Consider the following 72,089-nt stretch of genomic DNA (forward strand, 5'->3'; position numbering starts at 1 on the left):
TATTTGTAGTATGGATAGTCACAGGTGAGGTGCCGGAAGACTGGAGGTTGACTAACGTTGTATGAGAAGGGTGTTAATGACAAGCAAGAGAACTATAGACCAGTGACCCCGACGTTGGTGGTGGGCAAGTTGTTGGAGGGAATCCTGAGGGACAGGATGTGCCTGTATTTGGAAAGGCAAGGACTGATTAAGGATAGTCAACATGGCTTTGTGCGTGAGAAATCATGCCTCACAAACTTGATTGAGTTTTTTGAGAAAGTAACAAAGAGGATTGAAGAGGGTATAGGGGTAGATGTGATCTATACAGATTTCAGTAAGGGTTTTGATGAGGTTCCCCATGGGAGACTGAATGGCATGGTTTGATCTCATGGAATACAGGGAGAACTAGCCATTTGGATACAGAACTGGCTCAAAGGTAGAAGACAGAGGGTGGTGGTGGAGGGTTGTTTTTTCAGACTAGAAGCCTGTGACAAGTGCAGCGCCACAAGGATCGGTGTTGGATTCACTACTTTTTGTCATTGACATAAATGATTCAGATGCGAGCATAAGAGGTACAATTAGTAAGTTTGCAGATGACTCCAAAATTGGAGGTGTAGTGGAGAGCGAAGAGGGTCACCTCAGATTGACCAAATGGCCAATGGGCTGAGAAGTGGCAGATGGAGTTTAATTCAGATAAATGCGAGGTGCTGCATTTTGGGAAAGAAGATCTTAGCAGGACTTATACACTTAATGGTAAGGTCGCAGGGAGTGTTGCTGAACAAAGAGACCTTGGAGTGCAGGTTGAAAGTGGAATCACAGGTCGATAGAATAGTGAAGAAGGCGTTTCCTTTATTGGTCAGAGTATTGAGTACAGGAGTTGTAAGATCATGTTGCGGCTGTACAGGACACTGGTTAGGCCAGTGTTGAAATATTGCGTGCAATTCTGGTCTCCTTCCTATCGGAAATATGTTGTGAAACTTGAAATGGTTCAGAAAAGATTTCAAGGATGTTGCCAGCATTGGAGGATTTGGGCTATAGAAAGAGGCTGAACAGGCTGGGGCTGTTTACCTTGGAGCATCGGAGGCTGAGGGGTGACATTATCGAAGTTTACAAAATTATGAGGGGCATGCATAGGGTAAATAGGTAAAGTCTTTTCCCTCGGGTCAGGGAGTCAGAACGATAGGGTATAATTTTAGGGTGAAAGGGGAAAGATATAATAGAGAACTACAAAGCAACTATTTCACACAGAGAGTGGTACGTGTATGGAATGAACTACCAGGTGATGTCAGGGAGGCTGATACAAGTGCAACATTTAAGAGGCATTTGGATGTGGAAATGAATAAGAAGGGTTTGGAGTGTTATGGGCCGGGTGCTGGCAGGTGGGAATAGATTGGTTTGGGATATGTCGTCGGCATGGATGCGTTGGACCGAAGGGACTGTTTCCATGCTGTACATCTCCATGACTCTATGATTCTATGACTTATATTAATCTCTGCTTTTGGTGCACCATACTGGTGAGAAAGTTCAAAGGGATATTCTCCATGATAAGGTTAAAAAATGTCTCAACAGACCCCGGGAGTTTTCGACATACAACACAACATAATATCTTTACTAGCATAGAAAGTAAGGATTTTTTTTCCCATGTGCATCTGCGTAAGATACTCTGGGCAGGTCCAGGAAAAGAGAAGCCGGGTCCATCTCCAATTCGGTCCCCAAGACCCACTCTAGCACAACTAACAGTGCTCCAATATATACGAAGCCTGAAGCAGGACCACATGCAATGAGTAAGAGTGTCTGTAGTCATTCTGCATTTAGGACATGCTGAAGATAATCCCACTTTGAAATTTGAGAGAAAATCTGGGGTCAGAAAGAACCTATGAAGATTTTTCAACTGCATGGAATGGGTTCTATTTCAGATCAAAATCCTTCGAGCATTTTCACAACTATCCTCCCATGTCTCCGAAGAGATCTAAAATCCCAACTCTCTCGCAGAGACGTCACGAAGCTGCACAGTCTTATCTGATGTGACACTATCCAACAAATGGTAAAGAGTACTGACAGAGATTGTATTCTTCACAATAATCACCTGCTTCTCTGTATCGGATCTATAAATGGTTTTTAAAATTGTGTTTTTTAATCAAATCTCTAATCTGGAAAAAAAACAGAAGAAGTCTCTACTAGGTCGTCCATACTTACAAGTTATTTGATCAAACGGTATCATTGTTTCTCCTTCAAGTAACATGTCGTGGCTCGGTGGTTTGCACTGCTGACTCACCGCACCAGGGTCACGGGCTTAGTTCCAGCCTTGGGTGACTCGCAGTGTGGAGTTAGTATAGTCTCAACTGTGTCTGCATAGGTTTCCTCCCACAGTCACAAACATGTGCATGTCAGATGACTTGGCCATTGCTCAATCGCTCATGGTGTTCCAGGATCTGTAAGTTGTGGCATTAATCAGGGTAAATATAGGATGGTAGGGGAATGGGTGTGGGTGGGTTACTCTTCAGAGGATCGAAGTGGACTTGCTGGGCCCAAGGACCTGTTTCCATACTATAGGGATACTACTAATTCTAAATCACCCAAGCAAGGTACACCCCTCGCTGCCCACAGTTTAAACCTGGAATCCATTATAGAACATAGAACATAGAACATAGAACAATACAGCACAGAACAGGCCCTTCAGCCCACGATGTTGTGCCGAACTTCTAACCTAGATTAAGCACCCATCCATGTACCTATCCAAATGCCGCTTAAAGGTCGCCAATGATTCTGACTCTACCACTCCCACGGGCAGCGCATTCCATGCCCCCACCACTCTCTGGGTAAAGAACCCACCCCTGACATCTCCCCTATACCTTCCACCCTTCACCTTAAATTTATGTCCCCTTGTAACACTCTGTTGTACACGGGGAAAAAGTTTCTGACTGTCTACTCTATCTATTCCTCTGATCATCTTATAAACCTCTATCAAGTCACCCCTCATCCTTCGCCGTTCCAACGAGAAAAGGCCGAGAAATCTCAACCTATCCTCGTATGACCTACTCTCCATTCCAGGCAACATCCTGGTAAATCTTCTCTGCACCCTCTCCAAAGCTTCCACATCTTTCCTAAAGTGAGGCGACCAGAACTGCACACAGTACTCCAACTGTGGCCTAACCACAGTCCTGTACAGCTCCAACATCACCTCACGACTCTTGAATTCAATCCCTCTGCTAATGAACGATAATGCTCCATAGGCCTTCTTACAAACTCTATCCACCTGAGTGGCAACCTTCAAAGATCTATGTACATAGACCCCAAGATCCCTCTGTTCCTCCACCTGACTAAGAACCCTACCATTAACCCTGTATTCCGCATTCTTATTTGTTCTTCCAAAATGGACAACCTCACACTTGGCAGGGTTGAACTCCATCTGCCACTCCTCAGCCCAGCTCTGCATCATATCTAAGTCCCTCTGCAGCCGACAACAGCCCTCCTCACTGTCCACAACTCCACCTATCTTCGTATCATCTGCAAATTTACTGACCCACCCTTCGACTCCCTCATGTAAGTCATTAATAAAAATTACAAACAGCAGAGGACCCAGAACTGAACCCTGCGGAAATCCACTTCTAACTGGGCTCCAGGCTGAATATTTACCATCTACCACCACTCTCTGCCTTCGACCGGTTAGCCAGTTTTCTATCCAATTGGCCAAATTTCCCTCTATCCCATGCCTCCTGACTTTCCGCATAAGCCTACCATGGGGAAACTTATCAAATGCCTTACTAAAATCCATGTACACTACATCCACTGCTCTCCCCTCATCCACATGCTTGGTCACCTCCTCAAAGAATTCAATAAGACTTGTAAGGCAAGACCTACCCTTCACAAATCCGTGCTGGCTGTCCCTAATCAAGCAGTGTCTTTCCAGATACTCGTAAATCCTATCCCTCAGTACCCTTTCCATTACTTTGCCAACCACAGAAGTAAGACTAACTGGCCTGTAATTCCCAGGGTTATCCCTATTCCCTTTTTTGAAAAGGGGCACAACATTCGCTACTCTCCAGTCCCCTGGTACCACCCCCGTTGCCAGTGAAGACGAGAATATCATTGCGAACGATACTGCAATTTCCTCTCTTGCTTCCCACATAATCCTAGGATATATCCCTTCAGGCCCGGGGGACTTGTCTATCCTCAGGTTGTTCAAAATGTCCAACACATCTTCCTTCCTAACAGGTATCTCTTCTAGCTTCACAGTCCGTTTCACACTCTCCTCTTCAACAATACGGTCCCTCTCGTTCCCTCTAAATACTGAAGAGAAGTACTTGTTCAAGACCTCTCCTATCTCTTCCGACTCAATACACAGTCTCCCACTACTGTCCTTGATCGGACCTACCCTCGTTCTCGTTCTCGTCATTCTCAGGTTTCTGACATACGCATAAAATGCCTTGGGGTTATCCTTGATCCTATCCGCCAAGGATTTTTCATGCCCTCTCTTCGCTCTCCTAATCCCTTTCTTCAGGTCCCTTCTGGCTATCCTGTATCCCTCCACTGCTCTGTCTGAACCCTGTTTCCTCAACCTTATGTAAGCCTCCTTCTTCCTCTTTACTAGACATTCAACCTCCCTCATCAACCAAGGCTCCCTCACACGACAATTTCTTTCCTGCCTGATAGGTACATACATATCAAGGACACGTCGTATCTGTTCCTTGAAAAAGTTCCACATTTCCACCACATCCTTGCCTGACAGCCTATGCTCCCAACGTACGCTCCTCAAATCCTGTCTTACAGCATCGTAATTTTCCTTCCCCCAATTGTAAAATCTACCTTGTTGTACGCACCTATCTCTCTCCATAAAGTCACAGAATTGTGGTCACCATCACCAAAATGTTCACCCACTAACAAGCCCACCACTTGTCCCGGTTCATTACCGAGTACCAAATCCAATATGGCCTCCCCTCTGGTTGGACACTCTACATACTGCGTTAGAAAAGCTTCCTGGACACACTTCCCAAACACCGCCCCATCCAATCTACTTGATCTGAAGAGCTTCCAATCAATATTTGGGAAGTTGAAGTCGCCCATGACTACGACCCTGTGGCTTCTGCACCTTTCCAAAATCTGTTTCCCAATCTGTTTCTCCACATTTCTGCTGCTATTGGGGGGCCTATAGTAAACACCCAACAAGGTGACTGCACCTTTCCTATTTCTGACTTCAGCCCATACTACCTCCAGAGGCAGATCCCCCTCAAACTGCCTTTCTGCAGCCGTTATACCATTTCTAATTAGCAATGCCAGCCCCCCTCCTTTTTAACCACCCTCCCTAATCTTACCGAAACATCTGTAACCAGGAACCTCCAACAGCCATTCCTATCCCTCATCTATCCATGTTTCCGTGATGGCCACAACATCTTAGTTCCAGGTACCGATCCACGCCTTAAGTTCACCCACCTTATTTCTGATACTCCTTGCGTTGAAGTATACACACTTGATCCCATCTCTGTGTCCGCAAGTAGTCCCTGTCAGTGCTACCTTCTCCACAGCCTCCCTACAGTCTTGGGCATCCTGACACACAGCTAGCTTACTTGCTGGACTACAAGTCCGGATCCCACCCCCCTGCCAAATTAGTTTAAACCCCCCCGAAGAGTGCTAGCAAACCTACCTCCCAGGATATTGGGGCCCTTCCAGTTCAGGTGCAACCCGTCCTGTTTGTACAGGTCCCACCTTCCCCAGAATGCAGTCCAATTGTCCAAATATCTGAAGACCTCCCTCCGACACCATCCTTGCAGCCTCGTGCTCAACTGCACTCTCTCCCTATTCTTTGCCTCACTGTCACGTGGCACCGGCAACAACCCAGAGATGACGCCTCTGTCTGTCCTAGCTTTTAGCTTCCAGCCTAACTCCTTGAGCTCTTGAATGACCTCCCCACCCCTCTTCCTACCTATGTCGTTGGTGCTGAGACTGCGGCCCTCCCTCAGTATCACACTCCTGACAGTGTGGCACTTCCTTAGTACTAAACGTCTGACAGTGCGGCCGTCCCTCAGTACTAAACACCTGACATTGTGGGCCTCCGTCAGTACTAAACCCCTGAGAGTGCAGCCCTCCCTCAGCACTTATCTCCTGACAGAGCGGCCATCCCTCAGTACTAAACTCCTGTCCGTGTGGCTCTCCCTCAGTACTAAACTCCTGTCCGTGTGGCCCTCCCTCAGTACTAAACTCCTGTCCGTGTGGCCCTCCCTCAGTACTAAACTCCTGACAGTGTGGCCCTCCCTCAGTCGAAACTCCTTCCAGTGTGTCATTCCTTCAGTACCAAACACCTGACAGTGCGGCCCTCCCTCAGTACTAACTCCTGACAGTGCAGCCCTCCGTCGGTCTATACTCCTGACTGTGCGGCCCTTCCTCAGTCCAAAACTCCTGACTGTTTGGCGCTGCCTCGTTACTGAACTCCTGACAGTGCGGTCCTCGCTCAGTACTAAACACCTGACAGTGTGACCTCCCTCAGTACTAAACTCCTGACAGTGCGGCATCCCATCAGTTCAAACATTCTGACAGTGCAGCATTCCCTCAGTAATAAATCCCTGAGATTGCGGACCTCCCTGAGTACCAAACTCCTGACAGTGCGGCACTCCATCAGTACTAAACTCCTGACATTGCAGTCCTCCCTGAGGACCATACTCCTGACAGTGCGGCCCTCCTTAATACTAAACTCCTGACAGTGCGGATTCCCTCAGTAGTTAACTCCTTACCGTGCAGCTCTCCCTCAGAACGAAACTCCTGCAAGTGTGGCTCCCCATTGGTGCTAAAGTCCTGACTGTACTGCACTCCCTCAGGACGAAACACCTGACAGTGCGGTCCTACCTCAGTACTAAACACCTGACAATGAGGCCTTCCCTCAGCACTAAACTCCTGTCAGTGCGGCTGTCCCTTCGTACTAAACTCCTGACAGTGAGGCCCTCCCTATGTGCAAAACTCCTGACAGTGCGACATTCCCTCAATACTAAACTCCTGACAGAGCGGCATTCCATCACATCTAACAGTCTGACAGTGAGGCATTCCCTCAATACTAAACTCCTGACATTGCGGCCCTCCCTGAATACCATACTCCTGACAGTGCGGCCCTCCCTCAGTAGTAAACTCCTCACCGTGCGGCTCTTCCTCGGAACTAAAGTCATGACAGTGAGGCCCTCCCTCAGTGCTAAACTCCTGACAGTGCGGCATTCCCTCAGTACTAAACTCCTGACAGTGCGGCCCTCCCTCAGTACTAAAATTCTGACAGTGCGGCCCTCCCTCAGTACCAAACTCCTGACAGTGTGGCCCTCCCTTAGTACTAAACTCCTGACAGTGCGGCCCTCCCTCAGCAGTAAACTCCTAACCGTGCGGCTCTTCATCAGAACTAAACTCATGATAGTGTGGCCCTCCCTCAGTACTAAACTCCTAACAGTGCGGCGCTACCTCATTACTAAAATTCTGACAGTGCGGCCCTCCCTCAGTACCAAACGCCTGACAGTGTGGTCCTCCCTTAGTACTAAACTCCTGACAGTGCGGCCCTCCCTCAGTAGTAAACTCCTGAGAGCGCATCCCTCCCTCTGTCCAAACCCCTTTCAGTGTGGCATTGCATCAGTACTAAACTCCTGACTGTGCGGCCCTTGCTCAGGAATAAACTCCTGACTGTGCGGCCCTCCTTCAGTACTAAACTCCTGACAGGCGTCCCTCCGTCAGTACGAATCTCCTACAGGGCGGACCTCCCTCAGCACTAAACTCCTGACAGGGCGGCCTTCACTCAGTCCAAACTATATACAGTGTGGCATTCCATCAGTACTAAACTCCGAACTGTGCGGCCCTATCTCAGCACTAAACTCCTGACAGTGTGGCCCTCCCTCGGTCCAAACGCCTTACAGTGTGGCATTCCATCTGTACTAAACTCCTGACAGTGCAGCCCAACGTCAGTACTAAACTTCTGAGATTGCAGCCCTCCCTCAGTACATAACTCCTGACAGTGCGGCCCTCCGTCAGTACTAAACTCCTAACAGTCTGGCCCTCCCTCAGTCCAAACTCCTTCCAGTGTGGCATTCTTTCTAAACTAAAAACCTGACATTGCGGCCCTCGCTCAGTAGTAAACTCCTGACAGTGCAGCCTTCCGTTGGTTCTATATTCCTGACTGTGCGGGCCTTCCTCAGTCCAAATCTCCTGACCGTGCGGCCCTCCTCCCGGACTAAACACCTGATCATGTGGCCCTCCCTTAGTACTAAACTCCTGAGAGTGCCGCCCTCCGTCAGTACTAAATTCCTGACAATGCGGCACTCCCCCAGTACTAATCTCCTGATAGTGCGGCCTTCCCTCAGTAAAAAACTACTGACAGTTCAGCCCTCCCTCAGTACTAAACTGCTGACAGAGCAGCCCTCCCTCAGTATTAAACACATGACTGTGCAATTCTCACTCAGTACTAAACTCCTGATAGTGCGGCCCTCAGTCAGTACTAAACTCCTGACAATACGGCACTCCCTCAGTACTAAACTCCTGATAGTGCGGCCTTCCCTTACTACAAAACTCCTGACAGTGCAGCCCTCCCTCTGTATTAAACACCTGACAGCGCGATTCTCACTCAGTACTAAACTCCTGACAGTTTGGCCCTCCCTCAGTCCAAACTCCTTCCAGTGTGGCATTACTTCAGTATTAAACTCCTAACAGTGCGGCCCTCCCTCAGTAGCAAACTCCTGACATTGTGGCCCTCCCTTCGTAGTAAACCCCTGACAGTGCGGCCCTCCCTCACTACTAAACTCCTGACAGTGCGGCAATCCCTCAGTACTAAACTCCTGACAGTGTGGCCCTCCCTCAGTACTAAACTCCTGACAGTGCGGCCCTCCCTCAGTATTAAACTCCTGACAGAGCGGCATTCCATCAGTTCTAACATTCTGACAGTGAGGCATTCACTCAATACTAAACTCCTGACAGTGTGGCCCTCCCTGAATACCATACTCCTGACAGTACATCCCTCCCTCAGTACTAAAATTCTGACAGTGCGGCCCTCCCTTAGTACTAAACTCCTGAGAGTGCGGCCCTCCGTCAGTACTAAATTCCTGACAATGCGGCACTCCCTCAGTGCTAATCTCCTGATAGTGCGGCCTTCCCTCAGTACAAAACTACTGACAGTTCAGCCGTCCCTCAGTACTAAACTGCTAACAGAGCAGCCCTCCCTCAGTATTAAACACAGGACAGTGCGATTCTCACTCAGTACTAAACTCCTGAGAGTGCGGCCCTCCGTCAGTACTAAATTCCTGACAATGCGGCACTCCCTCAGTGCTAATCTCCTGATAGTGCGGCCTTCCCTCAGTACAAAACTACTGACAGTTCAGCCCTCCCTCAGTACTAAACTGCTAACAGAGCAGCCCTCCCTCAGTATTAAACACAGGACAGTGCGATTCTCACTCAGTACTAAACTCCTGACAGTGCGGCCCTCCGTCAGTACTAAACTCCTGACAATACGGCACTCCCTCAGTACTAAACTCCTGATAGTGCGGCCTTCCCTTAGTACAAAACTCCTGACAGTGCGGCCCTCCGTCAGTACTAAACTGCTGACAGTGCAGCCCTCCCTCAGTACTAAACTCCTGACAGAGCGGCATTCCATCAGTTCTAACATTCTGACAGTGAGGCATTCACTCAATCCTAAACTCCTGACATTGCGGCCCTCCCTGAATACCATACTCCTGACAGTACGGCCCTCCCTCAGTACTAAAATTCTGACAGTGCGGCCCTCCCTCAGTACTAAACTCCTGACAGTGCGGCATTCCCTCAGTACTAAACTCCTGAGAGCGCATCCCTCCCTCAGGACTAAACTCCTGACAGTGCGGCCTTCACTCAGTCCAAACTCCTGACAGTGTGGCATTCCATCAGTAATAAACTCCTGATCATGCGGCCCTCCATCCGTACTAACTCCTGACAGTGCATCCATCCATCGGTTCTATACTCCTGACTGTGCGGCCCTTCCTCGGTTTGGCGCTGCCTCGTTACTTAACTCCTGACAGTGCGGTCCTCGCTCAGTACTAAACACCTAACTGTGGCCTCCCTCAATACTAAACTCCTGACAGTGCGGCATTCCATCAGTTCAAACATTCTGACAGTGCGGCATTCCCTCAGTAATAAATCCCTGAGATTACGGCCCTCCCTGAGTACCAAACTGCTGACAGTGTGGCCCTCCCTCAGTACTAAACACCTGACAATGACGCCCACCCTCAGCACTAAACTCCTGACAGTGCGGCCCTCCCTCAGTACTGAACTCCTGACAGAGCGGCATTCCCTCAGTGCTAAACTCCTGACCGTGCAGCTCTCCCATAGAACTAAACTCCTGCAAGTGCGCCCCTCCATTGGTACTAAAATCCTGACTGTGTCGCACTCCCTCAGGACGAAACACCTGACAGTGCGGCCCTCCCTCAGTACTAAACACCTGACAGTGCGGCCCTCCCTCAGTACTAAACACCTGACAATGACACCCACCCTCAGCACTAAATACCTGACAGTGCGGCCCTCCCTCAGTACTAAACACCTGACAATGACGCCCACGCTCAGCACTAAACTCCTGACAGTGCGGCCCTCCCTCAGTCCTGAACTCCTGACAGAGCGGCATTCCCTCAGTAGCAAACTCCTGACAGTGTGGCCCTCCCTTAGTACTAAACTCCTGACAGTGCGGCATTCCATCAGTACTAAACTCCTGACAGTGTGTGCCTCCCTCTGTCCAAACCCCTTACAGTGTGGCATTCCATCAGTACTAAACTCATGACAGTGCGGCCCTTGCTCGGGAATAAACCTCCTGACCGTGCGGTCCTCTGACAGTACGAAACTCCTGACAGGGCGGCCCTCCCTCAGCACTAAACTCCTGATAGTGCGGCCTTCCCTTAGTCCAAACTCCTTACAGTGTGGCATTCCATCAGTGCTAAACTCCTGACTGTGCGGCCCTATCTCAGCACTAAACTCCTGACAGTGCGGCCCTCCCTCGGTCCAAATGCCTTACAGTGTGGCATTCTATCAGTACTAAACTAATGAACATGCGGCCCACCATCAGTACTAAACTGCTGTCAGTGCGACCCTTCATCAGTACTAAACTTCTGAGAGTGCAGCCCTCCCTTAGTACTAAACACCTGACAGCGCGGCCCTCCGTCGGTACTAAACTCATGAGAGTGCATCCTCCCTCAGGACTAAACTCCTGACAGTGCGGCCCTCCGTCACTACTAAATTCCTGTCCGTGTGGCCCTCCCTCAGTACTAAACTCCTGTCTGTGTGGCCCTCCCTCAGTACTAAACTCCTGACTGTGTGGCCCTCCCTCAGTACTAAACTCCTGACTGTGTGGCCCTCCCTCAGTCCAAACTCTTTCCAGTGTGGCATTCCTTCAGTACTAAACCCCTGACATTGCGGCCCTGCCTCAGTACAAACTCCTGACAGTACGGCCCTTCCTCAGTACAAAACTACTGACAGTGTGGCCCTCCCTCAGTACTAAACACCTGACAGTGCGATTCTCACTCAGTACTAAACTCCTGACAGTGTGGCCCTTGGTCAGGAATAAACTCCTGACCGTGCGGCCCTCCTTTAGTACTAAACTCCTGAGAGTGCGCCCCTCCCTCAGTCCAAACTCCTTCCAGTGTGGCATTCCATCAGTACTAAACTCCTGACTGTGCGGCCCTTGCTCAGGAACAAACTCCTGACCGTGCGGCCCTCCTTTAGTACTAAACTCCTGAGAGTGCGCCCCTCCCTCAGTCCAAACTCCTTCCAGTGTGGCATTCCATCAGAAATAAACTCCTGACAGTGCGGCCCTCCCTCAGTACTAAACTCCTGACAGTGCGGCCCTCCCTCAGGAGTAAACTCCTGACCGTGCGGCTCTTCATTAGAAATAAACTCCTGACAGTGCGGCCCTCCCTCGGCACTAAAATTCTGACAGTGCGACCCTCCCTCAGTACCAAACTCCTGACACTGTGGCACTCCCTTAGTACTAAACTCCTGACAGTGCGGCATTCCCTCAGTACTAAACTCCTGAGAGCGCATCCCTCCCTCAGTACTAAACACCTGTCAGTGTGGCCCTCCCTCTGTCCAAACTCCTGACAGTGTGGCATTCCATCAGTACTAAACTCCTGACTGTGCGGCCCTTGCTCAGGAATAAACTCCTGACCGTGCGGACCTCCGTCAATACTAAACTCCTGAGAGTGCAGCCTTCCCTCAGTCCTAAATTCCTGACAGTGTGGCCCTCCCTCAGTACTAAACTCCTGTCCGTGTGGCCTCCCTCAGTACTAAACTCCTGTCCGTGTGGCACTCCCTCAGTACTAGACACCTGACAGTGTGGCCCTCCCTCAGCCCAAACTCCTTCCAGTGTGGCATTCCTTCAGTACTAAACTCCTGACAGTGCGGCCCTCCCTCAGTACTAAACTCCTGACACTGCGGCCTTCCCTCAGTCCAAAACTCCTGACCGTGCGGCCCTCCTCCAGTATTAAACACCTGACCATGTGGCCCTCCCTTAGTACTAAACTCCTGATAGTGCGGGCCTCGCTCAGTACTAAACTTCTGACAGTGTGGCATTCACTCAGTACTAAACTCCTGACAGTGCGGCCCTCCCTCAGTACCAAACTCCTGACACTGTGGCACTCCCTTAGTACTAAACTCCTGACAGTGCGGCATTCCCTCAGTACTAAACTCCTGAGAGCGCATCCCTCCCTCAGTACTAAACACCTGACAGTGTGGCCCTCCCTCTGTCCAAACTCCTTACAGTGTGGCATTCCATTAGTACTAAACTCCTGACTGTGCGGCCCTTGCTCAGGAATAAACTCCTGACCGTGCGGACCTCCTTCAGTCCTAAACTCCTGACAATGCGGCCTTCCCTCAGTCCAAAACTCCTGACCGTGCGGCCCTCCTTCATTACTAAACACCTGATCATGTGGCCCTCCCTTAGTACTAAACTCCTGACATTGCGGCCCTCCCTCAGTACTAAACTCCTGACAGTGCGGCCCTCCGTCAGTACTAATCCCCTGAGAGTGCAGCACTCCTTCAGTACTAAACTCCTAACAATGCGGCCCTCCCTCAGTACTAAACTCCTGACCGTGCGGCTCTCCCTCAGTGCAAAACCCCTAACTGTGCAGCCCTCCCTCAGTCCAAAACTCCTGACAGTGCGATCCTCCCTCAGTACTAAACTTCGGACAGTGTGGCCCTCCATCAGTACTAAACTCCTGACAGTGCGGCCCTCCGTCAATACTAAACTCCTGAGAGTGCAGCCTTCCCTGAGTCCTAAATTCCTGACAGTGTGGCCCTCCCTCAGTACTAAACTCCTGTCCGTGTGGCCTCCCTCAGTACTAAACTCCTGTCCGTGTGGCGCTCCCTCAGTACTAGACACCTGACAGTGTGGCCCTCCCTCAGCCCAAACTCCTTCCAGTGTGGCATTCCTTCAGTACTAAACTCCTGACAGTGCGGCCCTCCCTCAGTACTAAACTCCTGACAGTGCGAAATTCCCTTAGTAGTTAACTCCTTACCGTGCGGCTCTCCCTCAGAAATAAACTACTGCAAGTGCTGCCCTCCGTTGGTACGAAAATCATGACTGTGCTGCACTCCCTCAGGAGGAAACACCCGACAGTGCGGCCCTCCTTCAGTACTAAACTCCTGATAGTGCGGCCCTCCTTCAGTACTAAACTCCTGATAGTGCGGCCCTCCTTCAGTACTAAACTCCTGACAGTGCGGCATTCCCTCAGTACTAACATTCTGACAGTGAGGCATTCCCTCAATACTAAACTCCTGACATTGCGGACCTCCCTGAATACCATACTCCTGACAGTGCGGCCCTCCCTCAGTAGTAAACTCCTGAGAGCGCATCCCTCCCTCAGTACTAAACTCCTGACAGTGCGGCCCTCCCTCAGGAGTAAACTCCTGACCGTGCGGCTCTTCCTTAGAAATAAACTCCTGACAGTGCGGCCCTCCCTCGGCACTAAAATTCTGACAGTGCGACCCTCCCTCAGTACCAAACTCCTGACACTGTGGCACTCCCTTAGTACTAAACTCCTGACAGTGCGGCATTCCCTCAGTACTAAACTCCTGAGAGCGCATCCCTCCCTCAGTACTAAACACCTGACAGTGTGGCCCTCCCTCTGTCCAAACTCCTTACAGTGTGGCATTCCATCAGTACTAAACTCCTGACTGTGCGGCCCTTGCTCAGGAATAAACGCCTGACCGTGCGGACCTCCTTCAGTCCTAAACTCCTGAGAGTGCAGCCTTCTCTCAGTCCTAAATTCCTGACAGTGTGGCCCTCCCTCAGTACCAAACTCCTGACACTGTGGCACTCCCTTAGTACTAAACTCCTGACAGTGCGGCATTCCCTCAGTACTAAACTCCTGAGAGCGCATCCCTCCTTCATTACTAAACACCTGATCATGTGGCCCTCCCTTAGTACTAAACTCCTGACATTGCGGCCCTCCCTCAGTACTAAACTCCTGACAGTGCGGCCCTCCGTCAGTACTAATCCCCTGAGAGTGCAGCCCTCCTTCAGTACTAAACTCCTAACAATGCGGCCCTCCCTCAGTACTAAACTCCTGACCGTGCGGCTCTCCCTCAGTGCAAAACCCCTAACTGTGCAGCCCTCCCTCAGTCCAAAACTCCTGACAGTGCGAGCCTCCCTCAGTACTAAACTTCGGACAGTGCGGCCCTCCATCAGTACTAAACTCCTGACAGTGCGGCCCTCCGTCAATACTAAACTCCTGAGAGTGCAGCCTTCCCTCAGTCCTAAATTCCTGACAGTGTGGCCCTCCCTCAGTACTAAACTCCTGTCCGTGTGGCCTCACTCAGTACTAAACTCCTGTCCGTGTGGCGCTCCCTCAGTACTAGACACCTGACAGTGTGGCCCTCCCTCAGCCCAAACTCCTTCCAGTGTGGCATTCCTTCAGTACTAAACTCCTGACAGTGCGGCCCTCCCTCAGTACTAAAGTCCTGACACAGCGGCCTTCCCTCTGTCCAAAACTCCTGACCGTGCGGCCCTCCTCCAGTACTAAACACCTGATCATGTGGCCCTCCCTTAGTACTAAACTCCTGATAGTGCGGGCCTCGCTCAGTACTAAACTTCTGACAGTGTGGCATTCACTCAGTACTAAACTCCTGACCGTGTGGCCCTCCTCCAGTACTAAACACCTGATCATGTGGCCCTCCCTTAGTACTAAACTCCTGATAGTACGGCCCTCCCTCAGTACTAAAATTCTGACAGTGCGGCCCTCGGTCAGAACTAAAATTCTGACAGTGCGGCTCTCCGTCCGTACTAAACTCCTAACAATGCGGCCCTCCCTCAGTACTAAACTCCTGAACGTGCGGCTCTCCCTCAGTGCAAAACCCCTAACTGTGCAGCCCTTCCTCAGTCCAAAACTCCTGACAGTGTGACCCTCCCTTAGTACTAAACTCCTGGCAGTGCGGCATTCCCTCAGTACTAAACTCCTGAGAGCGCATCCCTCCCTCAGTACTAAACTCCTGACAGTGCGAAATTCCCTCAGTAGTTAACTCCTTACCGTGCGGCTCTCCCTCAGAACTAAACTACTGCGAGTGCTGCCCTCCGTTTGTACTAAAATCATGACAGTGCTGCACTCCCTCAGTACTAAACACCCGACAGTGCGGCCCTACCTCAGTACTAAACACCTGACAGTGCGGCCCTCCCTCAGTAGTAAACACCTGACAATGAGGCCCTCCCTCAGCACTAAACTCCTGACAGTGCGGCCCTCCCTCAGTACTAAACACCTGACAGTGCGGCCCTCCCTCAGTACTAAACACCTGACAATGAGGCCCTCCCTCAGCACTAAACTCCTGACAGTGCGGCCCTCCCTCAGCACTAAACTCCTGACAGTGCGGCCCTCCCTCAGTACTAAACTCCTGACAGTGCGGCTCTCCCTCAGTACTAAACTCCTAACAGTGCGGCATTCCATCAGTTCTAACATTCTGATAGTGAGGCATTCCCTCAATACTAAACTCCTGACAGTGCGGCCCTCCCTGAATACCATACTCCTGACAGTGCGGCCCTCCCTCAGTACTAAACTCCTGACAGTGGGCCCTCCCTCAATACTAAACTCCTGACAGAGCGGCATTCCATCAGTTCGAACATTCTGACAGTGAGGCATTGCCTCAATACTAAACTCCTGACATTGCGGATCTCCCTGAATACCAAACTCCTGACAGAGCGTCCCTCCCTCAGTAGTAAACTCCTGACCGTGCGACCCTCCCTCAGTACTAAACTCCTGACAGTGCGGCCCTCCCTCAGTACTAAAAATCTGACAGTGCGGCCCTCCCTCAGTACCAAACCCCTGACAGTGTAGCCCTCCCACAATACCAAACTCCTGACAGTGCGTCCCTCCCTCAGTAGTAAACTCCTGACCGTGCGACCCTCCCTCAGTACTAAACTCCTGACAGTGCGGCCCTCCCACAGTACTAAACTCCTGACAGTGCGGCCCTCCCTCAGTACTAAAACTCTGACAGTGCGGCCCTCCCACAGTACTAAACTCCTGACAGTGCGGCCCTCCCTCAGTACTAAAACTCTGACAGTGCGGCCCTCCCTCAGTACTAAACTCCTGACAGTGCGGCCCTCCCTCAGTACTAAAACTCTGACAGTGCGGCCCTCCCTCAGTACCAAACCCCTGACAGTGTGGCCCTCCCACAATACCAAACTCCTGACAGTGTGACCCTGCCTTACTATGAAACTCTTGACAGTGCGGCATTCCCTCAGTACTAAACTCCTGAGAGCGCATCCCTCCCTCAGTACTAAACTCCTGACAGTGTGGCCCTCCCTCTCTCCAAACTCCTTACAGTGTGGCATTCCATCAGTACTAAACTCCTGACTGTGCGGCCCTTGCTCAGGAATAAACTCCTGACTGTGCGGCCCTCCGTCTGTACGAAACTCCTGACAGGGCGGCCCTCCATCAGTACTAAACTCCTGACTGTGCGACACTATCTCAGCACTAAACCCCTGACAGTGTGGCCCTCCTCCAGTAATAAACACCTGATCATGTGGCCCTCCCTTAGTACTTAACTCCTGACAGTGCGGGCCTCGATCAGTACTACACTTCTGACATTGCGGCCCTCCCTCAGTACTAAACTCCTGTCAGTGCGGCCCTCCATCAGTACTAAACTCCTGAGAGTGAAGCCCTCCATCAGTACTAAACTCCTAACAGTGCGGCCCTCCGTCAGTACTATTCTCCTGAGAGTGCAGCCCTCCTTCAGTACGAAACTCCTAACAGTGCGGCCCTCCCTCAGTACTAAACTCCTGACCGTTTGGCTCTCCCTCAGTACAAAACACCTGACCGAGCAGCCCTCGCTCAGTCCAAAACTCCTGACCGTGCGGCCCTCCTCCAGTACTAAACACCTGATCATGTGGTCCTCCCTCAGTAGCAAACTCCTGACATTGTGGCCCTCCCTTCGTACTAAACTCCTGACAGTGCGGCATTCCCTCAGTATTAAACTCCTGAGAGCGCATCCCTCCCTCAGGACTAAACTCCTGACAGTGCGATTCTCACTCAGTACTAAACTCCTGACAGTGTGGCCCTCCCTCTGTCTAAACTCCTTACATTGCGGCCCTTCATGAATACCATACTCCTGACCGTGCGGCCGTCACTCAGTAGTAAACTCCTGACCATGCGGCTCTTCCTCAGAACTAAACTAATGACCGTGCGGCCCTCCCTTAGTACTAAACTCCTGACAGTGAGGCCCTCACGCAGTACCAATCTCCTGAGAGTGCAGCCATCCCTCAGTCCGAAACTCCTGACAGTGCGGCCCTCCATCAGTACTAAACTCCTGTCCGTGTGGCCCTCCCTCAGTCCAAACTCCTTCCAGTGTGGCATTCCTTCAGTACTAAACTCCTGACAGTGTGGCCCTCCCTCTGTCCACTCTCCTTACAGTGTGGCATTCCTTCAGTACTAAACTCCTGACCGTGCGGCCCTCCGTTGGTTCTATACTCCTGACTGTGCAACCCTTCCTCAGTCCAAAACTCCTGACAGTTTGGCCCTGCCTCGTTACTGAACTCCTGACAGTGCGGTCCTCGCTCAGTACTAAACACCTGATAGTGTGGCCCTCCCTCAGTACTAAACTCCTGACAATGCAACAGTCCCTCAGTACTAAACTCCTGACAATGCAACAGTCCCTCAGTACTAAACTCCTGACAGTACGGCCTTTCCACTGTACAAAACTACTGACTGTGCGTTCGTCCCTCAGAAATAAACTCATGACAGTGTTGCCCTCCCTCAGAACTAAACTCCTGACAGTGCGGCATTCCCTCAGTACTAAACTACTGAGAGTGCGGCATTCCCTCAGTACCAAACACCTGACAGTTTGGCCATCCCTTTGTCCTAAACTGCTGACAATGCGGGCCTCGCTCAGTCTTAAACCTCTGACAGTGCGGCCCTCCCTCAGTACCAAACAACTGACATTGCGGAATTCCCTCAGTCCTAAACTCCTGACAGTGCGGCATTCCATCAGGACTAACATCCTGACAGTGCGGCCCTACCTTAGTAACAAACTCCTGACAGTGTGACCGCCCTTCGTACTAAACTCCTGAGGGTGTGGCCCACCATCAGTACTAAACTCCTGACAGTGTGGCCTTCCCTCTGTCCAAACTCCTTACAGTGTGGCATTCCATCCGCCCTAAACTCCGGACCGTGTGGCTCTCCCTCCGTACAAATCCCCTGAACGTGCAGCCCTCCCCCAGTCCAAAACTCCTGACCGTGCGGCCCTCCTCCAGTACTAAACACCTGATCATGTGGCACTCCCTCAGTACTAGACACCTGACAGTGTGGCCCTCCCTCAGTATCACACTCCTGACAGTGTGGCACTCCTTTAGTACTAAACACCTGACAGTGTGGCCATCCGTTAGTACTAAAATCCTGAGAGTGCAGCCCTCCATCAGCACTTAACTCCTGACAGTGCGGCCCTCCATCAGTACTAAACTCCTGTCCGTGTGGCCCTCCCTCAGTACTAAACTTCTGACAGTGTGGCCCTCCCTCAGACCAAACTCCTTCCAGTGTGTCATTCCTTCAGGACTAAACTCCTGACAGTGCGGCCCTCTCTCAGTACTAACTCCTGACAGTGCGGCCCTCCGTCGATTCTATACTCCTGACTTTGTGGCGCTTCCTCAGTCCAAAACTCCTGACAGTTTGGCGCTGCCTCGTTACTGAATGTCTGACAGTGTGGTCCTCCCTCAGTACTAAACTCCTGACAGTGCGGCATTCCCTCAGTAATAAATCCCTGAGATTGCGGCCCTCCCTGAGTACCATACTCCTGACAGTGCGGCCCTCCTTAGTACTAAACTCCTGACAGTGCGACATTCCCTCAGTAGTAAACCCCTGACCGTGCAGCTCTCCCTCAGAACTAAACTCCTGCAAGTGCGGCCCTCCATTGGCACTAAAATCCTGACTATGCTTCACTCCCTCAGGACGAAACACCTGACAGTGCGGGCCTACTTCAGTATTAAATACCTGACAATGAGGCCCTCCCTCAGTACTAAACTCCAGACAGTGTGGCCCTCCCTCTGTCCAAACTGTTTACAGTGTGGCATTCCATCAGTACTAAACTCCTGACAGTGCGGCCCTTGCTCAGGAATAAATTCCTACGGTGCGGCCCTCCCTCAGTACTAAACTAACCGTACGGCCCTCCTCCAGTACTAAACACCTGATCATGTGGCCCTCCCTTAATACTAAACACCTGACCGTGCGGGCCTCGTTCAGTACTAAACTTCTGACAGTGCGGCCGACCCTCAGTATTAAACTCCTGACAGTGCGGCTCTCCCTCAGTACTAAACTCCTGACCGTGCGGCTCTCCCTCAGTACAAAACCCCTGACCGTGCAGCCCTCCCTCACTCCAAAACTCCTGACGGTGCAGCCCTCCTCCAGGACGAAACACATGATCATGTGGCATTCCCTTAGTACTAAACTCCTGACTGTGCGGCACTTGCTCAGGAATAATCCTCCTGACCGTGCGGCCCTCCGTCAGTACTAAACTCCTGACAGGGCAGCCCTCCCTCAGCATTAAACACTGACAGTGCGATTCTCACTCAGTACTAAACTCCTGGCAGTGCGGCCCTTCCTCAGTACTAAACTCCAGACAATGCGGCACTCCCTCATTACAAAACTACTGACAGTGCAGCCCTCTGTCAGTACTAAACTCCTGACAGTACGGCCCTTCCTCAGTACAAAACTACTGAACGTGCGGTCCTCCCTCAGTACTAAACTCCTGACAGGGCAGCCCTCCCTCAGCATTAAATTCCTGACAGTGTGGTCCTCCCTTAGTACTAAACTCCTGGCAGTGCCGCATTCCCTCAGTACTAAACTCCTGAGAGCGCATCCCTCCCTCAGTACTAAACTCCTGACAGTGTGGCCCTCCCTCTGTCCAAACTCCTTACAGTGTGGCATTCCATCAGTACTAAACTCCTGACAGTGCGGCCGTCCATCAGTACTAAACTTCAGACAATGCGGCACTCCCTCAGTACTAAACTCCTGACAGTACGTCCCTTCCTCAGTACAAAACTACTGACAGTGCGGCTCTCCCTCAGTACAAAAATCCCTGACCGTGCAACCCTCCTCCAGTACTAAACACCTGATCATGTGACCCTCCCTTCGTACTAAACTCCTGACTGTGCGCCCTTGCTCAGGAATAATCCTCCTGACCGTGCGGCCCTCCGTCAATACGAAATTCCTGACAGGGCGGCCCTCCCTCAGCACTAAACTCCTGATAGTGCGGCCTTCCCTCAGTCCAAACTCCTTACAGTGTGGCATTCCATGAGTACTAAACTCCTGACCATGCGGCCCTCCATCAGTACTAAACTCCTGTCAGTGCAGCCCTATGTCAGTACTAAACTTCTGAGAGTGCAGCCCTCCCACAGTACTAAACACCTGACAGTGCGGCCCTCCGTCAGTACTAAATTCCTGAGAGTGCAGCCCTACATCAGTACTAAACTCCTGTCAGTGTGGCCCTCCCTCAGTCCAAACTCCTTCCTGTGTGGTATTCCTTCAGTACTAAACCCCTGACATTGCAGCCCTCCCTCAGTATTAAACCGGTGACTGTGCAGCCCTTCCTCAGTCCAACACTCCTGACTCTGCGGCCCTCCTCCAGTACTAAACACCTGATCATGTGGCCCTCCCTTAGTACTAAACTCCTGACAGTGCGGGCCTCGCTCAGTACTAAACATCTGACAGTGCGGCCCTCCGTCAGTACTAAAATTCTGACAGTGCGGCCCTCCCTCAGTACCAAACACCTGAAAGTGTGACCCTCCCTCAGTACTAAAATCCTGACTGTGCGGCATTCCATGTGGCTCTCCCTCAGAACTAATTTACGGCAAGTGCGGCCCTGCGTTGCTAAATAAATCCTGACTGTGCTGCACTCCCTCAGGAGGAAACTCCTGACAATGATGCCCTCCCTCAGCACTAAACACCTGACAGTGAGGCTCTCCCTCAATACTAACCTCCTGACATTGCGGCCCTACCTGAATACCATACTCCTGACAGTGCGGCACTCCGTCAGTAGTAAACTCCTGACCGTGCGGCCCTCCCACAGTACTAAAATTCTGAAAGTGTGGCCCTCCCTCAGTACCAAACTCCGAACAGGGCGGCCCTCTCTCAGCACTAAATTCCTGATAGTGCGGTCTTCCCTCAGTCCAAACTCCTTTCAGTGCGGCATTCCATCAGTACTAAACTCCTAACCATGAGGCCCTCCATCAGTACAAAACTCCTATCAGTGCGGCCCTACGTCAGTACTAAACTTCTGAGAGTGCAGTCCTCCCTCAGTCCTACACTCCTGACAGTGCGGCCCTCCCTCAGAACTAAACTCCTGACCGTACGGCCCACCATCAGTACTAAACTCCTGTCCATGTGGGCCTCCCTCAGTACCAAACTCCTGTCCGTGTGGCCCTCCCTCAGTACGAAACTCCTGTCCGTGTGCCACTCCCTCAGTACTAAACTCGTAACAGTGCGGCCCTCCCTCAGTACCAAACCCCTGAGTTCGCATCCCTCCCTCAGTACTAAACTCCTGACAGTGTGGCCCGCCCTCTGTCCAAACTCCTTACAGTGTGGCATTCCATCAGTACTAAACTCCTGACTGTGCGGTCCTTGCTCAGGAATAAACTCCTGACAGGGCGGCCCTCCCTCAGCACCTAACTCCTGACAATGTGGCCCTCCCTCGGTCCAAACGCCTTACAGTTTGGCATTCCATCCGTACTAAACTCCTGACAGAGCGGCATTCCCTCAGTACTAAACTCCTGACAGTGCGGCATTCCCTCAGTACTAAACTCCTGACATTGCGGCATTTCCTCAGTACTAAACTCCTGACATTGCGGCATTCCCTCAGTACTAAACTCCTGACATTGCGGCATTCCCTCAGTACTAAACTCCTGAGAGCGCATCCCTCACTCAGTACTAAACTCCTGACAGTGCGATTCTCACTCAGTACTAAACTCCTGACAGTGTGTCCCTCCCTCTGTCCAACCTCCTTACATAGCGTCCCTCCCTGAATACCATACTCCTGACCGTGCGGCCCTCACTCAGTAGTAAACTCCTGACCGTGCTGCTCTTCCTCAGAACTAAACTCATGACCGTGCGGCCCTCCCTCAGTACTAAACTCCTGACTGTGAGGCATTACCTCAGTACTAAACTGCTGAGAGTGCGGCATTCCCTCAGTACTAAACTCCTGAGAGTGCGGCATTCCCTCAGTACTAAACTCCTGACAGTGCGGGCCTCCCTTAGTACTAAACTCCAGGCAGTGCGGCATTCCCTCAGTACTAAACTACTGAGAGCGCAACCCTCCCTCAGTACTAAACTCCTGACAGTGCGATTCTCACTCAGTACTAAACTCCTGACAGTGTGGCCCTCCCTCTTTCCAAACTCCTTACAGTGTGGCATTCCATCAGTACTAAACTCCTGACTGTGCGGCCCTTGCTCAGGAATAAACTCCTGACCGTGCGGCCCTCCTTCAGTACTAAACCCCTGACAGGGCGGCCCTCCCTCAGCACTAAACTCCTGAGAGTGCGGCCTTCCCTCAGTCCAAACTCCTTACAGTGTGGCATTCCATCAGTAGTAAACTGCTGACTGTGCGACACTGTCTCAACACTAAACTCCTGACAGTGCGGCCCTCCCTCAGTACTAAACTCCTGACAGTGTGGCCCTCCCTCGGTCCAAACTCCTTACAGTGTGGCATTCCATCAGTACTAAACTCCTGACTGTGCGGCACTCGATCAGGATTAAACTCCTGACCGTGCGGCCCTCCTTCAGTACTAACTCCTGACAGTGCGACCCTCCATCAGTACTAAACTCCTGACCGTGCGGCCCTCCTTCAGTACTACACTCCTGACAGTGCGGCCCTCCGTCAGTACTAAACTCCTGACCGTGCGGCCCTCCATCAGTACCAAACTGCTGTCCGTGTGACACTCCCTCAGCACTAAACTCCTGTCCATGTGCCAGTCCTTCAGTACCAAACCCCTGACAGTGTGGCCCTCCCTTAGTACTAAACTCCTGGCAGTGCGGCATTCCCTCAGTACTAAACTCCTGAGAGCGCATCCCTCCCTCAGTACTAAACTCCTGACTTTGCGGCCCTTGCTCAGGAATAAACTCCTGACAGTGCGGCCCTCCGTCAGTGCGAAACTCCTGACAGGGCGGCCCTCCCTCAGCACTAAACTCCTGATAGTGCGGCCTTCCCTCAGTCCAAACTCCTTACAGTGTGACATTCCATCTGTACTAAACTCCTGACAGGGCGGCCCTCCGTCAGTATGAAACTCCTGACAGGGCGGCCATCCCTTAGTACTAAACTCCTGACAGTGTGGCCCTCCCTCAGTACTAAACTCCTGACAGTGTAGCCCTCCCTCTGTCCAAACTCCTTACAGTGTGGCATTCCATCAATACTAAACTCCTGACTGTGCGGCCCTTGCTCAGGAATAAACTCCTGACAGTGCGGCCCTCCGTCAGTACGAAACTCCTGACAGGGCAGCCCTCCCTCAGCACTAAACTCCTGACAGTGCGGCCTTCCCTCAGTCCAAACTCCTTACAGTGTGACATTCCATCTGTACTAAACTCCTGACTGTGCGGCACTATCTCAGCAATAAACTCCTGAAAATGTGGCCTTCCCTCAGTCCAAACTCCTTACAGTGTGGCATTCCATCCGTACTAAACTCCTGACCATGCGGCACTCCATCAGTACTAAACTCCTGTCAGTGTGGCCCGACGTCAGTACTAAACTGCTCAGAGTGCAGCCTCTCTCAGTACTACACTCCTGACAGTGCGGCCCTCCGTCAGTACTAAAATCCTGTCCGTGTGGCCCTCCCTCAGTTCTAAACTCCTGACAGTGCGGCCCTCCCTCAGTACTAAACTCCTGACAGTGTGGCCCTCCCTCAGTCTAAACTCCTTCCAGTGTGGCATTCCTTCAGTACTAAACCCCTGACATTGCAGCCTCCCTCAGTACTAAACTCCTGACAGTGCGGCCCTCCATCGGTTCTATACTCCTGACTGTGCGGCCCTTCCTCAGTCCAAAACTCCTATCAGTTTGGCCCTGCCTCGTTAATGGACTCCTGACAGTGCGGTCCTTGCTCAGTACTAAACAAATGGCAGTGTGGCCCTCCCTCAATACTAAATTCCTGACAATGCGGCACTCCTTCAGTACTAAACTCCTGACAGTACGGCTCCTCCTCAGTTCAAAACTACTGACAGTGCGGCCCTCCCTCAGTACTAAACTCCTGACAGTGCGGCCCTCCCTCTGTCCAAACTCCTTACAGTGTGGCATTCCATCAGTACTAAACTCCTGACTGTGCGACACTGTCTCAACACTAAACTCCTGACAGTGCGGCCCTCCCTCAGTACTAAACTCCTGACAGTGTGGCCCTCCCTCTGTCCAAACTCCTTACAGTGTGGCATTCCATCAGTACTAAACCCCTGACATTGCAGCCTCCCTCAGTACTAAACTCCTGACAGTGCGGCCCTCCGTCGGTTCTATACTCCTGACTGTGCGGCCCTTCCTCAGTCCAAAACTCCTATCAGTTTGGCCCTGCCTCGTTACTGAACTCCTGACAGTGCGGTCCTCGCTCAGTACTAAACAAATGCCACAGTGTGGCATTCCATCAGTACTAAACTCCTGACTGTGCGGCACTCGCTCAACACTAAACTCCTGACAGTGCGGCCCTCCCTCAGTACTAAACTCCTGACAGTGTGGCCCTCCCTCAGTCCAAACTCCTTCCAGTGTGGCATTCCTTCAGTACTAAACCCCTGACATTGCGGCCCTCCTCAGTACTAAACCCCTGACATTGCAGCCTCCCTCAGTACTAAACTCCTGACAGTGCGGCCCTCCGTCGGTTCTATACTCCTGACTGTGCGGCCCTTCCTCAGTCCAAAACTCCTATCAGTTTGGCCCTGCCTCGTTACTGAACTCCTGACAGTGCGGTCCTCGCTCAGAACTAAACACCTGAGAATGTGGCCCTCCATCAGTTCTAAACTCCTGGCAATGCGGCATTCCCTGAGTACCAAACTCCTGACAGTGTGGCCATCCGTTTCTACTAAACTACTGACAATGCGGACCTCGCTCAGTCCTAAACTTCTGACAGTGCGGTCCTCACTCAGTATTAACAACTGACTTTGTGGCCCTCCCTCAGTACTAAACTCCTGACAGCGTGGCCCTCCCTCTGTCCAAACTCCTTACAATGTGACATTCCATCAATACTAAACTCCTGACTGTGTGGCCATCCGTTTCTACTAAACTAGTGACAATGCGGGCCTCGCTCAGTCCTAAACTTCTGACAGTGCGGTCCTCACTCAGTACTAAACTCCTGACAGTACGGCCTTTCCTCTGTACAAAACTACTGACTGTGCGATCCTCCCTCAGAAATAAGCTCATGACAGTGTTGTCCTCCCTTAGTACTAAACTCCTGACAGTGCGGCATTCCCTCAGTACTAAACTCCTGACAGTGCGGCATTCACTCTGGACTAAGTTCCTGACAGTGCGGCCCTCCTTCAGTACCAAACTCCTGACAGTGTGGCCATCCCTTTGTACTAAACTACTGACAATGCGGGCCTCGCTCAGTCCTAAACTTCTGACAGTGCGGCCCTCCCTCAGTGCTAAACAACTGACAGTGCGGCCCTCCCTCAGTGCTAAACAACTGACAGTGTGGCCCTCCCTCTGTCCAAACTTCTTACAGTGTGGCATTCCATCAGTACTAAACTCCTGACTGTGCGGCCCTTGCTCAGGAATAAACTCCTGACTGTGCGGCTCTCCTTCAGTGCTAAACTCCTGACAGTGCGGCCTTCCCTCAGTACTAAACTACTGACAGTGCGGCATTCCATCCGCCCTAAACTCCGGACCGTGCGGCTCTCCCTTAATACAAAACCCCTGACCGTGCAGCCCTCCCGCAGTCCAAAACACCTGACCGTGCGGCCCTCCTCCAGTACTAAACACCTGATCATGTGGCCCTCCCTCAGTACCAAACTACTGACAGTGCGGTCCTCGCTCAGTACTAAGCTCATGACAGTGTGGCATTCCATCAGTACTGAAAATGACAGTGCAGCAGTCCCTCTGTACTGAACCTTTGACAGTACTGCACTCCCTCAGTACCATCACTCTTGGCAGTGCACTGCTCCATCAGTAATGCCTCTCGCATAGTGCAGCATTCCTTCAGGACTGACCTTCTGGCAGTGTAGCGGTCCCTCAGTACTGACCCTCTGATGGTGCAATACTCCCTCAGTACAGATCCGCTGACAATGTGGCATTCAGTGAGGACTGAACCTCTGGCAGTGTGACACTCCCGCACTACAGACCTCCATAGACCCTCTGAGAATGCAGCACTCCCTCTGTCCGACCCTCTGACAGTGCAGCACTCCCTCAGTTCTGAACCTCCCACAGAGGCGTTGTCTCAGTACTGTTCCTCTGGCAGTGTGGCAAACTCTCAGTACATGCCCTAAGACAATACAGCACTCCCTCAGTGCTGATTCTTTTCCAATGCAGCACTCCTTCAGTACTGACACTTTAACTGTGTTGCACTCCCGCAGTACGGAACATCTGACAGTGCAATACTCCTCAGTTACTGACCCCCTAATAGTGCAGCACACACTCAGTACTAACCCTCTGACAGTACAGCACTCCATCTATGCGGACACTCTGACAGTGTGGAGTTCCCTCACTTCTGACCCTCCGAGAGTGCAGCACTCCCACAGTACTGAGCCTTCGATAGTGCAGCTTTCCCTCAGCGCTGACCCTCTCACAGGGCAGCACTCCCTTCATACTGACTCTCTGACAGTGTGACACTCCCTCAGTACTGACCCTCTGACAATGTGACACTCCCTCAGTACTGCCCCTCTGACAGAGAAGCACCCCCTCAGTAGTGACTCTCTGACAGTGTGGTGTTGCAATTTAATGAAACTCTGACAGTGCGGTATTCCATCCATACTGGCCCTCCGACATTCCGATGGACCCACAGTACTGACCCTCTGACAGTGCAGCACTCCCTCAGTACTGACCCTCTGACAGTGTGGCACTCCCTCAGTACTGACCCCCTCACAGTGCAGCACTGCCTAATCACTGACTCCCTCATAGTACAGCACTCCCTCAGTACTGACCCTTTAACAGTGCAGCACTCCCTCATTATTGATCCTCTGACAGTGTGGCACCCCCTCAGCACTGACACTTTGACAGTGTTGCACTCCCGCAGTACTGACCCTCTGACAATGCAGCACTTCCTCATTACAGAACCTCTGACAGGGTGGCATTCCCTCAATACTCTTCCTCTGACAATGTAGTGCTCCCTCAGTACGCTCCGATAGTGTTGTGCTCCCACAGTAATGAACTTTCAACAGTGCAGCGCTTATTTTGTTCTGACCCATTAACAGTGCAGCATTCCCTCAGTATTGACGTTCCGGCAGTGTTGCGTGCCCCAGTACTGATGCTCTGACAGTGCAGGTTTCCCTCAATACTGATCCTCTGACAGCAACATTAACTTAGGACTCACTCTCCACAGATTGGCGCGCCCTCAGTAATGATCCTCTGACAGTGGACTGCTCACTGCATAATGACCTTCTGACAGTGCGACAGTGCCTCATTACTGACCCCCTCACAGTGCAGGACTGCCTAAGCACTGACTCCCTGATAGTACAGCACTCCTTCGGTCATGACCCTTTAACAGTGCAGCACACACTCAGTACTGACCCTCTGACAGTGCAGCACTCTGTCAGCACTGACACTCCAACTGTGCAGCACGTTCCCCCATACAGACGCTCTCACAGTGCAGCGCTCCCTCTTTCCTGACCCACTAACAGTGCAGCACTCCCTCAGTACAGATCCTCTGACAGTGCAACACCCCGTCCGAACTGACCCTCTGACAGTGCAACACTCCCTCTGTATTGACCCTCTGACTGTGCAGCATTCCCTCAGTACTGACCATCTGACAGTGAAGCACTCCCTCAGTACTGATCCTCTGACAGTGCAACACCCCGTCCGAACTGACTCTCTGACAGTGCAACACTCGCTCTGTATTGAACCTCTGACTGTGCAGCATTCCCTCAGTACTGACCCTCTGACAGTGCAGCACTCCGTCAGTACCAAACTCCTGACAGTGTGGCCCTCCATTAGTACTAAACTACTGACAGTGCGGCCCTCGCTTAGTACTAAACTCCTGACAGTGCGGCATTCCCTCAGTACTAAACACCTGACAGTGCGGCATTCCCTCAGTACTAAACTCCTGACAGTGCGGCATTCCATCAGGACTAACATCCTGACAGTGCGGCCCTTCCTCAGTACCAAATTCCTGACAGTGTGACCCTCCCTTAGTACTAAACTGCTGACAGTGCGGCATTCCCTCAGTACTAAACTCCTGACAGTGCGGCATTCCCTCAGTACTAAACTCCTGACAGTGAGGCATTCCCTCAGTACTAAACTCCTGACAGTGAGGCATTCCCTCAGTACTAAACTTCTGACAGTGCGGCATTCCATCAGGACTAACATCCTGACAGTGCGGCATCCCCTCAGTACTGACCCTCTGACAGTGCAGCACTCCCTCAGTACTGATCCTCTGACAGTGCAACACCCGTCCGAACTGACCTTCTGACTGTGCAGCAATCCTTCAGTATTGACGATCCGACAGTGCAGCTTTTGTCCAGTACTCATCCTCTGACAGTGTAGCACTCCTTCAATATTGACGTTCCACTGTGCAGCTTTTCTTCAGTACTGACCCTCTGACAGTGCAGCACTCCTTCTGTAATGACATTTCCTTCTATTTCTGAATGTTTTGTGGAGATATAGAGACATTGCCTTTGCAGATTTTGAGAAAGCATGAGAGAGACACGCAATCCAAGCCCTGTCTGAAACTCTGCAACAGTCTATTCAGAGAGATGCACAGCATGGAAACATACCCTTCAGCCTAACTTATTCATGCCAACCAGATTTCCAACTTAATTTAGTTCCATTTGCTCGCACTTGGCTGATATCCCTCTAACCCCTTCCTATTCATATACCCATCCAGATGCCTTTTAAATGTCGCCATTGTACCAGTCCCCACCACATCCTCTGGCAGCTACCTGCATGACCTTGAATAAGTGCTCAAACTTTCATAGAGACGATGCAACCTCAAACAAACACCAACCTATGAAATGCTATCACTGCCATTTTCAACCCATCCTTTGGTTCTCCGTTACGCTGATTTGAACAGAGGTGAAAAAACAGTCTTTGTGACCATCCAGCGTGACCTTGTTAAAAAAGTTACTTTCAATTTTCACTTGCATTAGATTACCGCACTATCCAGTTGTCTGGAAGGTGGGATGAGCTGTATTCTCCTGCTATAGTCCTTGGTGTCCCACCTTGATGTGAGGGAGGGAACTCCAGGATTTTGACCTGAGTCATGCAGAGAGCTCTCTTACTGGAGTGTCTCTTTACAGAGGAAAGTTACCATAGACCAGGAGGACCCGAGAGCTGCTGTCTCGTCAGAGAGGCCTGGTGGGTCACACACCTCAGGTGAGGGGCGAGATTCAGAAGTTGGGGCCATCATGGTAATTTCAAACATGATAGAGAGTGATCCAACAATGTTGGGATAACGAACCTGTTAGCTGAGTGAACCGACCCTCCTTTGAGGCGAAGGAATTCTATCCCTGTAATAATGCAAGCTTGAGTATTCAACACGAAAGTCAATCTGTACGGACGCGCTGGAGACCTGAAACATCAATACAGAGCTTGCTGAAGGAGCTAAGCATGTCCGCAGCATCTCTGAGGGGAGAGGGAGAAAGAGACAGCGAGAGAGTTCACCTTTCAATCCAGTGATTTCTGCGCGAAAGTTCCTTCAGAACAGACCGTTTTGAGGAAGGGTCACTTGAAATGCGAATTGTTCCTCTCTCTCTCTCTCTTCACCGTTGCTGCCTGATCTGCTGAATTTCCGCAGCCATCTGTTTGCTTGAGAATTTGATCTGACCTGATCCTAGCGTCACTGAATAATTCAGTCTGTGTTCAATGCCCTGAGGCTGCTTCTGCTGAAAGTTGACAAACAGGTTTAAGGCTTTGTAAGGTATTGTATTCGGAGGGCGGGGTACATGGGAGAACAGATACAGAACACAGGCACTTCAAAAAGATACTTCTCAATTTAACTTTGTGATGTTAATTCAGAAGGAACAGTTCAGAGCTAACATTTCAGTTCATCAGCCAAGGGGAGTATATATGTCATGACAAAGACTTGTTGTAAAGACTGTACAGAACCGAACTTTAGTGACTATGTTTGTACATTTTTTTTTGTGAATAAAGTCTCTGTTAGAAACTGATATAAATGTTTTTTCGAGTGGGACCAAGCATCTTGAGCTTTTGGAGGCATTGTTTTTGTCCTTAATCTTTTTAAAATAAACTCTAGTCAAGTTAGATACTCCCCGGTTATATATATATCTATGGTCATCAACGGGGAGGAGATGGTGGGATTGTCCCGGGGGCTCAGTGTTACCTCACTGCACCCGGGTTCGATTCCAGCCTCGGGAGACTGTCTGTGTGGTGTTGGCACATTCTCCCCGTGTCAGCCTCCGGGTGCTCCTGTTCCCTCCCACTGTCCAAAGATGTGCAGGCTAGGTGGATTAGCCAGAGGAAATAAAGGGATCAAGGGATAGAATGGGGGAATGGGCTGCTCTACCGAGGGTCAATGTGAACATGATAGGCCGGTTGGCGTGCTTCCACATTCTATGTTCAATCCAGAGACTCAAGTAACGTTCTGGGCTCTGGGCTCCAATCTTGGTGGTGGCTGTGGGTCATCACAGTGAGAACAGGTTTGGATATGAACACGGTCCAAAGGGGTAACAGGTTTGCTTTCTGAGGTGTTGAGGACATGAATGTTTTGTCGAGGTTCCTTCGGGATAAACATACTGAGGAGGTGCTTTCAGAGGTACTGAGGGAGCGCTTTCTGGCGGTATAGGGTGCAGAAGGTGGAATGGTACAGATACACTTCCCTAATCATTTCCTCAGGGCCCTAAAGGCACGCTGGTGTGGTCATCTGAGATGGAAGCCACTCCCCATTTTAGAAGCTTAGATAAACACTCAGTGAAAAATAACACAAACGCATGCCTTAAACATGGATTGGAGGAAAACCGTTATGAATCTATCATCACTTGTTGCTTGGACACGGTTTAGAAAAGCAGGAACCCAAACAGACCAATGCTGGCGATGAAAGGGATGCTGCACAGGAAGATCCAAGAATTCATTTGCATTTGATGTCTGTCTCCCTGCAGAGGTCATCATCTGAGATCAGGGTTCAGTCCTGGGAGAAATCATCTCTCCATCAAAACCTCAACCATGTGTGTGTGTGTGTGTGTGTGTGTAAGGTGTATCCAAGAAAATAAACTCCTACTGTTGTTTCTGGTTGATTGGTCCCTTATTTTCAAAAAACTGGCAAAGACAAATGTGAAAGCTTTTAAAAGCTGCAAAACTCACTTAACTGGGATAAGGTGAATGCTGTAAATCTCCCAGAGGTTGGGATGGAAGGAACAAGCAACATTAGATTGAGAAGAGGTAGTGCCATTCAGGTGCAGAGGTATTGTTGGAATGTCTATTCAGGATTAACTAAGTCATTTCAGGAGAGGAGAAAACAATTCCAGGTAGATCAAAAACACCTTGGATATAGTTTCTCAACCAATCTGCTCAGTGATGGTATGATATTCCACTGGACCAGGTGGGACTTGAACCTGGATCTCCTAGCTCAGAGGTAAAGACGCTACCACTGACCCTTTCTACTTTCCCCAAGCTGTACAAGAGAGCTAACACTTGGCTGCAGACATCAATTAAAAACAGCCAATGTGACAAGGTCTTCAAGAAGGAAGGAAGGAGAAACCAGGAATATACAGGCCAATCAGTCTGACGGTGGGGAAACTGTTGGAATGAATACTGAGGGACAGAATGAATCTGCATTTGGAGCAGGCAGGGGTTAATCAAGAACAGCCGGTGTGATTTTTATTAAAGGAAGGCCATATCTGACCAACCTGATTGAATTTGTCAAAGAGGTGGCCAGATGTGTAGGTGATAGCAATGCATTTGGTATAGGCTACATGGAATTCTGTGGGGCTTTTGATAAGGTCCTGCATGGGACACTGATGGCAAAGACAAGAGCCCATGGCATCCAAGGAAATTTGGCAAATTGGATCCACAATGGGCTGAGTGGCAGGAATTAGAGGGTGATGGTTGAGCTTGCTTCTGTAACTGGAAGCTTGTGCCCAGTGGGATCTTGCAGAGGCCAGTATTGGGTTCTCGCAGTTTCTAGGTTTATAGAAATAGCTTTCACTTGAAAGTTGGAGGATTGATCAGTGAGTTCATGGAAGATATGAAAACTAATGTGCTGGGAAACAGTGAGGAAGACAGAATTAGACCATAGGGGGACAAACATGGTAAAGAAATACATGATGAACTATAGGGCCCTGGGAAGCACTGAAGATCAGAGGGACCTTGTTGTGCCTGTCCACCAGTCACTTAAACACCGGGACAGGTGATAAACTCGCCTTTCATTGTTAAGCACAGTGTTTGAGCTGGGAAGTTCTGTCGGAACTATCGAAAACATTGGCTAGGGGACTGTTAGCTTGTTGTCTGCATTTCTGGAATCCACATTTAAGGAGGGATATGCTAGCACTCGAGACTTGGAAGGATGTTGTCTCAGCTAGAGAGTTTCAGTTATGAAGAGAGACTGGAAAGATTGGGTCATTTTCCTTAGACCAGAGAGTTTGAGAGGGGAGTTGCAGGTAGATAGGATAGTGGAGAAGTCTTTTTGTATGCTTTCCCTTATTGGTCAGAGCATTGAGTAAAGGAATTTGGAAGTCATGTTGTGGCTGTACAGGACATTGGTTAGGCCACCTTTGGAGTATTGTGTGCAATTCTGCTCTGATTCCCGTAGAAAGGATGTTGTGAAATTTGAAAGGTTTCAAAAAGATTTACAAGCATGTTGCCAGGGTTGGAGGGTTTGAACTACAGGGAAGGCTGAATAGGCTGGAGCTGTTTTCCCTGGAGTGTTGGAGGCTGAGGATAACCTTCCAGACGTTTATAAAATCATGGATGCATGGATAGGGTAAATAGACAAGGTCTTTTCCCTGGGGTGTGATAGTCCAGAACGAGAGGGCATAGGCTTAGGGTGAGAAGGGAAAGATTTACAAGGTCCGAAGGGCCAACGTTTTCATTCAACAGGCGGTGCATGTATGCAAGAGGAAGTTCAGGCCAGTACGCGGCTAGTAACATATAAAAGGTATCAGGAGGGTTATTAGATAACTCCATCACCACCTGATGAAGGAGCAGCGTTCCGAAAGTTAGTGGTTCCAAATAAACCAGTTGGACCATAACCTGGTGTTGTGTGATTTTTAACTTGAATTGGAAGGGATTAGAGGGCCAAATGTTGGTAAATGGGACTAGGTTAATTTCGGATATCTGGTCGGCATGGACGAGTTGGGCTAAAGGATCTGTTTCTGTGTTGTACATCTGTTTGACTCTATGACATCATTGAAATGTATAAAATAATGAGAGGTGTTGATTGGGTACACAGTAAGGAAATATTCCCCTTGATGGAGGAACCAGTTAAGACAAATGCTGTAAAGACTGGAAGGCAGTGCAGATATTTAAGGTAAGGGGCAGGAGTCTTAAGGGGATTGAAAGTGATAAAGTCATACAGCATGGAAACAGACCTTTTGATTCTCCCCAAGTCAATACTAATCATAATCCCAAACAAAACTAGTCCCACCGCCTGCTACTGGCCCATATCCCTCTAATTCTTTCCTGTTTGTCCAAATAACTTTTAAACATTGGAACTGTACCCGCATCCATTAATTCCAGAGTCACTGACGCCAATCTCCCCGTTTGATATAAACAAGCCTCACAGTCTCTGACACCAATCTCTGCCTGTCTGATATAAACCAACCCACAGTTCCTGACACCAATCTCGCCCTGTCTGATATAAACCAACCCACAGTCACTGACACCAATCTCGCCCTGTCTGATATAAACCAACCCACAGTCACTGACACCAATCTCCCCCTGTCTGATATAAATCAGCCCCACATTCACTGACACCAATCTCCCCGTCTGATATAAACGAGCCCCTCATTCACTGACACCAATCTCTCCTGATATAAACCAGTCCCCCAGAGAGTGATACGAAATTTCCCATCCAATTTAAACCATTCCCACAAAATCTTTCGCCAATCTCCTCTTGTATGACATATACCAGCCCCTAGACCACTGACACCAATCCCTCCCTTTCTGATATAAACGAGCCAGACAGTCAGTGACGAAAATGAATTGCTGGAAAAGCGCAGCAGGTCAGGCAGCATCCAAGGAGCAGGAGAATCGACGTTTCGGGCATGAGCCCTTCTTCAGGAATTATGCCCGAAACGTCGATTCTCCTGCTCCTTGGATGCTGCCTGACCTGCTGCGCTTTTCCAGCAATACATTTTCAGCTCTGATCTCCAGCATCTGCAGTCTTCTCTTTCTCCTAGACTGTCAGCGACACCAATCTCCGCCAGTCTGGTTGAAATTAACCCCACAGACGCTGACAATAATCTCCCCACTTCTGATATACACCAGCCCTGCAGTCACTGACACCAATCTCCTTCTGTCTAATATAAATCAGCCCCACCGACACTGACAATATTTTTCCCTTTCTGATATAAACCAGCCCCACAGTCACTGACACTAATCTCCTCCTGTCTGATATAAACCAGCCCCACAGTCACTGACACTAATCTCCCCCTGTCTGATATAAATCAGCTCCACAGTCACTGATACCAATCTCCTCGGGACTGACATAAACTTTGATTCCCATTCTTCCTGGTAGAAAATTAGGGCCATGTGTGGAATGTTCAAGTCAGTAAGAATTGTCAGCAAGGATTCATCATTTTTCTTTTTGGAGCTTTTAATGCCGGGGAATTTTTCAGTTATTAAATTTCAGTTCTTTTCCCGTGACCAAGTTCCATTTGAAGCAGACATTCATATTAGTTGCATACTAAGTGCCTGTGAATCCCTCTCTCAAATGGAGCAGGGGAATGAATAGTTTCTCCCCAGTATGAACCTGATGTACCAGTCACTCTGAGTGCCTCCTTTATCACAGAGACAACAGGTGAATGGTCTCTCACTTGTGTGAAATAGCTGGTGTGTCAGCAGAGTTGTTGACTGAGTGAATCCTTTCCCAAACTGAGTGCAGGAGAATGGCTTCTCTCCAGTGTGACTGTGCGGATGACTTCCCAACAGGAATGAGTAATTGAATGCCTTTCCACAATCCCCATGTTTACATGGTTTCCCTGTGGTATTGATGTTGTTGCTTGTCTCCAGGTTTGGTGATCAGTTCAAGGCTTGCCCACATACAAACACAGCCACAGGGTGGCAGCAAATGGGAACTCACTGTCTGTAAGAGTTTCAGAAGGAGAAACTCTCCAAATATTGAAAATGCTGTTGTGAAGTTGAAGATGTATATTATACCTTTAAGGGAGAGTGAAGGATGTTTTGGCAGTGAGAGTAACTGTCGTGTGACTTGACTATGACTTGAAAATATGTAACATTTGGTTGCAAACTCGATACCTCAGTAGTTTGACCACCATTTGAATTCAACCAATCAATTTAAATTATGCCCCAGTAAACTAAAACCCAATGGAATTTGAATTTTACCGTTTTGACAACTTAGAACCAGTGAGATGATCCGATATTTGGGGTATCAAAGGTCAGCATTTTGAGAGTTAGCTAGAGAAGGGAGAGAGAGAGAGACTGCCAACCAAAACACTCTCGATCAAAGATACTTTTTTTACCCTTGCAGCAGATGTCTAAAGCCAACTCAGGGAGATCTACAAACAGGAAGATCGACACCGGAGACAGCAGCCGCTGTCTGGCTTTGAAAATTAATATGTTGCACATTTTAATCGGGGTTTATTGAGTCAGTATATTGTTATAGAGTTGGATATAGAAAACAGATCTTTAAGAGAAAAGTGGTTCAGAGTTGTAGATAGTTATTGTTTACATAGAACATAGAAACGTACAGTACAGAACAGGCCCTTTGGCCCACGATGTTGTGCCAAGGATTAATCCTAATGTAACATAAAATAACTTAACCTATGCATCCCTCAATTCACAGCTATCCATGTGCATGTCCAGTTGTCGCTTAATTGTCCCTAATGACTCTGCTTCCGCCACCACCGCTGGCAACAACATTCCATGCGTTCACAACTCTCTGCGTAAAGAAACTACCTCTGACGACCCGTTTAACCTTTCTCCTCATAACTTAAAACTATGACTCCTCGTGCCAGTCAATACTGGCCTATGGAAAAGTCTCTGGCTATTGACTCTATCTATTACTCTCATTACCTTGCACACCTCGATCAGGTCTCCTCTCTTCCTCCACTCTCCAGAGACAAAAGTCTGAGCTTCGTCAATCTCTCTTCATAAGGCAAGCTCTCCAGTCCAGTCAGCCCTGGTAAACATTCTTTGTACCCTCTCCAAATCCTCTGTATCTTTCATATAGTCGGGCAACCAGAACCGGACACAATATTCTAAGTGTGGTCTCACAGGGACTTGTAGAGCTGTAGCAAAACCTCTCGGCTCTTAAACGTGATTACCCTGTTAATGAAAGCCAAAACACCATATGCTTTCTCAACAAACCTATCCACTTGGGTAGCATATTTGCATTAACTATGTACTTGAACACAAAGTTCCCTCTGTTCCTCCACACTGCCAAGAATATGGTCTTTAATCCTGTATTCAGCATTCTAGTTCAACCTTTCAAATTGCATCGTTTCACATTTGTCCAGGTTTAATTCCATATGCCATTTTTCAACCCAGCTCTGCATCCTTTATTTTTTTTTGCTGCAGCCTGCAATAGCCCTCGATTCTATCAACAGCACCTCCAACCTATGTGACATCTGCAAATTTTACTAACCCACCCCTCAATCTCTTCAGGGAGAAAGTGAGGACGGCAGATGCTGGAGATCAGAGCTGAAAATGTGTTGCTGGAAAAGCGCAGCAGGTCAGGCAGCATCCAAGGAACAGAAGAATCGACGTTTCTGGCATCAGCCCTTCTTCAGGCTGAAGAAGGTCTGATGCCCGAACCGTCGAATTCCTGTTTCTTGGATGCTGCCTGACCTGCTGCGCTTTTCCAGCAACACATTTTCAGCCCTCAATCTCCACCCAAATCATTTATAAAAGCTACAAACAGCAGAGACCCAAGAACAGAACCCTGTGGGACGCCACTCAAGACTGACCTCCAGGCAGAACTTGCCATCTCCAACCAATCTCTGCCTTCTGTCAGCTAGCTAATTCTGAGTCCAAATAGCCAAATCTCTCAAAACCCCATATCTCCTGACTTTATGGATGAGCCTACCATCCTTACCTTATCAGATGCCTTGCTGAAGTCCTTATACATCACATCCACCAGCTTGACCTTCATCGATCTGTCCTGTCACTTCCTCAAAAAACTCAGTAAGATTTATGTGGGATGACCTGCCCCTCACAAAGACATGATGACTGCCTTTAATCACGCTCTACTTTTCCAAATAGTCATAAATTCTTTCCAAAACGTTGCTGACCACAGATAGAAGACTGGCTGCTCTGTAATTGCCAGGCATTTCACTATTACCCTTCTTGAAAATTGCCTCCTAGCAATCCTCCCATATGACTCCCGTGGAGAGTGAGGACGCAACGATCTTCACCAGCGGCTTAGCAACCTCCTTTCTTGCTTCCTAGAGTAGCCTAGGATAAATCAGGTCTGGTCATGGGGGCTTATCAATCTTAATGTTTGCCAAAATTTCCAGCACATAAACCTCATCAATCTTGATCTGTTCCAAACTGTATCCCAGCTCCTCAAAGTTCTTATTCACAACAAGGTTACTTTCCTTAGTGAAAACCAAAGCAAAAAAAAACTCATTTACGGTTTTCCCTATCTGCTCAGACACCACGCACAAGTTCCGCACGCTCTCCCTGATTGGCCTTACCTTCACCCTGATCATTCTCTGTTCCTCACGTATGTGTAAAATGCCTTTAGATTCTCCCTAATCTTTCCTGTCAAGCCTTTTTCTTGCCCCCTCCTGGCTCTCCTCAGTCCATTACTGAGCTCCTTTCTAGCAAGCCTGTAATCCTCTAAAGCTGTGTTAGATCCTTGCCTCCTCCACCTTATGTAAGCTGCCTTCTTCCTTTTGAGGAGAAGCTCCTCTGTTCTTGTTACCCCTTCTTACCTGTCTCAGAGGGACATATTTGTGCATAACTCGCAACAACTGCTCCACATGTCTGCTGTGCCGTTTCTATGGCACAATTGCTCCCAGTCTGTACGTCCTAACTCCTGTCTGATCGCATCCTAAGTTCTTTTTCACCACTTAAAATATTCAGTTTTTAAAATATTCACTTTTAGGGTTAAAGAATAAAATTGATTTTTTAAAAAAAAATAGTGGAATTTGGGAGTCCTCTGTCCCTTTAACAGATTACGAGGCAAGGTGAGTTTGTCTACGTTTTGTTTAAATTGCAGGAGGGCTCAAGGACCTTTTACTGTGCTGTACATCTCTGTAACTCTATGCTGTCCAGGTCCTGTCTGCTGAGAATGGTGAAAAGCTTTTCCGAGGCTGTGCATTTGGCTGTAACACTTCTGCTTCCAGTTCAAAGACCGATAGCATTCAGTTCCTGATTAATTGTGTTGTATCAGATTTTGACTGTTTTTGGTTTGGTTTGAGTTTCCTTTCTCTGGCTCTCTCCTGATGCCCTGTAAAAGAAGTTTATAAAAGTGATCAGATTAGATTACTTACAGTGCGGAAACAGGCCCTTCGGCCCAACAAGCCCACACCGCTCCGCTGAAGCACAACCCACCCATACCCATACCCATACATCTACATCTACTCCTTACCTAACACTACGGGCAATTTAGCATGGCCAATTCACCTGACTTGCACATCTTTGGACTGTGGGAGGAAACCCACGTAGACACGGGGAGAACGTGCAAACTCCACACAGTCAGTCGCCGAGGCGGGAATTGAACCCGGGTCTCTGGCGCGGTGAGGCAGCAGTGCTAACCACTGTGCCACCGTGCCGCCATGCCGCCCTTACTGTCAACACAGGAGAGAAGTTCAGACCATTCCAGTATAGGTGAATTATTTGTCCCTGTCCTGTTCCCCCACCCTCCCAAGAGCTGTGAATGCCTGTTTCCCCCACCCCCAGGCTCTCCATCCTCCCTGGGTCAGTCCTAATTCTCCCTCCCCATCTCCACTGTCTCCGTCACTGGGATTACAGGCAGGTCCCGCCCATTCGCTGTGCATCACCAGTATAACCGCGCATGCGCCTCGTCCCAAATAAAATGGCGGCCACGGCGAAGGTCCCGGGAATTAAATTCAGGGCTGAAACCGCGGAATCTGCTAATTCTTATTCGGTTCGCGGGACCTTTACTGGATATTACCCAGACGGTTCGCACCACCTCTCCCACCGCTGGCTCTATTATTCCTACGGGACCACCCCCTCCCCGCCATGATCTGGAGACTGAATTAGGGGCCTTCAGTCAATTTGCACATGCTCCAACAGGTTCAATCCAGCGCCTGCGCACTGGTGTCCTTTTGGGGGTGAGGGGGAACATCGCGCGTCCTCTTCAGGAATGTCCATAAGACATAGGGGTGGAAGGAAGGCCATTCGGCCCATGCTCCTCTCCGCCATTTAATCATGGCTGATGGGCATTTCAACTCCACTTAACTGCATTCTCCCCGTAGCCCTTAATTCCTTGTGACATCAAGAATTTATCAATCTCTGCCTTGAAGACATTTAGCGTCCCAGCCTCCACTGCACTCCATGGCAATGAATTCCACAGGCCCACCACTCTCTGGCTGAAGAAATGTCTCCGCATTTCTATTCTGAATTTACCCCCTCTAATTCTAAGGCAGTGTCCACAGGTCCTAGTCTCCTCACCTAATGGAAACAATTTCCTAGGATCCACCCTCTCGAATCCATGTATTATCTCGTAAGTTTCTATTAGTACTCCCCTTAATCTTCTGAACTCCAATGAATACAATCCCAGGATCATCAGCTGTTCCTCATATGTTAGGCATACCATTCCAGGGATCATCCGAGTGAATCTCCGCTGGACATGCTCCAGTGCCAGTATATCCTTCCTGAGATGTGGGGACCAAAACTGGACACAGTACTCCAAATGGGGCCTAACCAGAGCCTTATAAAGTCTCAGCAGCACAACAGTGCTTTTATATACCAACCCTCTTGAGATAATTGACAACATTGCATTCGCTTTCTTAATCACGGACTCAACCTGCATGTTTACCTTTAGAGAATCCTCAACTGGCACTCCCAGATCGCTCTGTACTTTGGCTTTACGAATTTTCTGACCGTTTAGACGGTAGTCCATGCTTGTATTCTTTTTTTAAAGTGCAAGACCTCGCATTTGTTCACATTGAATTCCATCAGCCATTTCCTGGACCACTCTTCCAAACTGTCTAGATCCTTCTGCAGCAACCACCCCCCCCCCACTTCCTCAGTTCTACCTGCCTGTCCACCTAACTTTGTATCATCGGCCAACTTCGCTAGAATGTCTCCAGTCCCTTCATCCAGATCATTAATATATAACGTGAACTGCTGCGGCCCAACACTGAACGCTGTGGGACACCGCTTGTCATCGGCTGCCGTTCCGAAAAAGAAACTTTTATCCCAACCCTCCGCCTTCTGTCAGACAGCCAATCCTCAATACACACCAGTCGCTCACCTCGAACACCATGGGCCCTCACCTTGCTCAGCAGCCTCCCGTGTGGCACCTTATCAAAGGCCTTTTGGAAGTCTAGGTAGCCCACATCCACTGGATTTCTCTGGTTAACGTACTTGTCACCACTTCAAAGAACTCCAACAGGTTTGTCAGCCACGACCTCCACTTACTAAATGCATGTTGACTTGTTCTAATCCGCCCTTGCTCTGACAAGAATTTAGAAACCTCATCCTTAATGATTGGTTCTAGAATTTTACCAACAAACCGAGGTTAGGCTAATTGGCCTATAATTGTCCATCTTTTGTCTTGATCCTTTCTTGAACAAGGGGGTTACAGCAGCGATATTCCATTCATCCGGGACTTTCCCTGACGCCAGTGACTTTAGAAAGATCTCAACCAACGCCTCCGCTATTTCCTCAGCCACCTTCCTCAGAACTCTAGAATGTAACCCATCAGGACTAGGAGATTTATCAATTTTAATACCTTTTCGCTTTTCTAGCACTATCTATTTTGTAATGGCAACCATACTCAACTCAGCCACCTGACTCTCTTCAATTGTTGGGATATTACTCATGTTTTCCACTGTGAAGACTGGTGCAAAGGACTTATTAAGTTCTCCTGCTAGTTCCTTATCTCCCATCACTCGGCTTCCAGCTTCAGTTTGAAGTGGCCCAATGTCTACTCTTGCCTGTCATTTGTTTCTTATGTATTGAAAGAAACTTTTACAATCATTTCTAATATTACTGGCTAGCCTACCTTCATATTTGATCCTCTCCTTCCTTATTTCTCTCTTTGTTATCCTCTGTTTGTTTTTGTAGCCTTCCCAATCTTCTGATTTCCCAGTGCTCTTGGCCACTTTATAGGATCGCTTTTTTTATTTGATAGATTTCCTGAGTTCGTTTGTCAGCCATGGCTGTCTAATCCCTCCCTGGATAATCTTTCTCTTCTTGGGTATGAACCTCTGTACAGTGTCCTCAATTTTACCCACAAAATCCTGCCATTTTTGCTCTACTGTCTTCCCGGCTAGGATATCCGAGATCTTCATCCTGCAGCCAGGTCTCAGTGATGACCAGTCAGATTGTGGTCATCACACTCACTTTCCTTCTCTTTAATTAGCTTCACAGATTATGTGTAAGGGACACTCTGTGGTCAGGAAACAGAACCAGGTATTATATTAGAATTGGAAAGATTGATTTTTATGTTATGATTGGAATATTGTTCAATTCTGAACTTGGAAGGAGAAAACATCAATTGAGGAGAAACCGTGTGTGGATGAAATCATCTGAACTGTCAAGATAATATCATAGTCAAGCTGGGGAGAAAGTATGGAAATATGAGGACAGTGAAGGAGGATTCAAATCCCCACCTCAACTGGAAATTCAGCAATGCACTCACACTGAGGAAAGGCCATTCATCTGCTCCAAGTGTGGGAAGGGATTCACTCAGTCTCCTCAAATGCAGGCAGACCATAGAGTTCACCCAGATAAAAGACCTTTTTAAATCACAAGACTGTGGAAAATGCCATAGAAATTCTAAGCAACTGATGCACCATTAACGTATTCGAACAGAGGAGAGACTATTCAGGAGTTCTCACTGCGGCATTAAGTTCAGACAATCATTTCAATTCACTACACACCAGCGAGATCACACTGGGTAGAGGCTGAGAACCTGCTCTGACTGCCGCAAGGCGTTCATTCAATCATCCAGCTGCAGATATATCGGCAAACTCAGAGTGTTCCTCTGAGCCGAAAGAGAAGGCATTCTGTACCATATCTTATGTGCAAAAACACACGTGGGTTCACATAAGGGTGAGACCATTTCGTTGCACTGTGTTTCGGGAGGGATTTACTCACTCTTCTGCCCTACTGGGAGGCCAGTGAGTTCACACTAAGACTAGGACTTTTAAATGTCCAGACTGTGGGAAGTGTTTTAAAGGTTCCAGGAAACTGATGTTCCATCAACATGTTCACAATGATGAGAAACTTTTCTGGGGCTCTCACTGCAGGACCAGGTTCAGTCAATCATCTGACATCAAACTTCAGTGAGTTCACACCAGGGAGAGGCCATTCACCTGCTCTGTGTGTAAGAAGGGTTTGCTCGCTCATTCAACCTGCTGAGACACTGACGTGTTCATAACGAACTACAGCAATGAGATTGTGCTGTTAACCACATCCAGGCCCAAGCCATGTTCACTGATTCTGTTTATGCTCAGGTTAATTAACCTGTGTGAGACAGGTTTAATATTTTGGATAAAAGTCAAATAAGTTAGTTTTGCATTAGATATATTGAACCATTTTAGCATCTCTGACGCAAGTTAGTTCATTTTTGAAGGGATAACCCTCACTGTGGCATTCCAACATTAGCCCTACTGAAAGTTGAAGCTTCATGGATTAAGAACTCCAGAAATGGATTGGAGGACCGTCAAGTTTCAGTATCTTCAGGAATAGCTGTTGAGAAACAAGAGAAAACCTGACTGAAGTCTGGGCTTTCCTTGTCAGTGCAAGTCTGGGGTGAATGATGCCTTACTGCCTGATCTGTCTGACATTCAACCAGTTTGGTACAAGATGGGCTCAGTTTCTACGAGAATAGGGACAAATATTCCTCACAACTGAAGGCAATAAATATAGCCATTAGAGAAGTGGAACGGTCTTTAAAAAGAAGATAGTGAATTATTGTTGTAGAACTGAACAAAACCAAAATGTTGCTTAAAGAAAAACAAAATTGAACATTTGTACCCTACTCTCGTCAGGATTAGAAGACAAGTAAGTAAACTGAAACAGGGAGAACCAATTGATGAGTGATAAGGATTGACATGGAGATGGAGCAAACGCTATCAGGATTTGGGTAATCCAAGATGGAGGATGGGAAAAGTTTTGCTTGGAAGAACTGCTCGCTTTTGGAGTATTTTAGGTGTTGGAAGCGAGTTTCTCGAATTCTACGAGCAGTAATTACTGTTTTTATGCTGTTGCACTGTTTTGGAAGTTTGGGAGAAAAGATCAAAACAATGGCTCTTTAAAAAGGAGGAAGTGAACAAAAGTAGTTACCACATGGTCAGGAAGAGAGAAAGAGAGGGAGAGAGAGAGAGACAGAGACAGAGAGAAAGAAACTTACACTGCTAACTGACACAGCAGTGAATCTGCACAGTTACTGCATTTGCTGTTTGAGTTCAAGTGTTTCCGGATATTGGAGTATGTTGAAAAAAAATTGACGAACAGCGAAATTCACAGTTGACATTCGAGGAACCTATGTTGGAGAGCACACAGCACAGGAGCAGATAAGTACATGGTTTTTAAGTGTAATATTGCTGTCATTTTTAACAGTGAGTGTTTTTTCTTGAGATCTGTCCTTTGATTAAAATTTAAAAATATGAAACATAGATACTAAGTTAGACTGGATTACTGTTTTTTTTAGTGCATAAGACTATGTTATTTTCTGTAGGTTGTTACGGTACAAAGATGGCCTTGAGTGGAGTGATGTGCTCTTCCTATCAGCTGTTGGAGATTAGGGAGAGTTTCCTTAATACTGATGATTATGTCAGCAGTAAGTATGTTTGGTTCTGAATCCTATCAGATCGCATCGATCAGTTGGAGCGGCAGTTTGAGGCAATGAGGAATTTACAGGAACTAGGGGCATCTGACGGGTGGTAGTTTAAAAGAAGGGAGAAAAACCAGGAAAAGTAGCAGAGGGAGGCAGGTAGTGCAGGAGTCTCCTGTGGCTCACCCCATCTCAAACAAGTATGTTGTTTTGGAAAATGTAAAGGTGATTGCCTTTCAGGAGAACGGAGCATGAACAGCCAAGTTTCTGGGAACGAGACAGGCTGTAATGTAACGAGGGGTATGTCAGCTACCAAGCGATCGATTGTGAGAGGGGACTCTCTAGTCAGAGGCACAGACAGATGTTTCTGCTGCCGACAGTGAGAAATCAGAATGGTGTGTTGTCTCCCTGTTTCCAGGATCAAGGCAGAATATTCTCAAAGGGCAGTGGGACCAGCAGCAGGTCACTGTGCACACTGGAACGAATGACTCAGGGAGGAAAAAGGATGAGATGCTGAAGAGAGGAGATAGAAAGTTAGGCAGGAATTTTAAAAGGAGGTCCTCGAGGGTAGTAATATCTGGATTACTCCCGATGCAGTGAACTAGTCAGGCTAGGAATAGGAGAATCAAGCAGATGAACGTCTAGGAAAAAGTGAAGACTGCAGATGTTGGAGATCAGAGTCGAGAACGTGATGCTGGAAAAGCACAACAGGTCAGGCAGCATTTGAGCAGCAGGCGAATCGACATTTTAGAAAAAAGCCCTTCATCAGGAATGAGGCTGTGAGCCAAGGGGGTGGAGAGATAAATGGGATGAGGGTGGGCCTGGGGAAAGGTAGATGAGAGTGCATTAGATGGATGGAGTTGGGGGTAAAGGTGAAAGGTCGGGGGAGGGTGGACTGGATAGGTGGGAAGGAAGATTGACAGATAGGACAGGTCATGAGGGTGGTGCTGATTTCGAAGGTTGGGGCTGGGATTGGGGGGATGGTGAGGGGGAGGAGAAATGACGAAACTAGTGAAATCCACATTGATAGTGTGTGTTTGCAATGTCCCAAGCCAGAATGTGAGGTATTCTTTCTCCAGGTGTCGAGTGGTTAGGGTTTAGTGAGAGAGGAGGACCAGGAACTGCATGTCCTCGGTGGAGTGGGAGGGGGTGCGGGTCAGTTGAGAGGTTTACAGCCACAGTGGTGGGGTTGGTTGGTGCGGGTGTCCCGGAGATGTTCTCTGAAGCGCTCAGCAAGTAGGCGATCTGTATCCCCGATATAGAGGAGACTGTATCTGGAGCAAAGGATACAGTAAATAACGTGTGGAAGTGCAGGGAAAGCTCTGTTGTATGTGGAAGGCTGCTTTGGGAAGTGAGAGGGAGTTCGGGGCACAGGTTTTGCAATTCCGGTGGTGACAGAGGAAGGTGCCAGGACTGGAGGGTGGGTTGGTGGGGTGTGGGGTGTGAACTTGACAAGGCAGTGGCGGAGGGAATGGTCATTACAGAATACAAATAAGTGTGTGGAGGGAAATATATCTGTGGTGCTGGGGTCCATTTGTAAGTGGTGGAAATGATGAAATGTATCCGCAGGTTGGTGGGGTGGAACGTGGAGATCAGGGGGATTCTGTCCTTGTTTAGCTGTGGGAGCCAGTGGGTTTGCGGAAGATGTCTGTGTTGAGTCGGACACTGTTGATGGAGATGGAGCGGTCCAGGAAGGAGAGGGAAGGTGGTGTCCGAGATTAATGTGTAGCCAAGGAGCTTCTGTATGGAGAAAGATTGACATTTTAGATCATTGGAAGCTCTTCTGCGGCTGAAGTGACCCATATAAGAGGGATGAATTGCACCTGAATTCGAAAGGGACTAATATACTGGCAGGGAGATTGCTGCAACTGCTTGGGAGGAATTAAATTAATAAGGTGGGCAAGGGGATGGGACCCAGGGCGATAGTGAGGAAAGAGATCAATCTGACACTGATACAGTTGGGAAAAGGAGCAAGTCAAACAGTCAGAGCAGGCAGGAACAAAGCAGAGAACAACGTAGACTGATAAATCAAGCTGCATTTTCATCAATGCAAGAGACCTAGCAGGGAAGGCAGATGAACTCAGGGCATGGTTAAGAACATGGGTCTGGGATATCAGAGCAATCCCAGGAATGTCGCTCAATGATGGGCAGGACTGGCAGCTTAATGTTCCAAGATACAAATGCTACAGGGAAGACAGAAAGGGAGGCAGGAGAGGAGGAGGAGTGTCATTTTTGATCAGGGATAACATTATAGACAATAGACAATAGCTGCAGCAGTAGGCCATTCAGCCCTTTGAGCCTTCACCGCCATTCAATATGATCATGGCTGATCATTCCTAATCAGTATCCTCTTCCTGCCTTATCTCCATACCCCTTGACTCCACTATCTTTGAGAGCTCTATCCAACTCTTTCTTAAATGAATCCAGAGTCTGGGCCTCCACTGCCCTCTAGGGCAGAGCATTCCACACAGCCACCACTCTCTGGGTGAAGACGTTTCTCCTCATCTCTGTCCTACATGGTCTACCCCGTATTTTTAAGCTGTGTCCTCTGGTTCGGCACTCACCCATCAGCGGAAACATGTTTCCTGCTGCCAGAGTATCCAATCCTTTCATAATCTTATATGTCTCAATCAAATCTCCTCTCAGTCTTCTAATCTCAAGGGTATACAAGCTCAGTCACTTCAGTCTTTCAGCGTAAGGTAGTCCCACCATTCCAGGAATTGACCTCGTGAACCTACGCTGTACTCGCTCAATAGCCAGAATGTCTTTCCTCAAATCTGGAGACCAGAACTGCACACAGTACTCCAGGTGTGGTCTCACCAGGGCCCTGTACAGCTGCAGAAGCATCTCTTTGCTTCTATTATGATTGTAATTAGGGAGGATATTCCTGGGAATACATCCGGGAAGTCATTTGGGTGGAAATGAGAAATAAGAAAGGGACTATTACCTTTTTGGCATTGTACTATAGAGCTCCACATAATCAGTGGGGAATTGTGTAACAAATTTGTAAGGAGATCGCAGTTATCTATAAGAATAATAGGGTGTTATGGTCGGGAATTTTAACATTCTAAACGAAGACTGAAGCTGGTATAGTGCTAAAGGTTTAGATTAGATTAGATAAAGTTAGTTTAGATTAGATTAGATTACTTACACTGTGGAATACAGTACATTCGGCCCAACAAGTTCACACCGACCCTCCAAACAGCAACCCACCCAGATCCATTCCCTTACACTTACCCCTTCACCTAACACTACAGGCAACTTAGCGTTGCCAATTCACCTAACCTGCACATTTTTGTACTGTGGGAAGAAACTGGAGCACGCAAGGAGCGGAATTTGTTAAGTGTGTACAATAAGATTTGTGATTCAGTATGTGGATGTACCTACTAGAGAAGGTGCAATGCTTGGCCTACCCTTGGGAAATAAGGCAGGGCAGGTGTCAGTGGGGGAGCACTTTGGTGCCAGTGACCATAATTCTATTAGTTTTAAAATTGCACTGGCAAAGGATAGACAGGATCTAACTGTTAAAGTTCTAAATTGGATAAAGGATAATTTTGGCAGTATGAAGCAAGAACTTTGAAAATGTGATTATGTGCGGATTTTTGCAGGTAAAGGGATGGTTGGAAAATGAGTAGCCTTCAAAAATGAGATAATGAGACAGTATGTTCCTATTGGGGTGAAAGGCAAGGGTGGCAGGTATGGGGAATGCTGGATGACCCGAGAAATTGAAGGTTTGTTCATAAAAGAGAAGGAAGCATACGTCAGATATAGACAGTAGAGATTGAGTGAATTCTTCGAGTTTAAGGCAGTAGGATTATACTTAAGAGGGAACTAAGGATGGCGAAAAGGGTGCATGAGATAGATTTGGCAAATGGGGTTAAGGAGAATCCAAAATGATTCTCCAAATAAATGCATTAAGGACAAAAGTGTAACGAGGGAGAGAATAGGGCCCTTCAAAGATCAGCAAGGCAGCCTATGTGTCAAACTGCAAGAAATGGGAGGGGGATATTAAAGGAGCATCTGAGTCAGTGTTTACAGTGGAGAAGGGCATGGAAGAAATAGAATGTGGGTAAATAAATAGTGACATCTTGAAAAATGTCCATATTACAGAGGAGAAGGTGCTGGATGTCTTAAAATGTGGGTAAATCCCCAGGACCTGATCAAGTGTACGCTTGAACTCTGTGGGAACCTGGAAGTGATTGCTGGACCCATTGCTGAGGTATTTCTACCATCGATAGTCACGATGAGGTGCTGGAAGGCAGCAGGTTGGCTAACATGGTGCCACGATTGAGGAAAGGTCGTATGGAAAGCCAGGGAGCTGTAGCCCAGTGAGCCTGATATCATTGGGGGCAGGGGGTGGGGGGGGGGGGGGGGCGGTTGCGGTGCAGTTGAAGGGAATCCTGAGGGACAGGATTTACATGTATTTGGAAAGGCAAGGACTGATTAGGGATAGTAAACATGGCTTTGTGCATGGGAAATCATGTCTCTCAAACTTGATGCAGTTTTTTGAATAAGGAGCAAAGAGATTTGATGAGGGCAGAGCAGTCGGCGTGATTTATATGAACCTCAGTCAGGCGTTCGACAGGGTTCCCCAGGGGAGACTGGCTAGCAAGGTTAGATCTCATGGAATACAGGGAGAACTAGGAACTTGGATACAGAACTGGCTTGAAGGTAGAAGACAGAAGATGGTAGTGGATGTTTGATTTTCAGACTGGAGGCCTGTGACCTTTGGTGTGCCACAAGGATTAATGCTGGATCCACTGCTTTTCATCATTTACATTTAAGATTTGGATGTGAACATAGAAGGTATATGGAGTGAGTTTGCAGATGACACCAACATTATAGGTGTAATGGACAGCGAAGAAAGTTGCCTCAGAGTATAACGGGATCCTTGGCCAATGGGCCAAAGGTTGGTAGATGGAGTTTAATTTAGATAAATGCAAGGTGCTACATTTTGGGAAGGCAAATCAGGGCTGGGCTTACACACTTCATGGTAATGTCCTAAGGAGTGTCGTTGATCAAAGAAGCCTTGGAGTTCCTAGTTCCGTGGAAGTGTAGTCCCAGGAAGACAGCATAGTGAAGAAGGCATTGAATATGCTTCCCTTTGTTGGTCAGAGCATTGAGTATAGGAGTTGGGAGGTCATGTTGCAGGTATACAAGACAATGTTTTGGCCACTGTTAGAATATTGCATGCAATTTCCCTCGTAAAAGAAAAGTACTGTGAAACTTGAAAGGGTTCAGAAAAGATCTCCAAGGAAGTTGCCAGGGTTGGAGGGTTTGAGTGACAAGGAAAGGCTGAAGAAGCTGCAGCTGTTTTCCCTGGAGTGTCGGGGGCTGAGGGGTGACCTTATAGAGGTCTGTAAAATCATTGAGGCATGGATAGGTTAAATAACGTTTTCTTTGTTTAAAGGCAAATGTGACATTGATGTTCCAGGTGTGATGCAACTGGTTAAACCACTCTGCATTAAGCCAAACAGAATTCACTTAAACACTACGGTTGAAACACAAACAAAAGTAAGTGGCATTAAACAATTGGAAAACATAACTGGCTACTTGATACAGTAACTTACTAATTTCCTGATCCAATGTTGTAACAATCATAAACACACCCCTTGGCAAAAAGGTAAATTCAAACTCATATTCTTACAGACAGGAGGGAACAGCATCTGGAAAAATGCCCGAGTGCTCAGTTTGGAATCATTTCCTGAAGCTTGCAACCTTCTGATACTCAAAACATCTTGGGAATGTTGCAGCTTGACCAAAACTAGAAGAACCTGAACTGGCCACTCCTTTTCCATTGTTAAACTTTTTTAAAGAAAAAGCTACAAACACTCTGGACTCTTCAGCACCTCTGCCCTTACAATTTCTCTTCAACAAACACAGGACAAAATAACCTTTTTAAGATAACAGCATCCACACATCACTACACCCCTCACTCCCCTGCCCCCCGACACACACACACACACACACACACAGTCTTTCGCTATCTCGCTCACACACACACACATACAGACACACAGAGGCATGTTCTCTCTCTCTCTCTCTGACTCACTCTTTTACACTCACATGCTGAGGCACAGTGTTTCTCTCTCTCTTACACACACAGAGACACACACGCAGAGGTATGATCTTTCTCTCACACACACACACACACACACACACACACACACACACAGAGAGAGAGAGAGGTATGGTCTTTCTCTGTCTCTCTCACACACACACGCACACACAATGAACTATTATCTTTTATTTATTTTATGGGGTGTGCATGTCGCTGGCTTGCCAGCCTTTTATGCTTGTCCTGAGTTGCCCTTGAGAAGGTGGGGGTAGCTGACTTCTTGAACTACTGTGGGTTAACTCCCAATTTAATTAGGGAGGGAATTCCAGGACTTTGACCCAGTAACAGTGATGGAACAGCGTTATATTTTCAAGTCATGATGATGCATGACTTGGAGGGGAACTGAAGATAGTGGAGTTCCCACACATCTGCTGCCCTTGTTCTTCTAGATGGAAGTAGCTGTGGGTTTAGAAGGTGCTGTCTGAGCATCGTCGGTGAATTTCTGCAGTGAATCTTGTAGATAGGAGCTGCAGCAGTGTGTACTGAGCATGTGTGGTGGAAGGAGTGGACACTTTTGAATGTGGTGCCAATCAAATAGGCTGCTTTTCCTGGATGGTGCCAAACGTCTTGAGTGTTGATGGGGCTTCACCCATCCAGGCAAGTTGGGGGAATTCCATCACACTTCCAACTTCTACATTGTAGATGGGGGACAGGCTGCAGTATTCCTTGCTGCAGTATTCCTAGCTTCGAACCTGCTGTTGTAGCTACTGTGTTTGTGGCAAGTGCAGTTGAGTTGCTGGTCAATGATAACCACGCAGGATGTTGAGTAGCTTATTGCTGAGCAAGTGCTGCTTTATAGCACTGTTCATGACACTTTCCATCACTTTACCATGATTAAGAATAGACTGAAGGGACGTTAATTGGCTGTAATTTGTCCTTTTTTATGTACAGGACATTCTGGGCAATTTTCCACATTGTTGGTTTGGTACCAGTATTGTAATTGTACTGCAACATTAATAAGAGACAAAGATGATTTCATTTTAAAAACCTTAGTCTTCATCTATTATGACGTGACAATACATACACCTTACATCACCTGGAACCATGCAAGTATTCACTACAGCATTCTGTTTCTGTCCATTTACTCCTGCCACCAAATCCCTCCATCTTACATTATCCAAGTTGTGACAAGTCATCAGCATATACATTTTCTCGTCCTGCCACGTGTATCATTTTCAAATTGAATGGCTGCAGTAATAAGTTCCATGTAAACCATCTGGAACTGCAGCCCTTACATTTCTCCAAAAGCTTCAATGGGTTATGATCAGTCCAGACAATTGACCAAGGCCCATTACTGACAATACAAATGTTGAAATGTTGGAACACCAAGCTCAAGGTCTCTTCTCAATTGTGGAATATTTCTGATGAATATTCAATTTCTTGAAGAAATACCCAATGGGGCTTTCTATCTTCTCATTGTCATCTTGTAAGAATACAGCACCAACACTCATATCACTCACATCAGAATCCATCTTGAGTAGCTTTGTGCAATTCGGCGTCGCTAACACTGGGGCAATGGTTAACACAGCTTTCAGGTGGGCAAATGCCTTCTGCTATTCTACTGTCCGGTGAAATTTCCTGCACTTCTTCAATTAGTCAATCAGTGGAGCAACCACACTACTATAATTTGGTACAAACTTCTGGTAAACCTTTTCAATCCCAGGAATCATCGTCCTGCTGTCGTTGTCAATGGCATTGTCGGGGCCATCTGCCCATGCCTGACAACATGGCCGAGGGACATGACTCGGACATTGGTGAATTCACACTTAGCCAGGTTTATCACCAGCCTGCCTCCCAAAGTCAATTGAATACTTCCAATAAATACTGCAAATGTTCCTTCCGTGAGAGACTAAAAGATTACAAGGTTGTCGATGTACACCGTACAATTGGATAAACCAGAAATTACTTTATTAGCTAGTCTTTCAAATGTAGCTGGTGCATTTTCTAAACCAAATTGCATGACTTAAATGAATTGGATGCGAGCATAAGAGGTACAGTTAGTAAGTTTGCAGATGACACCAAAATTTGAGGTGTCGTGGACAGCGAAGAGGGTTACCTCAGATTACAACAGGATATGGGCCAATGCGATGAGTAGTGGCAGATGTTGTTTAATTCAGATAAATGTGAGGCTCTGTATTTTGGGAAAGCAAATCTTAGCAGGACTTGTACACGAAATGGCAAGGTCCGAGGGAGCAAAGAGACCTTGGAGTGAAGGATCATAGCGACTTGAAAATTGAGTCGCAGGTAGGTTGGATAGTGAAGGTGGTGTTTGGTATGCTTTCCTTTACTGGTCAGAGTATTGAGTACAGAGTTGGGAGGTCATGCTGCAGTTGTACAGGACAACGGTTCGGCCACAGTTGGAATATTGTTTGCAATTCTAGTCTCCTTCCTATCGGAAAGATGTTGTGAACCTTGAAAATGTTCAGAAAAGATTTACAAGGGTGTTGCCAGGGTTGGAGGATTTGAGCGATGGAGAGAGGCTGAATAGGCTGGGGCTGTTTTCCCTGGACTGTCGGACGCTGAGGGGTGACCTTACAGAATTTTACAAAATTATGAGGGGCATTGATAGGATAAATAGACAAGGTATCTTCCCTGGTGTTAGGGAGTCCAGAACTAGAGGGCAGAGGGATAGGGTGAGAGAGGAAAGATATTAAAGAGACCTAAGGGGCAACGTTTTCACACAGAGTGTGGTACGTGTATGGAATGAACTCCCAGAGGAAGTGGTAGAGGCTGGTACAGTTGCAACATTTAAAAGGCATCTGGATTGATATATGACTTTCAAGGAGAGAATCAGCTGGTTAAGCCACATCATTGTAAACCAAACAGGATTTATTTAAAAGATTAATGAGGGTTATGGGCGGGCGCTGGCAGCTGGGACCAGTTTGGGTTGGGATATCTGGTCTGCATGGACGGATTGGACCGAAGGGTCAGTTTCCATGCTGTACATCTCCATGACTCTATGACTTTAAGTTGGTAATGTCCATTCATTGTTACAAAAGCCGAAATTGTCTTCACTCCTTCGGATAAAGGTACCTGTCAGTATCCTTTGAGCAAGTCCAAATTACAAATATAAGTTGCTTGTTCTACCTTTTCAATACAGTTTTCTCAATGTCGAATTGGATATGAATCAGACGCTGCAAGTGCATTAACTTTGCAATAGGATTACTGAATGAAACACAAAGAACAGAAACAGAATACCGAATAACTTATCCTATCCTAAAACCTAACAGTGTATCTGTTCCAAGGTACTTACAACATCCCCACAGGCACCCCTTGGCACAAAAAGTCATATCAAACACAAGTTATCACAGGATAGACACCTGAGAGAGATTACCACCCTGGACCTGCTTCTTTGGGTCCAGCAGTCTTTCTTCACACGACTGCTCATAAAGCCAAACCAGAGGAGAGCTGAGCTGGGAGAACTGGCCACTCCCTTTCAATATACAAGCGTTTGTTTTTTAAACTTGAAAGCATTCTCCCTGCAGCAGTATCTGTTAGCTATTGTTTAATTGGCCCTAGAACCTTTCCAAACTCATACCTTTCTGAACCTGTGTTTTTATGACCTCCAGAAGAAAAAAGACCGAATGACAACCTAACCTTGTTAAAGTAACAGCTTTGTCACAGGATCAAATTATCATTTGAGCATATTCACATGACACTCTGAGATTGCTTTCTATCTGCAGTCCTTATCAAATAATTCACCTCACTCAATTTTCTTTCACTTCGATAAGTTCCACTAAATCTTGCTTTTATAGGTTCAACTGAAAGTAACACTCACACTTTATCCATGTTCAAAAAATTCCAAATTTTCGATCTCTTGTCTGCTTCCTGCTTCATCACGTGCTGTGCTACTTTTAAATGCCATCTAGCCAACTCCCCGCTCAATTTAATCATTCCCTAAAATTTGATACACAGTTCAAATATGTAGCTGAACTCTGACTCACTAATTTCTCCTTATTTAATTTCAGTGGTCCTCTCAGCTCATGCCCCAACACTCATTCAAATGGACTGAATGAGGCAGATTCATTTAGTACATCCCTATTGGCAAGATGTGCAAATGGAATTCCTTTATCCAGTTGGTTGGATTATCTTGAATATAAGCCCTCAATATGGTCTTCTCTAAATTTTCTAATGGTCTTTGAAGTTTGATGCCACCTTTCTAACACTCCCTGCCATTAATTTAATGTAAAATTTGATCCTTGATCTGGTTGTATCTCTGTGGGTAGTCTTTATTGAGTTAAACACTGGGGTAACTCTTCTACAATCCTTCTCGCAGTGATATTGCACAAATGGAATAGCTTCTGCAAATCTAATGGACTCATCTATTAGTGGAAACAAATACTGATTCCCACTTTTTGTTTTATGTAGTGGACCTACTTGATCAGTTAAGACCCTTGTAAGGTCATAAGACCATAAGACATAGGAGCGGAACTAAGGCCATTCGGCCCATCGAGTCCACTCCGCCATTCAATCATGGCTGATGGGCATTTCAACTCCACTTAACCGCAATCTCTCCGTAGCCCTTAATTCCTTGTGACATCAAGAATTTATCAGTTTCTGCCTTGAAGACATTTAGCGTCCCAGCCTCCACTACACTCTGTGGCAATGAATTCCACAGGCCCACCACTCTCTGGCTGAAGAAATGTCTCCGCATTTCTGTTCTGAATATACCCCCTCTAATTCTAAGGCTGTGTCTACGGGTCCTAGTCTCCTCGCCTAACGGAAACAATTTCCTAGCATCCACCCTCTTCAAGCCATGTATTACCTTGTGAGTTTCTATTAGATCTCCCCTTAATCTTCTAAACTCCAATGAATGCAATCCCAGGATCCTCAGCCGTTCCTCATATGTTAGGGCCACCATTCCAGGGATCATCCGAGTGAATCTCCGCTGGACATGCTCCAGTGCCAGTATGTCCTTCCTGAGGTGTGAGGACCAAAATTGGACACAGTACTCCAACTGGGGCCTAACCAGAGCCTTATAAAGTCTCAGCAGCACAACAGTACTTTTATATTCCAACACTCTTGTGATAATTGACAACATTGCATTCGCTTTCTTAATCACGGACTCAACCTGCATGTTTACCTTTAGAGAATCCTCAACTGGCACTCCCAGATCGCTCTGTACTTTGGCTTTACGAATTTTCTGACCGTTTAGACGGTAGTCCATGCTTGTATTCTTTTTTCCAAAGTGCAAGACCTCGCATTTGTTCACATTAAATTCCATCAGCCATTTCCTGGACCACTCTTCCAAACTCTCTAGATCTTTCTGCAGCCTGCTCACTTCCTCAGTCCTGGCTGCCTGTCCACCTAACTTTGTATCATCAGCAAACTTCGCGAGAATGCCTCCAGTCCCTTCATCCAGATCATTAATATATAATGTGAACAGCTGCAGCCCCAACACTGAACCCTGTGGGACACTGCTTGTCACAGGCTGCCATTCCGAAAAAGAACCTTTTATCCCAACTCTCTGCCTTCTGTCAGAGAGCCAATCCTCAATCCATACCAGTAGCTCACCTCGAACACCATGGGCCCTCACCTTGCTCAGCAGACTCCCGTGTGGCACCTTATCAAAGGCCTTTTTGAAGTCTAGGTAGATAACACAGGTTTCCCTGGTCTAACTTACTTGTCACCTCTTCAAAGAATTGTAAAAGGTTCCTCAAATGCAGGGATGGGTATTAAGGTGCTGGGTTTATTCCTGCCTGAGGTTTTCCAGGACCATGACATGTATGACATTTCTATCAACTTTAAACTCCATTTAATGCAGTCTTGGCCAGTAAAGATGTTCTTGTATTTTGGTGAGTTTTATCACTCCCACAATGACCTACAGGTAGCTCAGGTGCTCCATGCCACACCTCCTTTCTATAAGCCCCTGGTAATGAATTACTGCCACTTTCCCATCTGCCTGAATATGTGATCGCCTCCATTTCCTCATCAAGACATCATTTTTAGGTTAGTAACATTTGGAAATGCTTTCAGATTCTACTTCTGTGTATGCCTTTCAATATATTGCTTCAGTGTTTCATTTTTCCGTTGTAGCTCAGTTAATTTCTCTGAACTGAAAATATCCATTTGTTCTCCATCTGTTCTTGTTTTGTCTTAGTCATTCAATCAAATATGGTCTGATAATTCGTCTTGAACTTGCTTATCTGTACTCTTTGTTTTCTTCTGTGTCAACTGGTGGCTTTGTGACTTTGTTATCAGTCTGATAATGTTCTCCAATTTTTTCATGATTCACATAACAATGATGTTCATTGTATTTTATTTCGAGCAGGAGATAATCCATCCACAAGAATGTTGTATTATGGCTTTCTATTAGAGTGACAACTAACTTTTCACTGCCCAATTCTAACAGTAGACCTTGTCCCAACAATAGTATTCACTTTTGACCAAAAAGTCAATGTTTCGGGCAAGACAGTCCATGAAAAGCTTATTCCCCAAACGTTGACTCTTTTCCTTTGATATACTGTCTGACCCGCTGTGATTTTTCAGCGCCACGCTTTTTGACTCTGAGCTGCAGTCCTTTCTTACTCCCTTTCCCTTGGTTGTCTGGTCTGGAATAATGTGAGAGATACGGATGCCCTTGCAAGGAGTTTTGTGGTCCTGGAACATGCAGAGGGAGGAGTGAAAAGGCTGTTGTATGGAGACATGCAGAGTTTGTTGGGTTGAATTGAGATGTGGGTGTGGGTATCCAAGTTAGATGCTGAGATTTGGAGGTGACATGACAAATTCTTGAATTCTGTGTCCTCCCAAATGGAGAGTCCGTAAATCATCCAACAAGTGTGTCTTGGGCATGTTGACAGAATAGAAGCATGTGACTTGTGAATTTACTTCCTGCATGGTGAGATTCCTACAGCCAGGCAGCTAGTGATGGACCAAAGGGTCCGCTTCAGGAATGCTGAAGAATGGTATGACAGCCGTAAACCTCGACTATACATGGAGAGAGACTCTATTGGCTGAGAGAAATGGATGGGAAGAATTCCATTGGTTTGACATGAGCTGTCAGGGTGACCTTAGACGCTAAAACTAAAGGCAATAACTCATAATGACACTCTGTAATTGTTAGTGAGAAATTGGCGATAGAAGCTGTCTCTTATGAATCAGTCTTTTCATCAAGAAGCAAAGTTACATTGCATGGAGGCACACCATCTGAAATACATCAGAGCACCTTCCAGCAACTGGAGCATGCTGGTGGCCTCTAACAAAGAAAGTAGTTTCAAGGAAATATGATGTGCTTCACATGGTCACAGTCACAGAAATGTACATGCACACAGACACACACACACAGATACAGACACACACAGGCATACACCTACACAGAGACACAAACAGACACAGATACGCACACACCCCCACACAGAGACACACACAGACACTCACACACACATACAACCACACAGAGACAGACACATACATACACAGATACACGCACACAGACACATGCGCACACAGGCACACAACACCACACAGACACACACACACAGAATTGCAGACACACACACAAACAATCACAGAACAAAATTACATCTTGTGTTAAGAATGAGCAAAGCTGCATTTCAATCATCACATCTTGACACACGGGAGGCGATGTGTCACTGAAATTTGAGTGGCTATGTCTCCATATTATTTTTCAGGTGGGATGATGAGTGATATTTTGAGTTAAATGGGGAAGCACTAATACTGTCCATGGTTTTCTCAGGGCAATATCCTCTTAAAAATAGAAGATAGGAGCAGGAGGAGGCCATTCAGCCCTTTGAGCCTGCTCTGCCATTATCATGATCATGGCTCATCGTCCAACTCAACAATCTCATCCTGTTTACTCCCCTTTGAACCCATTTGCCTTAAATGCTATATTGAGCCGCATCTTCAATACTTTCAATGTGTTGGCATCAACTCATTCCTGTGATAATGAATTCCACAGGCTCATCACTCTTTGGGTGACGAAATGTCTCCCTCATCTCTGTCCTAAATGATCCAGCACAAATCTTCAGTCTGTGTCCCCTGCTTCGAGACACACCCACCATCGGGAGCATCCTGCCTGTATCTACCCTGTCTCATCCTGTTAGAAGGAGATCCCCTCCCATTCGTTTAAATTCCAGCGAATACAATCCTAAGCTGGACAATCTATCCTCGTATGTTATTTCCAAGCAAAAACACACTTCCTCAGAAAATGAGACCAAAACTGCACACATTGTTTGAAGTGTGGCCTCACCAAGGCTCTGTACAATTGTAACAACACATCCCTGCTCCTGTACTTGAAGCATGTCACAATGTAGGCCAATATAGCATTTGCCTTCTTTACTGCCTGCCACACTCGCATGCTTACCTTCAGCGACTGGTGCACAAGGACATGTAGGCCCTGCAGCACACTCTTCTCTCCCAATTTAGAGCAAGTCAGGTAGTAATCCACCACCTTACTTTTTTCTCCAAAGTGAATAACCTGACATTTATCCAAAATAACTGCATCTGCCATTGATTTGCCCACTCACCCAATCTGTGCAGACCATGCCATAGGGTCTCTGCATCCTCGTCACTATTCGCCCTCCTACCCAACGTGGTATCATCTGCAAACCTTGAGATATTACATTTTATTCCTTCATCCAAATAATCAAAATAATTGTGAATGGCTGGGGTCCCTGTGGCACCCCACTAGCTACTGGCTGCCAATTTGAAACGGACCGCTTAAGCCCTACTCGGTTTCCTCTCAACTGATCTGTTTTCTATCTATCTCAGTACACCCTAACCCAATCCCATACGCTTTAATACTGTACAGTGATGTCTTAAGTGGGACATGGTCAATCACTTTCTTAAAGCCCAAATATACCATATTGACCAGTGCCCCTTTGTCGACTCCGAAAGTTACATCTTCACAGAATTCCAATAGATTTGACAAGCATGATTTCCCCTCCATAAATCCATGCTGACTCTCTTTGATCTTGCTACGGCTTTCTCAATGTTCTGCCATAATGTACGTGATAAAGGATTTGATAATGTTCCCCACTACTGATCTGAAGCTCACTGGTCTATAATTCTCTGGTTTCTCTGTACCTCTCTTTCTGAGTGTTGGAATGGCAGTAGCTGCCCTCCAATCTTCAGGGACTGTACCAAAATCTAATGAATCCTGACAACCAAAGCATCCACTATTTCTTGAACCATTTCCTTAAGTACTCTGGGATGTAGATTTATCAGGCCCTGAGGATTTATTGGGTTCAATCCCCTCAATTTCCCAGCAGCATTTCTTTATTAGTATTGAGCTTCCTCAGTTCTTCCCTCTCACTAAGTCTTGCATTCTCCAGGATTTCTGGAACTTTATTTGTATCTTCGAGTCAGAGAGTGCCACAGCACAGAGAGAGGTCGTTTAGCCCAAACTGGTCCATACTGACCAAAATGTCCACCCATGCTAACCCCATTTCCCTGCATTTGGTTCATATCCTTCTAACCCTTTCCTATCCATGTATTTGTCAGAATGCCGTTAAATGTTGTAAACGTACCCACCTGAACCACTTCCGCTGGCAGCTCATTGCATATGCGTGCCAGCCTCTGTGTAATCAAATTGCCCTTCAGGTTCCCGTTTGTACTTTTCCCCTCTAACCATAAACTAATGCCATCTAATTCTCGATTCCTCACTCTGGCAAAAAAGACTGAGTGTATGCCTCTCATAATTTTGTACATTTCTATAAGATCCCCTTTCAGTCTCCTAGACTGCCAAGAAAAGAAGTTCAAGCTTGTTCAGCCTCTCCTTCCAACTCAGACCACTGAGTGTGAGCAACATCCGTATAAATTTCTTCTGCACTCTTTCCAGTTTAATAACATCCTTCCTCAAGCACGGTGACCAAAACATAAAATATGCTCCAACTACAGCCTCACCAAGCTCCTGTACAAGTGTCGTTTTTTGTGAAGACAGAACTAAAGTATGCATACAATTGCTCAGCTGTTTCGTTGTCCTTTCTTATACATTTCCCCAATTTCCATCTCTATGGACCTAATTTTGTCTTCATCAATCTCTTTCTCTTCACGTACTGTAGAACTTTGCAGTGTCAGTTTTCATGTTCCCTGAAAGCTTACTTTCTTTTGTACTGTTTTCCCCATCTTCATCAATCCCTTGGTCTTTCTTTGCTAAATTTGAAACTGCTCTCAAACATCAGACCTATTATTTTTCTTGGCCAATCTCTATGCTACTTCCTTCAATTGGATACTATCTAATTTCCTTTATAAGCCACGGATTGGCCCACTTACTCATTATGCTTTTGTACCAGACAGGAATAAATAGTTGTTTCAGATCCCCCATGATTTCCTTGAATATTTGCCAATGCATATCTACTGTCACACCTTTAAGCAACTTCCATTAATCTATCAACGCCAACTCATGCTTCATATTTTCCTTTATTAAAATTCAGCACCCTAGTCTCCACATCAGCTGGCTCACATTCCATCTTGATAAAAAAAGTTGCATCATGTCATGGTCACTCATTCCCAAGGAGTCTTACGCAGCTGGATTGGCATTGACTCCCTTCTCATTACACAGTACCCAATCTAAGATGGCCTAATCTCTAGTGGGTTCATTCACATATTGGTTAAGAAAACCATCCCATATGTACTCCAGGAATTCCTCCTCTAAGACATTGTGGCTAATTTGATTTGTCCAATCTAGATGCAGATTAAAATCACCCATGATCACCGATGTCTCCATATCACATGCTTGGCTAATTTCCTGTTTAATACTATTCCGATATGACGACTGCTGTCTGGGGGTCCGTGTATAACACCCACTAATGTTTTTTGTACCTTGGTATTTCACAGCTCCACCCACACAGACTCCACATTGTCGAAGCTAATGTCCTAAAAAGAGATGAACAAAAATACGTGACCAGGAATTGAGATATTTTTGCTCTAATATTGATCTTGTTTTGATGCTAATTAGCCTTGTCCACTTTTAATGAATTGCTTCGTAAAATCTGGGACTGCCAGCAGAAGGTGATGAGCTAGAACATTTGTGGAATTGCTTTCTCACTAAATGAACATAGATACATTTTGTTGAGTTTTTCACAGTAGATGCAATGACAGTGCTTCTCCAGCAGGTGGAAGTGAGGGCTGAAAGTAGATACTTCACCCAACACCTTCACTCATAAAAAGTTAAGGCACACAAAAGATTGACTGAGGCTACTCATTTTAACATCATTTATTGAAAAAAATGGTGGCGTCTTTAAAAAAGGATGTTACAGCAGAAAACTGAGAATGGCTTTACAAAATGGAAATTTTGCCTGATAAAAGTATCGGGATTCTTGGAGAAAATCGTGATTGTAAAATGTTTTGATTTTCTGAAGATGTTTGATAGCATCCATGCATAAGATTACTGAATAAGAAAGAAGCCTTGGCTTTGGAGGTACTGTATTAACATGGAGAGAAGATTTTTGAAATCCCAATCAGAAAAGTTTGACTAAGAGTTTTATTTTACAGGATGTCAATCTGTGGAGTACCACATAAATCGGTTCTGGGGACAAGAAAACTTTACAAAGTGTTTTGATGACTTAGATGAGGAAAGTGAATATATTGTAGGCAAGTTTGCGAATGACTCAAAAATTGGAGCGGAGACAAGTGGTGAGTATGACCCAAAAAGAAGTTTGCGGAGGGATACAGATAGGACAAGAGAGTGAACAAGGAGCTTTGCATAATAATGTAACGTTGATTAAATAAATGAGAACAGACATAAACAGTGAAGTTATGCATTTTAACAGGCAAGATAGAGATTGAATTCAGAAATCTACAGGCAGTCCACATCTCCGAACCACAAAAAGTTAGCTTTTAATTTCAACTGTCAATAAAGATGGCAAATGTCATGTTGGGGTTTGTTTAAAAATAATGGAATATTGAGATTAGGAACAGTCAGATAGAGCAGCTAATGTGTGGGTGAGGAGCTGCTGCAGGGTTTAGGATTCCCATTTTACAATCATTGGGATCTCTTCAGAGATAGAAATGACCTGTATAAGAGGGACCTGAATTGGAAGGGGACGATATTCTTGTGGGGAAATTTGCTAGCAGTATGCTGACGGTTTTAAACTAGTAAGGGGGATGGTGGGAACCAACAAGATCGTGAGAAAAGAGAAATGTTTGAGGTGAGATGTGGTGAGCAATTCTAGGGGTCAAGGCAGACAACAGTTTGGCAAGAGCGAGGGAAGACTGCTAAACTGCATTTACTTTGATGCAAGAGGCCTGACATGTGAGACAGATGAACGTAGGGCATAGATGGGAATGTGGGACAAGGATATCATTACCATTACAGAAATGTGGCTCAGGGATAAACAGGACTGGCAGCTTAATGTTCCAGGATATAGATGCTATAGAATGTATAGACAGAGGAGCAAGAGAGGAGGTGGAGTGGTGTTTTTGGTTATACAGAACATTACAGCTGGATGCACAGAGGATATTTCTTGGAGGCTGCCGAGTGAAGTTATATGGATTAAACTTAAAAATAAGAAAGAGTTGATCACCTAGCTGGGATTGTAAAATGGGCCTCCTAACAGTCAGTGGGAAATTCACAAGCGAATATGAAAGGAGGTATCTGCTGTCTGTCAGAAAAATGGATGATGGTAGTGAATTTTAACTTTCCAAACAGAGTTTGGGGTAGTGTTCAGATCTTGGGATGTGGAGAAATTGGTGAAGTGTGAACAAGAAAATGGTGTTATTCAATATGTGGATGCACCTACTAGACAGTTCACAATACTTGACCTTCTGTTGGGAACCAAGGCAGAGCACGTGACTGAGGTGTCCATAGGGGCACGCTTCAGGGAAACTGATCATAATTCTATTGGTTTAATAATAATGATGAGAAAGGATAGAATTGATTTAAAAATGAATGTTTCAAATTGGAGTGTGACCAGTTTCGATGGTATTAGACTTTGAGAAGTTGGTTGGGGGAGGTTATTCACAGATAAAGGGACGGCTGACAAGTCGGAGGCCTTTAAGAATGAGACAATGAGAGTTCAGTGATGGTATGTTTCTGTTTGTGTGAAGGGCAGGGCATGGGGAAAGCTCAATGATGAGGGAAATTGTAACTCCTGTCCAGAAAAAGAAGGGGGCATTCATCAGATATAGACAGCTGGGATTGAGTGAATCCTGAGAAGGGTATAAGGGCAGTCGGAGTATACTTAAACAGGAAATCATGAGGGAAAAAAGAGGACATAAAATTGCTATGGCAAATAGAATTAAGGAGAATCCGAAAAGATACTAAAATTATTTTAAGGTTAAAAGAATAACTAAGGAGAGAATATAGCCCTTAAAGATCAACATGGCTTTCCATGCAAGGAACCACAGGAGATGGCAGAGACACTAAGCAAATATTTTGCATCAATATTTACAGTAGACAGGAGCATGGAAGCGAAGAAACTTGGGAAATAAATAATGTGATCTTAAAATGAGTTCATTTTACAGAAAAAGAGGTGTTGGAGGTCTAAAGTAGAAAAATGGAAATAAATCCTGGTGACCTGATTAGGTATTTCCCAGAACTTTGTGGGAAGCTAGAGAAGAGATTCCTGGACCCCTTGCTGAGATATTTGTGTCGTTGATAATCGTAGATGAGATGCCAGAAGACTGGAGAGTGACTAATGGGGCAGCATTATTGAAGAAAGTTGTATGGAAAAGCCAGGGAACCGTAAACCAGTGAGCCTTTCACCCCAGAGATGCTGCCAGACCTTCTGAGCATTTCCAGCAGTTTCTGCTTTTGTTTCTGATACACAGCATCCACAGTTCTTTCAGTTTTTATTTTGTAGTCAGAGAGCATTACTTTTTGAATTGGAGGTCTGTTAGAACATAACAACATCCGAACATAAGAAATACAATCAGGAGGAGGCCATCTGACTCCATGAATCAGCTCTGCCTTTCAATGATATCGTGGATCATCTTTCAATGGACTGAGACTCCACTTACCCACTCGCTCACTATAACCCTTCATTCCTTTACTCTTCACAAATCTATCTTCACCTTTAAAACAGTCAACAGGTTAACCTCAGCTGCTTCACTAGGCAGGGGATTCCAGAGATTCACAACCTTTTGGGTGAAGACTTTGGCTTGACCAGCTATCCTTAGTAGCCACACATGCAGATGACAAACAACATGAGTTCGACTGGGACAACACTACTATTATAAGACAAGCTAAACAGAGAACAGCCAGGGAATTCCTAGAGGCATGGCACTCATCCACAGATTCTATCAACAAACACATCGACCTGGACCCAATATACCGACCACTGCAACGAACAGCTGGAACTGACCACCGGAAGCGGCAGATACCAATCAATATAAATACCGGAGGAAACGTCACAGAAGCGCTTCACAGGAGGCTCCCAAGCACTGAGGATGTCACCCAGACAGGGGATGAAACGTTTGCAACACAAATTCCCAGCTCGGCAAACACAACCACAACGAGCACCCGAGCTTCAAATCTTCTCCCAAACTTTGAGCCTCCCTGCTTCTGTCTTATCTATCCCATTTATAATTTTACAAACCCGGTCCCCCCTTCTTCTGAATTCCAATGAGTATAATCCCAGTCTGCTCAATCTTTCCTCGTAAGCCCACCCCCTCATATCCAGAATCAACACAGTCAACCTCCTCAGCAAACCCCACCCCCAGTGCCATCTCATGTAAGGCGATGAAGAGTGTACAGAGTACTCCAGGTGTGGCCACACCAGCACCCTATACAGCTGCAGCTCCTAATTTTAAACTCTATCCACTGGCAATGAAGGACATTATTCCATTTGTCTTCCTAATTAGCTGCTGTACTCGCAAACCATACTTTTGTGTTTCATGCACAAGAACACCCAGGTCCCCCTGCACAGCAGCATTCTGTAATTTTTCACCATTTTAAAGTAGTCCACTTTGTTATAGTTCCTACCAAAATGGATGACCTCACATTTACTAACATTGTACTCCATCTGCCAGACCCTTGCCCACTCACTTAGCCTGTCTATATCCTTCTGCACACTTTGCCCTATCACTCATTTAAGTGGCTTCTGTGAATTACAACACTCTACACTTGGGTCTCTAACTTGAAGCAATCTATCTGAATTGTATACAATTGCAGTCCCAACAATTGTAAATAATTGCTGTCTCAACACTGATCCCTGAGACACATCACTAGCCACTGATTGTCAACCAGAAAAACACCCATTGATCCCCAATATTTGCATTCTGTTAGTTAACCATTCTTCTGTCCATGCTAATGCATTGCCCGTAACACTATGCATCTTTATCTTATGCAGCAGCCTTTTGTGCAGCACCTTGCTGAATGCCTTTTGGAAATCCAGATACACCACGTTCACCAGTTCCCCATTGTCTACCACGCTCGTTATAACCTTAAAGAATTCCAATAAATCAGTTCAAGATGACTTGCCTTTCATGAACCCATGCTTCATTAAATAAATGTAGGTGTTGCGTTTTTGTAAGGCAAACCAAGGCAGGACTTATACAATTAATGGCTGGGCCTTGGGGAGTGTTGCTGAGCAAAGAAACCAAAGGGTGCAGATGCATCATTCCTTGAAAGTGGAGTTGCAGGGAGACAGGGTGGGGAAGATGGTGTTTGGCATGCTTTCCTTCATCAGTCATAACATTAAGGGGAGGAGTCGAGATGTCATGTCTCAGCTATACAGAACATTTGTGAGGCCACATTTAGAATTATTACAGACAAATCTGGCTGACCATTCCTATGAAGGATTTTGTGAAACTTGAGAGGGTGTAGAAAAGATTTCCAAGAATGATGCTGGTACTGGAGTGTTTAAGGTATAAGGTGAGGCTGAATAGGCTGGGGCTTTTCTTTTCCCTGCAGTGAGAGGAAAGGAGGCTGAGGAGTGGCCTGACCAAGACCTATAAAATCATGGGGGGCATTGATATGGTGAATAGCCAAGGCCTTTTTCCTCGAGTGGGAGAGTCCAAAACTAGAGGACAGCGGATTAAGGTGAGAGGAGAAACGTTTGAAAAGAACCTGAGGGGTAACCTTTTCACGTGTATGTATGGAAAAAGCTGCCAGCGGTAGTGGTGGAGGCGGGTTCAATTACTGCATTTAAAAGGCAGCTGGATGGGTGTATGAACAGGTAACATTTAGAGGAAGATTGGCCAAATGTTTGGCAAATGGTACTCAGTCAGATTGGGATATCTGGTCAGTGCAGTTGGACCGAAGGGTCTGTTTCTTTGCTGGATGTCTGTATGATTATAATCTTTGTTAAAACTGAAAGAAACCTCTAGTCTTACCACAGCTGGAATACTGTGAATTGTTCTTTGGACTCATATCACAAAGAAAAGGTACACTGGAATGTGAGACAATCCACACGAGGTTTAGTCGACTGATCCTGAGGATGCAGGGACTGTCTTGAGAGTAGAGATTGAGTCATTTGGGCCTATACTCAATGGAACATAGAAGATTCAGTACTGACATTCTGAAACATCTATTATTTTCAGGAAACTTGATGGTGTAAATGCAGAAATGTTGTTTCCCCTTGTGGGAGAGTTTCGGACCAGGGAGTAGAATCTCTGAATTAGAGGTCACAAATTTCAGGCAGAAGAGAATTTGTCTCCCAGAATGTAGTGAATCTGTGGAATTCATTTCCACAGAAGACTGTCGAGGTTGGGTCATTCAGTATTCCTAAGGCTGAAATGGACAGAATTTGATTTGGTAATTGAATCAATGCTTACATTTAAAACGCTGGAAAGTGGAGGTGAGGATTATCAGTTCAGCCATGATGTCATTGTTTAGAAGACCAAACTCCATTGGCTGAACAAGCTGCTTCTGGTTCCCTATCATTGACCTTTGCTCTAAGTTACTCTTTTCAGAATTATATAGGCCTCATTTAAATTTCATGTTTGAAGCCCAGCTGCTTCAATCTCTCCTCATCATGAAAAAAGACAGGGATCATCTTTCTCCCTGTTTGATGGCATTGCATTCTGCCTCGAATGCAGTGACTGCATTTATAGTCATAGAGTCCTCCAGTTCTGTTAGATATTTGTCAAACACAACGACGACTGTCACAGAAAAGGTTAAAGACAAATCAAAACTACATTTAAACTACCATATCAAGCACACTGTCGGCATATGTTGCATGGAATAGACACGTATTGCATATTAAAGCTCTCTCAGCACTCATCCATTAAACACTGCAAGGGTTGTTCATAGATGATTTGCGTATGTGCCTGTAGATGATAATCTGCTTGTATAACAAATTTTCGGTGCATAGTGTTGTTCCCTTTTTATTCTGGTATCAAGCATTTCAAAACCAGAAAGACAGTGGGTAGGAGTCCAAGCCCCTTTACACGGCTACATCAAATGTTTTCTGTGATTGTACAGCTCATGTAATGTGCTGTGTAAATCTCCCTCTATATTGTGCTGCCCAATGCAATCATGTCAATTATATTTTGGTTTAGACATAGAGTAGAGCTGCATCCAGGGTTCCCTAAAAAAAAACCTTCCCAGAGTAGGTACAACACAGAATAAATACAGAATAAATCGATACAGAATAAATCGACCTCTACAATATTAAACATTCCATGAGATGTGCAGTAAAGGTTAATTATAGTCTAAATAAGCATTGCCCTGAACCATTAAACATTCCTCAGCCAAGAATAATACTGCTGAGATACAATGAAAACGCTATCACAGTCTTGCAGCCTCATTCCTATCAAGCATTTCCAGATCACTCAATACTCAGACAGATTTTTGAGAAAATCTTGTCTCAAATCCCCCTAATGAAATGGATGAATGTGGCTGAGAGGATATGTTGGTGAGGTGTTGGCTTCAGGTTATTAAGGAAAACATCGTCCGATTGTGGAGAGGCAAAACACGGCATCAGATATAAAGAAAAAAGGGAGAAGGCAGGAGGGGGAGAGAGAAAAATAGAGACAGAAATATTAGCTGTGCCAATGTATCTCTGAATTATAGACTTTTGACTAAACATGACAACTGATACCTCTGTCATTCAACAATCATACAACTTATGTATTAAAAAGTCCTAACATCAATTAGTATTGGAATCCATTGAGTTATTTGCATTTTTTCCACAATTCGTGTGCTGTGCTTGTGGGGAAATATAAATTAGGGTTTTGTGGTTCTGTAATCTAATCTGAGAATTCTATTTCTGTATTTATTTACATAAATGCTTAACTGGCTTCAAGGAAGTGATGATGACAGCAAAGCCAGATGAACAAAGTGATTTGTTGGTAAGATTCAAATCGAAACAAGTATGTTTTAAGAATATTGACCATTTGTAGAAGTGAATACAAATTTATGAAGACGAATTGCAACAGATTTTATTGATTGAAAACTTTTATTTAGGTTAAAAATTCAGTGCTGAAAATTCTGCAATTAAACTTAAATGTTGAACTGATCTACTCTGAATGACCAATGATTTATATTGTAGTCCGTTTAGACGGTGCAACATCACTCAAAGTGTGTGTTAGAACATTCACATGAAATACTTGAAATGACATCAGGAACTGCCGCAACAATTACATTTAATTGATATAGTTGTTGTGAGGTTTTGCTACACGTATTACTTTCTGGTTAGGGTCAGCGATGAGTCCCTATCCTCAATTGCCCATTTAATAACTTGCTAAAACCACTTCAGAACACAGTCAATTACTTCCCAGTGGGTCTGGAATCTCATGTCGGCCAGACCATGGAAAGGTGACAGATGCCTTGTCATTCGTGCAGCAGCTGTTTTTGTATTTTTCCATTGACTCGGGCTACATGGTCACCATTTGGCTTTCTTTCCGATTTCAGGATTTCTTTAAATTCAAATTTCACCCTGGGCAAACGATGGTATTCCAAACTCTGGCCATTCAACATCAAACTGGAGTTCGAGAATCCTGGTCTCATGATATCACCACTGTGATCCTAATGTGGGAAATGCACAGAAAGCACAGAAATGCAATAAATCTGACACTTTACTTCATGAACAAAAGTTGCAGTGCAATACTGGCAAGAACTCTCTTGCTGTTCACAGCAACACCACAGGAGACTTTGCATCCAATCATCAATCTTAAATGTGTACCGGACTCTGTCTGAACAGCCTGACTCACCATAATTTGCATTTTTGAATTCTGCACTGACTTATGAAAAAGTTAGTCTCATATCCCAAGAAGGTGGTCATCAGCTACCTTTTTGAAGGTCTGCCATCTTGCTCGGCTAATTATGGTTGATCTTTCTTAAGCTTTATTACAACCAAATGGCTTCTCAGTCGAGACTGTAGTGCTGGAAAAGTACAGCAGGTCAGGCAGCATCCGGAACAGGAGAATCGGCGTTTCAGGCATGAGGCCTTCATTAAGATACCTGATGAAGTTGTTATGCCTGGAACGTTGATTCTCCTGCTCCTTGGATGCTGCCTGACCTGCCGTGCTTTTCCAGCACTACACTCTCAACTCTGATCTCCAGCACCTGCAGTCCTCACTTTCTTAGTCAGGTTCGGCGCAGGAAAGGAACCATCGCCTTTTTGTTGAACAGGTAGGCAGGCCAGATAGGAAAGTCACACATCGTCCTCTGAAGGACAATACTGAACCATGTAACATGTTTCAAAACTATGGTAGGTCTGTGATTATCATTCATTACCCCAGCATTTTCATTTCATACTCTTTCATTAATTGAAGCTACCATGGTAGAGATTGATTCTGGAACTTTGCTCCAAACCTTTTGATTGCTTATTACATACCTATAGTGCCTCCTCAACCACTTTCTCAAACTGTCATGTTAGCTTGAATGATTTTTTTTAATTGACTCATGGAACACGGTGGTTGCTTTCAGTTGTCTGTAGGTGTCCTTCAGAAAATGGCATTAAGCTGCCTTTCTGAAATAACATGTTCCAAAATGGCCTGAGGAAGGGAGTTCCAGATTTTGACCCAGTTACAGTAAAGGATCGATGATATATTTCCATGTCAGGAGTGGTTTAGAGAGGAGCTTACAGTGATGCTGTTCCCATGTATCTGCTGTTCTTATCCATCGAGATGCAAGTGGTAGTGGGAAGGTACGTTCTAAGGAAGTGGCTAAGTTTCTGCAGTGCAGTATTTTAGATAGTGCATATGGCAGGTATGCCTGAAGACGGGCTTATGCCCGAAACGTTGATTCTCCTGCTCCTTGGATGCTGCCTAACCTGCTGCGCATTTCCAGCAACTCATTTTTCAGCATACGGCTGGTACTAAGCATCAGATATGGAGGCAATGGACGCTTGTGGATGTGCTGCTGATCAAGTGGGATGCTTTGTCCTGGACAATGCCTAACTTCTTGAGTGCAGTTGAAGGTGCTCCTATCCAGCCAAGGGGTGAGCTGTGCTATTACTCTCCTGACTTCTGCCTCTTAAATAGTCAATTGACTTTGCAAGTCAGAAGGATGAGTTACTCGCTGCAGTATTCCTCACCTCTGTCCTGTTGTTACAACCATTGTATTTATATGGAGTTTCCAGCTCAATTTCTAATGAACAATAAAACCCAGGATGTCGATGGTGAGGGATTCAGTGATGGTAACACTATTGAATGTCAAGGGGTTTTGGTTAGATTCACTCCTATTGTCAATGGTCTTCGTCTCGCAGTTTTGTGGTGTGAATGCTATTTGTCACTTGTCAGCTCAAGTCTGGATATTGTCCAGATTTTGTTGCGTTTGAATGTGGACTGAGGATTCACAGAAAAAGTGCTAGATCAATGCAGATTTCACTGCTGACCTTCTGATGGAGGGAAGGTCATTGCTGAAGCAGCGGAACATGATTGGGCCAAGAACACTTTCTTTAGGAACTCCAACAGAGATTTGCTTTGGCTGAGACGACTGACCTCTAACAAGCAGAGCCATCTTCCAATGTGGGAGGTCTGACTGCAGGCAGCAGGGAGGTTGTCAACTGATACCCGTTGAATCTAGTTTTGCTAGGACTCCATAATATCACACTCTGTCGAATGTGACCTTAATGTGAAGGGCTGTCACTCTCCCCTCATTTCTGGAATTCAGTTCTTTGTCCATGTTTAAATCAAGTCTGTAATTCAGTCATAAGCTGATTAGGCCTTGCATGACCCACATTTACGCAGGTTATTGCTGAGCTAGTGCTGCTTGATAGCACTGTGGAAAGCACTTTCCTACACCTAACTCATGATTGAGCATGGACTGATGGGGCAGTAATTCACCAGGTTGGTTTGACCTGTTTTCTGTGCCCAGGACATGCCTGGCCTATTTTCCACATTGTCCATGCCAGTGTTGTAGCTGTACCGGGAGTGCTTGGCTAGCACAAGTCATCAGTATTATTGCCAGAATTTTGTCAGGCTCCATAGCATTTGCAGTCACCATTGCCACTCGCCCAACAGTGTCTTGATTTCACGTGG

Source organism: Chiloscyllium punctatum, unplaced genomic scaffold (assembly GCF_047496795.1).
Source record: "Chiloscyllium punctatum isolate Juve2018m unplaced genomic scaffold, sChiPun1.3 scaffold_135, whole genome shotgun sequence".
NCBI lineage: Eukaryota > Metazoa > Chordata > Chondrichthyes > Orectolobiformes > Hemiscylliidae > Chiloscyllium > Chiloscyllium punctatum.